Here is a 72,089-nt window from a genome sequence, read left to right on the forward strand (position 1 = left end):
ATTCAGCTCGCCGATGGAGAGATGGAAGCTTGGAGAGTGATTTGCCCATGATGCAACTGAAGGAGTTGTTTAATGTCAATCATTTCATTGTCAGCCAAGCCAATCCACACATTGTCCCACTGCTGAGGCTAAAGGAACTTGTGAGAGCTTCTGGGGGTAACTTTGCTGCCAAGGTAGTATCTCATGGACTTCAAGCCCTTTTCTAATTGTCCTTTCTACGTTTATCTTGACGATCACTTAGTGAAGCCTTGCTTCTTCTTTAAAATTCAGTTGTAATATGTTGTACATAAACTAGTAAATGTAATAATAGAAACCTTTCAAATAAGCTGCCCCTAATAAACCCTTTTTCACTTAATACTCTAAGGATGATGACCACATCTGATTACAACAAACACAAGATGTAAGCGAATTCTCATCCTGCATATTATGGGGTAACAACTTTGTTATAACTGCTGCATCTTCTTAAGCTCCTCCATCTATGCATCATACCTTCCAGACATGGGGATATTATTATTTTTTCCTTTTGTTGTTTTAATCATTGAACTAATTTGCTTTTTAATTCTAGCTCGCTCATCTTGCTGAGATGGAGGTTAAACATCGATGCAATCAAATCCTTGAACTTGGATTTCCGCTGGGAGGAATAGCTAAGTTATTTGCTCAAGATTGGGAGGGTGATGTCACTGTGGTTATGCCTGCCACACTTGCTCAGGTACCTATCATCTTCCATTTCCTATTGATGTTATGTTGAAGCTCCAAAATGCAGACTGTTATGTTAATGTTGACCCAATTTAGTTTTTTCTTCTTTGTTATCAGTATTCAAAAATTATTCAAAATCCATCTTATGTGGAACTCCAAAAGGCTGCCAACCAAGGTAGGAGATGCACCTGGGAAAAACTTTCTGCTATCAAGGCAAATTGTGCTATTGAACTTGCATTGGATGAGTGTGTTGCCCTTCTTAACCACATGCGTAGACTAAAGAGAAGTGCTGAGAGAGCAGCTGCTTCCCAAGGGCACACAAACACCTTCAGATTTAATGCTTCGAGGAGGATCCCTTCATGGAACTGCATTGCAAGAGAGAACTCAGCAGGGTCTCTTGAAGAAGATGGTCTTGTAGATGCCGCTGCTTCAGTCCACCAAGGAACTGGCCTCATAGGGGGACAACTGAACAGAGACAGTCGTGACCAACGAAGTGTGCATGATGGAAGTGATAGTGAATCAGATAATATGGACCTAAATTACCTAAATTCTTGGACGAGATGTGGTGGACCTCTGATGAGGACAGCCTCCGCAAACAAATTCATCAACTTTGTGCAAAGCCTTGAGCTTGAGGCAGAATTCAACAGGCCTTTGTCAAGGGAGGATGAGGCGGATGCTTTAACAGCCCACTCCAACTCCTTGGTGACTCAGATGGTTGGCAGGGATGCTTACCATGGCAACTCTAGAGTAACAACCCCTGATAGAAGCTCAGAGAACACAGACTCTGAGCTAGGTAGCAAAAGAGTTCCTGTGGCTGCTTCCACCAGCATTATGGTTTCTGAAGGAGATATGTTACAGGCAGAAAGGATTAATAATGGAATTATGTTTAATGTTGTGAAGAAGGAAGTTCTACTTGCGCAGTTGAGCAGCGACTCGGAACAGCACCGAGGGTCATCACCAGATGATGTTGATGTTGAAAATGTACATATGGAAAGTTGTGATGCCAGTTCTGATTCTGACAGTGTTGATGATGATGAAGTTCAATCGGTCAGGGAATCAGCTTCCTGCTGTGACCTGATTACTTCTGATCAACCCATAACTGAAGGTTGAAAGATGAGAATTTATATTTCTTTGTTAAACTTCACACTGACCTGTGCAAAATCAGGTTACATTTTACATTTGGTTGCAGCATCTCCTTTTAGAAGTGCTGACATTGGCTTATTAACAAGAAGGCATCCTGCAACATTGTATCTTCCAACCATTCTGCATTTTCTTTTGAATGTGAAGCTTCTGATGTTGTATATTGTTACCTTGCTTCCTTCATCAGAAGAATAATTACTTACAGCTGACGTATTGTTGAAAGTTCCACATTCTAGAACATAGAAACCTCATTTTGTGGACTACCACATTAGTGAAATTGAAGTCACTGTGTAGGGCATCAGGCTTTCTGGCTTTTGATTCAGTTGACTTTTCCTGTATGACAATGCGTTCCTGATTACAGGCAATGTGCTCCAATGCCAACGGAGGAGGCCGTGCCACTTTGAATCTTGAATCAAAGCTCACAGCTGCCACTCCAAGCTATGAAATTGATGCTTTTCGGGTTCCAGGACATAAAACAGATGGCTTGGTCTGAATGCCAAGGCAATTCTGCAGCAGTCAGACTTCAACACAAGAAATCGGCCATTCTTTCATGAAAAAAATGTTGTCCAGTAAACACTAAGGTGATGTTTGGTGACCCAAATGGGATCACCAAGGTGATCTTAGATCACTAATAAGTTTTATCCTAATGATCTAATCTTCGATTATTTAAGATTACTGCATTTGATATATTATGTTCCACTAATTAGATATCCTCGTCTATCTACAAGTACTTTGTTTGGTATTCCATGAGAGTATTCCATGAGAATTCAAGATCGCTAACTATATAATACCAAAACTACCCCCGATATATTTCATAAAAAAATATTTATTAATCATATAAAATATATTATGATAAATATTAATATATTTATTAATATATTTATTAATATATTGCATAAAAGTATATTCATTAATCCTATAAATTATTAATCAGATAAAGATATATTAATTTTTATTATAGAATTAATATTTTTGTTTATACTCATAATATATTATTTTTTATATTTTTTCTCAGAAAAATAAGGCAAATAGAAGTAATAAATTAAATGATTTCAGCATAATAATATATTTAATTATCATTTAAATTTATCTTTAAATAATAATATGACAATAATATGATTAGTAATATATTATAATATAATATATATCATAAATATTAATATAATATATAATATTGATATAGTATATTAATGTTATGTCAATATATCAATTTTTTCGCTAGATTGAAGGGCATTTTTGTTTTTAAATTTCAGCCCAAGATCATTGCTCTGGGGTGATGTTGGATACCCGGCCGCAAGAACAGGTATCCCATCATTGGGTTGAGCGAGAAGTGGGGGTGATTTGAGATCACTACCATATAGGATCACCGTGGAGCAACAATGCCAAAAATGATGATGAGCCTCCACCCCATCACCCTTGATCTTGGGATGATCATCCCATACCAAATGCCCCCTAAGGTGGTTATATGGTACCACAGGGCATTGAATCCAGTTATTCGCGCTTCCAGATGCATGGCAGAGAGGACCTTTGTTTGGCGCTGTGTTGATTAGGGTTCATACAGCTTTGAGTGACATTGGTGAAGCTAGTTTAGGCCCAAAAAGCAAACATGCTGTACGGCAAAATTATCTGGATATGTCCTTTAGGATGCTCATACAAGGAAATGTTATTCTTGTCTCTTGGAATGAAATTTTTTGGTTTAATCTTAAAGACGTTTAAGAGCATAGCGAAACTCTCACTTGTCCATCTTCTTCATGGATCATTTGGTTGAGATAGAGCAACATATTTCTTTATTGTTTCTTGTATCTAAACTCTTTAATTGCTCTGATAATTCATCTCGCAAAATAACTCCTTAAAACTCAAAACGAAGGAACACAATTACAATCTAGGGATACGTTTATCAATTTCCATGTATTGGATGTCATTTGAATTGACTTTTAACACCCGTTTGGGAAGGAAATCTATCTGTATTTGGTTCTCTTTGCCTTTGAGGTAAAACAGTCGTGGTTGTTTCTGCAATTCTGCTGCGGCAAGTGAAGTCAGAACTTCACTCTGAAGAGTCCATCTTTCTGGAAACTAAGCCACTAACTTGAGCTAAGATTTAAATAACAGTGTTATTCTAATAATCGATCCCCATTGAGACTGTTATGGACCACAGTAATGCATATCAAGGCTGGAACCGGCACGCCCCTTCCGGGGAAAAACAGGTACAAACTCTTTCGAAAGCAAGACACCTTCCTTCCTAAATTGCATCAGTCTTCAACAGCTAAAAGTTGGGTTCAGCCATTGATGTTTTCCAGGCCTGCGTCCCTAGGTTAAGTTACAATGGGTTTATGACTGCTGGAGAGTTTCAGGTGATTTCATATCTTTGCCTATGGATCCAAGGTCGTAACTTGGAAAGAATTCAAACCAGATGAAAAAGAGGCATCATAAAACTTATAACAGGAAGTCAGGAAGCTTTAATCATCAGGAAGCCATCGTCACAAAATGGAGATAAGACTCCCTTGATGGAATTTTACTTCAACATAAACTGGAAGGACTTTTGTAAGGTGATAGCTTCCCGGCATCACTCCATTCCCTACTGAGAGACTAGTGCAGCGAGGACTGGTCTCTTATGGGGGACAAGATGTCCCTCGGTAGCATCCCACCATCATGGGAATTGGAGGGATGGGAGTGGTGCAGTGAAGCATTTTTTTTAACAAAGACGATAGCATGAATGAGACAGACAACTTACACTAAAATTACCAGGTTCAAAACAAACCACATCATAAGAATGCAAAAAGGATTTAGATCAGAATCAAAAACCTTAATTAGCAAACAACCAGGTTAACCCTAAATATCTTAATTTCAAGAATCCAAAGAAAACCAACCCATTTAAAACAGTCAGGCCAGTTGAAGGTTAACGTTTGAGGCCATTACCCAGGTCAAAGCAACAGCCTGACTGATCTCAGCAACTGCCAGCAGCACCATTTCTCAAATAAGAACAGACCAACATTCTTTCTTGCAATGGATTTTAAGAACATAATGTAAATGGCTCATAAAATGTTTTGTCTGAATTTATTATATTATGCATCCACAGCAGGGCAATCAATCATTTATGCTATAGATGAAGCCTGCCACATTAAAGTGAAATGTCCGAAAGAGGAATGCACTACCCAACTATCCTCAATCAAATGGTTGAAGTGAGTGATTCACACAAGTAAACCCCCCATCAACCATTAGATTTCTTGCGTCGCATGCTGCAACTGTAAGCAACCAACTCAAGTTTCCCGAATTCTGGGAAAGCTTTTCAGGAATCCACAGCACAGTGACAGTAATATTCAAGAAATAAATAGATGAGCTTTCAAGTCCTCATCCGATCTGTGAAGATTGTCAATTAACTGTTCAAGTTCACCATTTGCATTCTCATTTGAACTTTCAGGCTAAATGGTATTTCGTAAGAATCGATGACTGCAAATTAACATTTAAGGAATAGAATGACATGATCTCAGCAACTGCCTGCAGCACCATTTCTCAAATAAGAACAGACCAACATTCTTTCTTGCAATGGATTTTAAGAACATAATGTAAATGGCTCATAAAATGTTTTGTCTGAATTTATTATATTATGCATCCACAGCAGGGCAATCAATCATTTATGCTATAGATGAAGCCTGCTACATTAAAGTGAAATGTCCGAAAGAGGAATGCACTACCCAACTATCCTCAATCAAATGGTTGAAGTGAGTGATTCACACAAGTAAACCCCCCATCAACCATTAGATTTCTTGCGTTGCATGCTGCAACTGTAAGCAACCAACTCAAGTTTCCCGAATTCTGGGAAAGCTTTTCAGGAATCCACAGCGCAGTGACAGTAATATTCAAGAAATAAATAGATGAGCTTTCAAGTCCTCATCCGATCTGTGAAGATTGTCAATTAACCGTTCAAGTTCACCATTTGCATTCTCATTTGAACTTTCAGGCTAAAAGGTATTTTGTAAGAATCGATGACTGCAAATTAACATTTAAGGAATAGAATGACATGATCTCAGCAACTGCCTGCAGCACCATTTCTCAAATAAGAACAGACCAACATTCTTTCTTGCAATGGATTTTAAGAACATAATGTAAATGGCTCATAAAATGTTTTGTCTGAATTTATTATATTATGCATCCACAGCAGGGCAATCAATCATTTATGCTATAGATGAAGCCTGCTACATTAAAGTGAAATGTCCGAAAGAGGAATGCACTACCCAACTATCCTCAATCAAATGGTTGAAGTGAGTGATTCACACAAGTAAACCCCCCATCAACCATTAGATTTCTTGCGTTGCATGCTGCAACTGTAAGCAACCAACTCAAGTTTCCCGAATTCTGGGAAAGCTTTTCAGGAATCCACAGCGCAGTGACAGTAATATTCAAGAAATAAATAGATGAGCTTTCAAGTCCTCATCCGATCTGTGAAGATTGTCAATTAACCGTTCAAGTTCACCATTTGCATTCTCATTTGAACTTTCAGGCTAAAAGGTATTTTGTAAGAATCGATGACTGCAAATTAACATTTAAGGAATAGAATGACATGATCTCAGCAACTGCCTGCAGCACCATTTCTCAAATAAGAACAGACCAACATTCTTTCTTGCAATGGATTTTAAGAACATAATGTAAATGGCTCATAAAATGTTTTGTCTGAATTTATTATATTATGCATCCACAGCAGGGCAATCAATCATTTATGCTATAGATGAAGCCTGCTACATTAAAGTGAAATGTCCGAAAGAGGAATGCACTACCCAACTATCATCCTCAATCAAATGGTTGAAGTGAGTGATTCACACAAGTAAACCCCCCATCAACCATTAGATTGAGTCCACTGATGTACTTGGCTTCGTCGCTTGCCAAGTAGAGCACAGCCTGTGCTACATCATCTACCATCAGTTCTGCGCCTTTCAAGTTGGCATGGCTACCAGCAAAGGACAGAAACCCCTTCAGTGCAGCCTCCCGCCTTTCATTCTCAGGCAAATGAGGCATAGAGAGGCTTGTGGGGGTCGCATATGGTGAGACACAATTCACACGTATCCCATGCCTCCCCAGTTCTGCTGCCACATTTCTAGTGAGCCCCAGCACAGCATGCTTGGATCCTGTGTATCCATGCGGACCCATCCCTCCAATTACACTTGCTACACTGGCCAGCGAAATAATGGAGCCCTTGCTTTTGGGAATCATGACACGGCTTGCATGCTTCATCCCAAGAAACACACCATTCACGTTCACATCAAACACCTTCTTGAATTCTTTAAGGTCAACATTGCGGATATCCACCACCTTGCTGCCAGTGATACCAGCATTATTGACCAAGATATCGATGGTACCATACTTACGAACTGTGAAGTCAACAGCACGGTGAACATCATCTTCGATGGTAACATCGCAGTGGAAGAAGACAACATACGGATCACCACCAAGTGACTTGCAGAGTTGCTGGCCAAGGTTGTCTTGGATATCAACAACACAAATCTTTGCACCATGCTCCCTGAAGAGCCTGACAATGCTTTCACCGATACCCATAGCTCCACCGGTTACAAGAGCTACCTTCCCTTCCAGTCTTCAAATTCAAATATTAAGACATTTCTTTGAGAATTGAAGGGGAATATTTCTCTATGATTCAGATAAAGATATTGGCTTTAAGAGAAAAACAATTAATATACAACTTAATAGACAACATAAGAGAGCAAGTACATGGAGAAATATATTATTAGAACTCTTTCAACCCCCTCGTAGTACAACAAAATCTAGGTACAAATAAACTTCCATACATAGGCTTGTAGAAAAGAAGTTGGTGCAAGATACATTCAATTTTGAGGAAGACTAAGAAGAGAGACAAGAAAGAAATAACATGATGCGCTAACTTTATCAGTTCTCATGGTTAGGACAGTTGGAAAAGAGAAGGGATGACAGCTTGGTTCTCTATAACATGGAGCAATGAAACAAATGAAGAAAGGAAATGAAAGCTTCAAGAGAGTCCCAAATTTCAGAGTTAAATAATTTTGTCCTTCCAGATGGAAAGGATAGCAATCTTTCATTTCCAATTCCATGTACATCTAGAAAGTAGCAAAACAAGCTTAACAAAATGTTTCATAGAGTAGGAAAGATAATTTTTTCAAAATTTCCTCTTATGGGGCATGTAATTCAAAAAGTTAATTTCAAATATAAGTCCACTCATCAACATAATTAGACAACACTCTAGATACGATGTGTTAAATGGTGAAATCTTGTATACCAAATATATAAATTCACAACAAAATATCTTTTTCTTTTTACTCTTTTTACAACAAACATAGTCCATAATACATCAAGCGAGGCCAACACGATCTTGCTTGCAGGAGTTTAAACAGTGACATTCCAAAAATTTTTCCTATATACAATATAAATGGGCACACATATAAGTACACATGCATAAACAAACATACTGCAATATTTTAAGAATTTCTTATTTCCCACTTCCATGTGTTCTGTGCTTTTAGCAAAGCTCTTAGTCACCGGAGAAGCCCACTATTTGTTGAGCACATTATGGGTCCTAGAGGATCCTTGTACAAGGCCAAAGTTCGTCGTCTCGGTACCAGACCCCGTACCGGTGCAACATTAGCACAGTGTCGGTACGGTACGGAGTTTTTTTGGCATACCGAGTGTCGGTACGCTATTCGTACTGGTACCAAACAGGTATGGTACGCCCTGTACTGCTCGATTCGGGCCAATACGGCGTACCTTGTACAAGGCAATTCAACAATCTATTCTACAAGGATAAGAACCCATTCCACTCATCCAATCATTCCATGTCTATTTGCAAGACATCTATGGATTCAAGGATTGCATCAAAGCCTTCAACATTTTTCTAATATATAGGGAAGATAATAAGCCAACTGACTGGCTAACTAATTACTCTAGCCGGCCAAAGGACCGCTAGTGCGGAAATCTCAATTCCCTTGAGACTTACTAGATCTACCCTTAGTGGATTCTTTCAGTCATATTTTTGAGATGCAATTCCAGGTTCCCCTTGTTGAATAAGTCTTGAGTTTACCGACCCTAGAAAGTCAAAAATGTACATTTTTCCTGGAGAAAGAGCAAGTGAAGTGAGTGGAGCGCAGCACAATGAGCAAAAATCAAATTTGCATTTTTTTTCTACAAATTCAATTTATCACCCATGAGCAAGATCAAATTAAAAACATAAGAGGAACCTCCAATAAGGCTTTTAGCCTTGTCTGTGTTGGTTTTGCCTTTAATTGATCAGTTTTGAATATAGGTGACTGAAACTATTGAAACTCTAAAAACTGCCGTCAGTCTGAAACCAAATCCAGACACAACCAAAACTTGAAAACTTTGTCCAAAACTTAAATTTTGGGCTGTATTTTGCTTAAGAACTATTTAGAAAATTTACCAGTTGAAAATTTCATTTTTCAAAAAAAAAATCAGGTAGCTATATTCCCATGAGCAGTAATTCTCTACTTTGCAGTTTAACAGCAATATTCATACTTAGGCTTTCGGTGTCTCTCTCTTTCCCCCTTTCTTCCCGCAGATGTGTTTGACGAGGTAGGGGGTTGTTCTACTTTTGAGATAAGATTTTTGCCTCATTATTGTTTCATACCATTCTAAAATGCTTCAAATTACTAACTCAAATAATTAGAAATTACATGTTTCCTGAGTACTTGTAAAATAGTGGAAGATACTGTGTGAAAAGTTCTGTAACTAGTTTGAAACAGAAGAAAATTATGGAGTCGCAGTCACTTGATTGTAGCAGGCTCCTTTTGAAACATTTAGTTGAATTTTAAAATGTAAGAGATGCTTTTCTTCTTAGTAATTTTCCCTTTACAAAAGTTGCATACTCTACTATATATAGTTACCAACTACAAAATCCACTCATAGATGACATCAACACTACAGGGATTTCCAATTCAAGGAAACAGTTGAATAGGACAATGGAAGGAAGTAAGCTGCACGAAATCCTAGAATGCAAGTCTCCAAAATTATCCAAAAAATTATCATTGAAACATTGGAAGTACTATTGTTAAACAGATTTTTTGCAAATTCTGAGTTGTTTATTAAATTTATTAGTCATTCCAGATTTCTATCTCATATATTATGAATTTGCCATTTCTGCATACATTTCTCATAAATATAACTTCTACCATGACTATCAAGCCTTATCCAGGTCATCTTTATGAATCCGTCATCTCCAGTTCTCGTTAATTTTTGTCAAGCTAATCAGTGTCTCTGCAACTTATTGCAAATCATTTCTCGCAACATGAACCATGTTATCTCTTGGTTTCTGCTCCTTTGGGAAACTTCCAGAGTCCCAGACACATATGAGTTAATCTTCTCACAAGAAACTGTTCAAAATTACTGAACATGTCCATATGATTTGTCAGCCCTGCTTCCGTTAACCAAATTATTCCCCACCTTAGCCTTCCTAGGTCTACCATGCTACACATCTTGTGTGCTTGGCTCTTTTTCTTATTCACCATTGCAAATCATTAAAAATTGTAAAGTATAAAGTGTGATGTTCATTCTAGGACTAGATAAAAATGGTAAAGAATTGATTCCAGGATGATAATTAGTTGCGCAAAAGAAGAGCTCTTCATAAGTTTGTCATATTCCTTTTTAATGCTTCTCTATTTATCCTTAAATTGTTGTGTATTTCCAATACCAGGTCAAAAGACAAAAACTAAAAGTAAAAAACATCAAACAAACCAGACTAAACCATGAAAGAGAAAGAAAAAGACAAATGAAGAAAGAGAAGAAAGCTAAAATTCAAATCTTCTCCCTAATATTTTCAAGTCCTGCTTAGTGGATTCTCTAGCATTAGAAAGACCACAAAATGGAATGGATGCTTAGCTGCACAAGAAGGAGATCTATCATCATCCAATCCACATTTTTTTCAAGAGGCCTCTCCATGCAACACAAGAATTATGTATGGAGAAATCAGTAACATATGAAGGAAAGAAAGAAAAGAAGAAAAGAAGATAAAGGAAGAACGGTGAAGGTGTCTAATACAATGGTCCTCTCTCAAATAGGATAATTCTTATGTGGCTTTTGAGTTACAATGGTTTGATTTTGGATAGAGGAAAAAGTTTCATCCATACATGATTGGTTAATAACTAATAGGCTCGGACTTTTCAGCAACAATAAAAGAATAAACTTCGAGGAACTAAATGATCAACTTTTCAGCTCATGTAATGAGGCATGGGAAAGGAAGCATGGCACGAAGCAAGAAAGGTTCAAGGAAAATTAGACCTGCCACTACACTCTCTGCAATGTAGGAGTATCTTCAATTAGCCAACAATGAGAGAGCCATGTTCGTGGGTTACTTCTTTCGGGTGTTTTCATCAAGAAAAGAACCATGCAACTTCCTCTCTTCTAGAAAGTCATAAATCTTAAGAATGTCAAAACACATGCTTCGAATAATGTTATCTCTATAATTAAAGTACATGATCATGGTATTCATAGTACATTTGAAACCCAAAGTTTTTACCGAGAAAAGATCTTTTACCAGGACAATTTATACGAGACAATATGTATAATATTGAATATTTGGCAATCAAATACAAAACAAATACCATGATTATACAGTTCCTCGAGAAAAATGAAACCGTTGTTGGGCGTACAAATATAGCACACATCTTGGAATGCTAGAACAGAATCTTTCCAGAATAAAATAAAAGTGGCAGTTTTTTCAATTGTTAAATATTTGTAGAACAAGAAAAAACAATAAGAGAAAAAGAGAAAAAAAGAAGTGATTTTATTTTTTTATTCCATCACATTCGATACATCTCAGGAGTTATATATACTTGTATATAGACTCCATATAAGAAAAATAATATAGGCCGATACATGATCACACTAATAAACGAAAATATTATGGGTGATATAAGTTGTTATGTGATCCATAAAATCACTCTAACAAGATCATGCTAACAAAGAAAAATAATATAGGTTAATACAGGATCACGCTAATAAAGAAAAATATTATGGGTGATGCAGCTTGTTACGTGATCCCAAAAATTATGCTAATATCTCTCCTCAAACTTAAGATGGTACTGTAGGTGCCAATTTAAATTTGAAAATTAGATCACAAATGTACCCAGAACCTGATGTATTACATCAATAGTTGAAGTAGCAGCTCAGAAGTTGATGTAATTGATTAAGAGCTGACATAGCAGCTCAGAGGTTGATGTGGTGGTAGATCAAGAGCTGACGCAGCAGCATAGAGCCCGATGTGGCCGAACACGAGTTGTTAAAGCAGCTCAGAAATCGATGTAGTAAATTAGAAGTTGATATAATAACTCAGAAGCCGATATGACAGACTGATGTATCAAACTGATGTGACAATACAGAATTTGATATGTCAAAATATAAACTAATATAGCAGCTTAGAAACTGATGTGGCAGATCAAGAAACTAACGCAGCAAACTAATATATTTGGCAATGCTGATGTAGTTAACTAACACGATAGACTAATGCGTCTACTGATATAACTAGCTAACATAGCAAACTGGTGTGTCTATTGATGGGTTCGACTAATGTGACAGATTGACAAGTCTGCCGTAATGACTGATTGACTTGTCTGATGATGTGGCAGCGAGAAGACACATAAAAGATGACAGTTTTAGCGAGGACAGAGCTTAGAGAGAAGGCAACTGAAGGTCAATGATCCTCGTAGATGAAGAACCATGAAAGAGGAACAAGAGACCTTGAACTAGATGGTAATGAAGTCGGAGGCATCAAATAAAACCAAAGATGGAGAGAAAGGAGCCGAGCAACGGTGAGAAGAGACGACCGAAGATCTGAAGCTGAGAAGAAAAGTAGGGGAGAGCAGCTGCAGATTCATTAAAAAATAAAGAATCTTCGAGTATTAATCCACCGAAAAATGGAAGATATGTAGATCTGCTAAGGAGTATGAGATCTTTGAATGTTAATTCACTAGAAAATAGAGGATCTGTGGAAAAATAGAAGATCTATAGATCCATCGAAAAATAGAGGATCTTCGAGTGTTAATTCACCCAAGAACAGAGATCAATAGATCGGCAATGGGGGTCTTCAAAACTTTTAGATATGGCAACGACGACCACAGCAAAGGCCGAAGAGATGGTGGCAGCATATTAGATGATCGGTGGCTCTGATATCATATTAAAATATTTGCAGAAGAAGAAAAAACAAAAAAAAAGAGAAAAATAATTTTATTTTTCTGTTCCGTCACATTCGATACATCTCAGGAGTTATATATACTCGTGTACAGACTCCATATAAAAAAAATAATATAGGTTAATATATGATCACGCTAACGAAGAAAAATATTATGTGTGATATAGGTTGTTATGTGATCCTTAAAATCACTCTAATAAGATAATGCTAACAAAAAAAAAATAATATAGGTTGATATAAGATCATGCTAATAAAAAAAAATATTATAGGTGATACAAGTTGTTACATGATCTCTAAAATTGTGCTAACATGTATAAATAAAAACATTCGTGAAGAGTTTCACAAAAACATTGCCTAAATTTGCTGGCATAGTGGATTTTAGACCCTCCTACAAAAAGTTGTGTGGCAAATGGCACCTAAAATAATCCTCCAACTATCGCTAACTCTAAGGATGTCAACAATCATTGCAACCATCGATTTTGTGACATTAGTGTCACAAGGTTGTTCTCCTTTGTAGCAGTTGTATTGCCTCATAAAGTTACTTGTTTTGTTGCATAAACAACAAGAACTCCTTTTCTTTCTGTTTTCCCTCTTTCCTTAAATCCTTGTTGGACTTAGACTAATCTCACCCATTGTAAAGATTAAGAGTTGGAAGATTGATGTTTCAACACTCTCAAAAAATTTTTGATTCTTAGGCAAAACTATATTGTGATCTTGATTTTTAATCTGGTTATCTTTCTAAACTTTTGGTAAACTTCTCAGTTTTCTATATAATGCCTGAAACTTGGAATCCTTTTATAAAAAAAAACTACACATGATAGGTTGAACCAAGATAGCCACCACATTTTTCCTTTTCTCTTTTTTTCTTTTTCTACTTTCTATTTCTCATAGTTTTCTCAACAACTATAGTTGGATGGATAGACAGACATATCTCTGATTTCCTGCCTGTGCATAAAAAGTTACAGTGATTCCTCCTTAAAATCATAAGCTGATACCAAATAATCGGCACAAGGCGTGATGGTTATTGTTATGGATTTCTCATTATAGATGTCAATAGGCTCCTAGAAAGTCTTATCTCTAAGATACAATACCTAATACTTTCATGAGACCCAAAAAGGCTATAATCCTCGGTGGTCTTGGAACTAAAAGACAGCCATCCCAACGTAATGAAGACAAGGAAAATGTTTTTCAATTAACAAACAAGATGGCTTTAGTTGAGAGATCTTGCTAAGCATCAGCTCTAAATGGGGTCCTCATTGTTAACAAACCACTAGATCTCAAAAGCTTAAGTTCTTAGGAAAGGGGTCAACAATGTATATCAAGCCTTAAAACCTCTTTCAAGGGGTCAACAATGTATATTAGGCCTTAAAACCTCTTTCATGTGCGACATGGATCATGCACATAAAGGCATAAACAAGTGATAAACTACTCAAGATAATGAGTTGGTACCAACTAGGAACAAGTCGGATAAGAAAAAAGACTCAAGATAATAAATGGGAGGTATGAAGAAAAATTGGCGTGACTGGAGATTTCAGCCCTAACTTACAATCGCTTTGATACCATGTTACCATGGAAGTAGTCAACAATGTACTTGTATATAGTAAGATTATTTGACATCCATTTGAGCTAAATAGTTGCACATCTTTACTTTTTGTTTATATTCTCTTACTGCAATTTCTAAGACATACAACTTAATGGCCATCAAGCCAAGAAGCTCAAGAAAAATGAACCAATGCGTACTTTGGCCTAAATCAGTTTATTGGAACATAAAATGCATAGAAAAAATAGAATTACTTCTAACAAGATTTTTGAGAAATTAGAAGTTGACAAACCATCTCTCATGGCTTCTTTTCACATAGAAAGGTCTCCTTTAAATAGGGAGGTCACAAGGTCCAATAACCTTGTGGACTAACCAACACATTTAGGGACCATCTCCCATAGTTTCACCTCACATGGAAAGGCTTCTTTATACAAGGAGGCCTTGTGTACCTATTATCTAGCCATGTGGACAAGACCTCCAACAAGACATGCAAGACCTATAAATTGAAGTTAAAATTGATGATAATTTTTGAGATCATAAACTAAGACGTGTAGGAAGAAACTATAGGTGGAATGATTTTGCAAAGATTTTGTCGAAAGACCTTCACCAATATTGTGTTGTAGCTATTGCTTGATAGCACTTAGCTATCAAAGTCGTGTATGATGACTAAAATTTTTTACAACAATGCTTGAACCTTGAAAAACTTTCCTCCTGATGACAAATTATATATTACAGGTGAGCCTGCATAATAAAGTTTAAACCTAATGGAGCCGTATAAGAAAATATAAGGTTAGTAGCCAAAGGTTACAATGAAGGTTTTATGTATTGAGGCATACTAGGGATAGATATTGTACTGGTAGAGAACTAGTATAGTACGGGAGATTAATACAATACAACACTACTTAGGGTTCACCAAACTAGTACCAGAGAACGTACCAGCCAGCGACCCGTTTGGCATGGTACATGTCTGTACCATGCCATTCCAGAATGTACGGAAACTGGGAGAGCCAGAGAGGGAGGAAAGAGATGAAAAGAGAGAGAGGGAGGGGAAGAGAGAGGTCGAGAGAGAGAAGGCCCAAAAGCCCTCGTCAATCATTGTCCAATGTGGGAGGGAATAGGGAGAGGCAGCGGGGGAGGGAGGGAGAGGGAGAGGGAGGAAGGGGTAGGCCCTCGGCCAACCCTAATCCTAGCGGAGAGAAAGAGAGGGAGAGGGAAGGGGCACTTGCCGGTCATGCCCGAAGGGGGGCGGTGTGGGGAGGGTATAATTGAAAGGCCAAGTTGGATCGGCTTTAAATCAAGCCATGAGGGTTTAATCAAAATAGAGTTAGTTTGACCTATTTACCAAGCCGACAAGGCGAACCGACTTGTTCCTCGTCGGTTTGGTTCAGTATGCTCCAAACTGGATGGTTCAAGATGACATGACCAACAATGGCACCAATACATGGTATACGTTGTTTCAACTTAAGATCTTTAGCATGAACTAGTATGGAGATGTACTATGCCATGTTGTGTCCCACCATGCTAGTAATGCACCATTACAATGCTCAGTATCGAGACATAAAACCTTAGTTACAATCAACAACGATGAATTTATCATCTTCAAACACTAACGTTTAACTAGATTTAATTCTACAAGAATCACGTATGCAATAAATTAAATAAATAAGACTCGGCATGTTGCTGAAAACTGCAATTTAAAGTTGACAATTCGAAGAAGAAATCTATATGTAACAATCAAATGACTATGTGCAAGAAGGTCAAAGGGTCCAAAAGAAATTGTTAAAAGGAATTCAAACAAGAGACTAAGGATATGTTTGGATGTAACGGAATTCCATGGTTTTCCATGGGATAAGCTTATTCCAAGGAAATCCTAAGCCTCATGGAAATCCAATCCTCAAACCTGTTTGGACAAGATTTTAAAGTTTGAAAATTTTATGGAAAATTGCAGTTTCCATGGGAAAAAACAAATCTACTCATCTTAGTTTTTATTTTTCCCACATCTTGCACAAGCAGTGGGACTCCATGCTTCTCAAAACAAAACAATGCCTTCTCTAAAAAACAAAAAACAACACCCCTTCTTCCTCTTCACTTCTCTAAGCCCATCCTTATCTAACCCATCTTATATCCCTTCTATACTCCAAGACCACCTTCCAGCTTCTGCCATCGAATCGCAGAGCCTACCATTATCATATTTATGGTTTCTATGGATAAGACTCTCTCTCTCTCTCTCTCTCTCTCTCTCACACACACACACACACACACACATGGAGTTCTTTCTTTGGTTGAGTTGGGATTAACATTAGGAACAGGATTTGAGAAGAAGGCAGATGAAAAAGAGAAATGGTTTGAAATAGTATTAAAGAATGGAGGCAGCAAGCTGTCCCTATGGAGTTTTTCCAGCATGGAGAAAAGCTGACTTTTTCCTTTCCTATCAAACAGTATCCAGAAGCTTATGGGATAGCTGATAATCTATGGTGGGTTTCCCCTATTCTGATCTTGGTTAGTATCTTGCAAGTATCTTACAGGTCAACGCATCTAGTTCTTGCTTGGTCGTTAGCAGTTTTGTAACTTTTGAGACTTTGTTTTGTTTCTAAATCCTCCATATTGTCCTGCTTGTTAAACAGTAAACATAGTTGAGTAATGTCAATGTCAATGTTGCTTAAAAAATGCAGAGCATATGTTATATAGCAATGGACATGGAAGTCTAAATGGTTTCCAATGCAAACTTTCTATGTATTCACTAGAAATGAAAATAATTTGTTAAAATGTCTTAGAAATGGCATGAAACAATTAAAATTGGTCTAGGTCATAAGAAAAAACAAAAAAATAGAGAATGAAAAATAGTATCTTGGTGTCAGCTACAAATTGTTTGACAGACTTGTGTACTTTTGCTATACTAGTGTGTGCCAACTGCAAAGTATTGATAGAGTATGCATGTTGGATCTATACAGCACAAGATGTATGAAATTCATCTCTGATGTGAAGTATTACAACTAGTATGGTTGGAAAAGTCATTGGGTTGTGGCACCGAATGGCCTAGGTTCGAATCCCGCCTACACCTAGTTGGCTGGGTGGGGGGTTACCCCCCTCCTTCTCTCAACAAAAATAAAAATGACTTAAAGTATCAAAAATTTATGTACTTTGTAATAATAATCTATTTCTCTGAGGATATTTTGATTGATGAGCAAGCTAACTTCAAACCAAGGATGATCTAGAAGATGCAATTATCTTTATGAACCAGTGAGTTACTAATTAAAGAGAGTATCCTTGGAAACGTCTTTAACAACAAAATATAGATAAATGAATGCATACTTGCATAGTGTTGGCATTCTCTATGATAAAATAAATGCTTATGGATAAGGAATATGTTTGTTCAGGTGGTTCAAAGGAAATCGTAAGTCAAAACATTTTATAGGTAAGTAAAAATAGGCTTTTGATCCTATCAATTAACAATAGCTTGCAAATGAACCACAACGACAAGTTTTGCTAAGGTTTGAGAAGGTTGATTAATCAAGGAAATATATATAAAAAAAATTTGGTATGCAATGATCCCAATATAAATGGTTGGATCGAGCATTTAGTACAGCTTAATAGGTCAAAATGAAGTTAAATTGATATATGAGAAAAATATGTTATGCAGCCTCCCTATACTTAATCATGCTTAATTAAGGTTGGAATTGGGCCCGGCCCAGCTCGACACCCATCGGGCCAGGCCAACTTCGGGTTGGGCTGCGGATTAGGCTTGAAAAATTTTGGACTAGGTTTGACGTTAAATATAGAGCCCATATGTTTTTCAGGCCGGGCTTGGATATATCACTGGCCCAGCCCGAGCCCAGACGAGGCGCCAAACATAGCCCGAACTCAGGCCCAAATCTAGCCCGAACTCCAGCCCAAAATGGAGCCCGAACTTACATGCTTGTTTATGAACTGCTTAGAACATAGGAATGCCATTTCCAATTGTGTTATTAATTAGTTTTTCTAGTAAACTTGTTTCTGACCATCAGATAGTTGCTAACGTGAAGCTATAGTATTTCACCAAAAAAATATGAGGCTACAGTATGAACGATAGAAAGATTAAGCTTCAATCGAGTTCGGACCAGCCGAATTTTTAGTCCTAATGGATAATTTGTGCTGGCCCAACTGGGTTTGGGCAGGGCTCAGGTCGGGATTTTTCAAATTTTTCGGGCCTAAGCCCGGCTTGAAGCCCAAAAAAAAATTTCAGGCCGGGCTTGGGTAGGGGAGTGGCCTGGCCCAACCCGGCCTGTTTCTAGCCCTATGCTTAATTATAGCATATTTATGGAATGATCGTGTGGGGGTGGAGTGATCTTGAACTTCCGATCCCAACGTTTTATTCCACTACAGTTCTCTTAGGGGCATGCTGCTTTTATCAAGGCCCTATCTTCTTTAATCTTTCCCAAATTACAAACAAAAGAAAAGAACCATATATATCTCAACAATCTAATTTCAAGTAAAAACCATGTATAATTCTTTGTTGATAAAAAGGTTAGAATTGAATGTGGAAACACTATGGATATTTATTTTTTTTGGAGCTTCAACTCATATTACAATACTAATTTTATCAACTCCTTTTCTAGATCCACGTACATGCAAGTCAATCTAGTGATACAACAACGGGTTACCAGATCCATCTGTCAACTTTCACGGACCAAGAAGCACAAATCAAAAGAAACATAAAAGAGAAAACAGACATCTCCGGACAATAGCAATCTTTTGTCGGAAATATCAAAGCAGGGCAGGCTCGAGATGGATCGAAAGGTTGGTGTTCGGTTCGCGTACCGTCGAGGGGAAAGAGGTGGAACGGAGCCGGCGCTGGTGGACATGGTGGCCTCCTGATCCCGCCCAGCTCACCTTAGCAAGCACTGATGGGCGGCACCGAGGAGCCCTTGGGTGCCTTAAAAGATTTTTTTTTTAGTTTTTTGAGTGCCTTTAATAAGGTCAATGGAGGGCGGTGAGTGCTTTAAGATCATCATCCTTCACAGAGCCTTCAATAATGTAAACAGTGGGTGGCGAGGGCTTCGAAAGGAACCCTAGGGAACAAAAGAGCCGGTGAGCGGTTGTGTGGTTCACGTGACCTGGTGGACCAGATTCATCCTAGACGTCACTAAATGAATTTATTAAAATTTATTTTATTTTAAAATTACACTAATAATTTTTTATTTATCGAGAGGGTTGGATTAGGCCACATTCCGTTTTCCAATTGAAGATATTTAGTTGGGTTACCAACTTTGATTGGATTCAATTTTGAACCCTTTGCAACTAATCAATAAGCTACTTTTTTTTTTCCAATTATTCTCACCATCATTTCAGTCTTTATTGTAAGTAACGAACCTCGCCAAAATATTTACTAACGATTATAGCATCTGTGAATAGATACTATCTAGAATAGCATTTCAAAATTTTACATTGAAATAGCTATTACTGTACTGGCTACTATAATGGTAGTGTAATGGGCAATAATGAAAAATTAGGATGAGAAAAATTTAATGAAAATTTAAATTTTATAAAATTAATGTTGTATTTAGAGAAAGTTACAAGCGATAATAGTATCTGTTATTTATATTATAAGTGACTGCTATCAAACTAAATAATGTAATGTAAATAACTTGTTATGATGGTTGTTAACTTTTTCTTCCATTAAATAAAAAAGAGAAGAGGGAAAGATTTTGGGAAAAAACCTAATTCATGAAGAGAGAAAATGGAGGGACTTTTATTTTATTTTCCAAAAATTATTATAATCTAAATGAAAAAGAAAAAATATTTTATGATTTGAAAAACTATATATTGTTTCGTTTAGAAGAATTTGTATAAAAAAATAAAGAATGGATCATAGTTCCTTCCCCTTTTGGGCTCACATCTAGCACCATCCTCTCTCCTCTTTTATGGTCTATGATTTTTTGTGAAATATGCGCTCCTTACAACTTGCTTTTATTCTATAATACTCGTATCAACCCCATCTTACATAAATTCACAAAAAGAGAGGAAAAATATATCAAATCTACAATTGTGGCTTCTTTCACTTTCTTTTGAAACTATTAATAGTGTGTGAAAAACTTGCCTCTAATGAGAGAGAGTATGCCTAGCTGTATAGAAGACAAGAAAAGAGGAAAACTTTGGGTGGGAAAGCTAGCAAGGAGTGTAGAAGAATATTAAGGGATGACGACATGTGTAGGAAAACCACTACCTCACTTGGTGAGATCACAAAATTAACCAAATATGGCCAACTAAGTGTAAGTTTATCAATACAAAATCTATGAAAGCTAGTCACCACAAATACTAATACTAGGCAAGTAAAATATATGGCATGAATTCTAAGTGGCAAAATATCAAACAAATCAAATGTATACACAAGAGATACAAGATTTAATGTAGTTCGACATAAAGCTTATATCCATAGGTCATGTTTCGATCAAACTTTCACTATCATAAACAAATTATAATGGTTTCTATTCAAGTATCAACATACATCACTTGAGCTAACACAACAAAAAGGAGAAAAACAAGGGTTACCTCATGAGCTTAAACAAGCCAACTCTAACACCAAATCTTTCAAACAACTTGTTGGAAGAAACTCCAATACACCCTTAAAAACATAAGCTTCAATGAGTATCAATGGACATTGAAGTAGGACAAACAAGCTCACACCAAACCCTAGCCCTTTTCTCTCACAAAGAGCTCTCTCTATCTTTTTTCTTTTCTGTTTTTGTGCTTCTCTTTCTTACTCAAAATTCCAGCACAAAGGCTCGTTTAAGTCCGCTAAAGTTGGGCTTTAAATGGCTTAAAAAGCCATCGTGGGCTTGGACCAAAAGAAAAAAGCCAAAACCACATAACAATCTCCCCCTCTAAGCCCATAAGGGAGGAGAACCAACCATTGACTACTCACCGAAAGCCCAAACCGGCCAACTTGGCACAAAGCTCAAACTTTTCTCCAGGAAGCACCTTGGTCATCATGTCGGAAGGATTCTTATTTGTGTGTATCTTTTCAAGCCGTACCTGCTGCTTTTCACTACATCACGTAGCCAATGATATCTCACATCTATATGCTTCATACGAGAGTGATAGGTAGCATTTTTACTTAAATATATAGCACTTTGACTATCGCAAAACACCGCAAACATGTCTTGTAATATCCTAAACTCAAGAAGAAATCTCTTTATCCATAGCATTTTCTTGGTGGCCTCTGTAGCAACAATATACTTTGCCTCTGTAGTGGACAATGCAACACATTTTTGAAGCTTTGACTGCCATGAAACAGCTCCCCAAGCAAATTTGAATAGATATCCTGAAGTGGACTTTCTATGGTCTAAATTTTCTACCATATCAGAATCTGTAAAGCCCTCTAATACTGGTTTGTAGCCACCAAATCTTAAGCACAACTCAGAAGTACCCTTTAAATACTTGAAAATCTATTTTACACCTTTCCAATAATCTCTGTCAGGATTTGAAAGAAATCTGCTAACTACACCAACTACTTGGGCCATATTTGGTCGTGTGCACACTATAGCATACATAAGACTCTCCACAGCTGATGAATATGGAATGGCCTCTATGGATTTTCTTTCATCTTTAGTAGATGGACATGAACTTTTAGAAAGCTTAAAATGACTAGCAAGAGGAGTGCTAACTGACTTAGCACTTGCCATGTTGAACCTTTCAAGCACCCGTTTAACATATTTCTTTTGTGACAACCACAACTTCTTTTCTTTCTGTCACGATAAATTTGCATGCTCAAAATTTGTTGTATTGCACCTAAATCTTTTATATCAAAAGACTTAAATAATTTTTTTTTTAACTTCTCAATCATTTTTACATCCAGACCCAAGATAAGCATATCATCCATGTAGAGCAAAAGGATAATAAAGTTTTCACCACTAAACTTCTTGAAGTAAACATAATGATCTACATCTGTTTTTTTGTACCCATTATCGATCATGAATGAGTCAAACTTCTCGTATCACTTTCTTAGTGCTTGCTTCACATAAAGACTTTTCTTCAACTTGCAAACCAAGTGCTCTTTGCCTTTCACCTCAAACCTCTCAGGTTGAGCCATGTAGATCTCTTCCTTTAAATCACCATGAAGAAATGCAGTTTTAACATCCAATTGCTCTAGCTAAAGGTCCAAGCTAGCTGTCAAACCTAAGAAAACTCTAATCGAACTCATCTTCACAACTGAGAAAAAAATCTCATCAAAGTCAATGCCTTTCTTCTGACCAAAGTCTTTAACAACCAATCGAGCTTTGTGCTTCACTAGCTTTCCATTGCCATCCTTTTTCAACTTGAACATCCATTTGTTCTACAATGCTTTTCTACTTTTAGGAAGCTGCACAAGCTGATAAGTGTCATTTTTTAGTAAAGAATCTATCTCTTTTTGCCTTTATGAGACTGTGCTTCTTGAAAGCTCTCCGGCTTTCATCCACAAGCTCTCATCCAACTAATCTTGTCTTTATGAGACTGTGCTTCATGAAAGCTCGCTCCTCACTAGTAAACATAATGACACTGAAGCAAGATACCTTGATGATGGTCTATGCTCTCTAGCAGATCTTCTGACCTGAGGTTCTGTACTTTCTTATTGAGTAGACTGCTCCCTCAGCTCACTAACCTTATCTGCAAGCATCTCATCATCATCCATACTCATTTCTAACATATCACTGCCCCTAATTTCTAGTATCTTATCTCTCCTAGATTTATCTTGTACCTCTTCCTCATCTATAGTATGTTGCAAAGGAGATGGAATAGGTGCAAAATTGGCTGCACCTTTTACCACATCCTTAGATTTCTCAAGTATTTCAGCATCTTCAAAGATTTGGCCTTCATTAAAGATCACATCTCTACTTCTAGTAATCTTTTTCTTCACTGGATCCCATAATTTGTATCCAAACTCTTCATTGCCATAATCAACAATGATACAAGGAAGTGCCTTATCATCAAGCTTCAACCTTTGCTCCCTAGGTACATATGCAAAGGCTTTGCACCCAAATATCTTCAAATATGAATAGAAAACATCATTTCCACCCCGTATTCTCTCTAGAATATAAAAAGTCTGAAAAAACTGAGGGAATTTATTTATTAAGTAACAAGTAGTGAGAACGACTTTACCCCAAAATGCCTTAGAAAACTTAACTATCTTTAGCATGCATCTAACTTTCTTTACATTGGTGCAGTTCATCCTCTCCGCTACCCCATTATGTTGTGATGTACTTGTAACAGTCTTTTCATGCCTAATACCATGCCCAAAGCAGTAACTTTCGAACACTTTTGATGTATACTCTCTACTGTTATCACTACAGAGATACTTCAATGGCTTTTCTGTCTCTCTTTCAACCATGACATGAAGCTGTTGAAATAACCAAAGCACTTGATCTTTTGTCTTCAACAAATATACCCACACCTTTCTTGATGCATCCTCAATAAATGTGACAAAATACCTATTGCCAACCAAGGACTCCACCTCAATGGGTCCACAAACATTAGAGTAAACCAACTCAAGAGGATTAGATTTCTTTCAAGAAGATTTAGAAAAAAAAACTATATGTTGCTTGCCAAAAAGACAATGATCACAAGGATTTAGAGTTTTACCTTTGGCAAAGGGAATGAGAGACATCTTTGCTAAAATTTGCAATCCCTTCTCACTCATGTGAGCCAACCTCTTGTGCCACAACCTTGGAGACGACTCATCTTCGGTGACATACGAGTCATCTCTACACACCTTCATATGTGGCTTGTAAAGAGTGCAATAACGCTTTGTTTTAGCTACCACAAGTGACCTTTTGGTATTCCATCTTTAATCACCAAAGCAATTCACATAATCTTGCCTATCCAAGGCATTCACAAAAATAAGATTAAGGCGCAAATCAGAAACATGGCGCACATCCTTCAAAGTCAAAGTACACCCGACATTGGTTTGAATGCAAACATCACCAATTTCCACAATCTTCGAATAACTCTTATTGCCCATCTTCACATTTCCAAGGTCTCCTTTCTTGTATGAAGTGAAGAACTCATTATTAGGAGTAGAATGGTAGGAAGCTCCCATGTCAACAACTTCTTCACCAGCATGTATACATTCATTCTCTTCATAAGAAAGAACCTCTACTTCTTCACTTGAGCAAGTAATTGTTGTACTCTTGTCATCTTCTTTCTTATGTGTATTAGTCTCCTTTTGTTGTGCCTTTCATACATAGCAATTTTTTTTCATATACCCCATCTTACACAATGAATACATTTGCCCTTTTCACCAAACATTTCTCTAGACTGAGATCTTTCCTTAGATTTACCGCAAGCTTTGTGTTCTCTACTCTTGCTTCTAAGAGCTTGTGCATTATCTATACCCGCTGACTTGCTTCTTGTTTCTTCATTGAACAAGCTACTAGTAACTTGACTCATTGACAATACACCACCCGGAACAGAGTTACTAACTATGACAACTAAGGTCTCCCAACTATCCGAAAAAAGAACTCAAAAGCAACAAAGCTTACAACTCATCTTTAAGCACCATTTTCATTGTACTTAATTGATTCACAACACTTTGAAATTCATTCAAGTGATCGGCAACGGGGCAACCCTCTTTAAACTTCATACTCACAAGCTTTTTAATCAAGAAAACTTTGTTCCCGATGATCTTTTGTTCATATCTAGCCTCTAGCTTCTTCCATAACTCATGAGCATCGGTTTCATTAGACACACGATGAAAAACACTATCATCCAACCATTGCCTAATTGTCCAATAGCCTTTCTATGCAACTTTTATCAACCTTTATCATCCAGGTCTTTAGGCATAGCCGTTTCACCCTCCACGAGCTCATACAAATTCTTGCAATAAAGTATATCTTCCATTTTTTGTTTCCAAATCAACCAATTTGTATTTGTGAGCTTAATCATGGTACTAGAACAGAAGTGGCTCAATAGATTTGGAGGCCTAAGGCGAACTCACTAATAATAATAATAATAAATACATTTGAAAATTATTTAGGAGCCTCAATGCATTTATAGCTAAGAGTCTTTTGGGAGGCCTCAATACATTTATAGCTAAAAGTCTTTAGGCTTGGAGGCCTTAATGTTACATTTATATCTAAGAGTGTTTAGGCTTGGGGGCTTCAATGCATTTATAGCTAAGAATCTTTAGGCCGGAGCCTTAGGCGACCGCCTCAGTCGCCTAAGGGTTGAGCCAACCCTGTGCTAGAACAACTTCCATCTCAAACCATACAAGTTAACCGCAAGCCATACAACCTGGCTCTGATACCACTTGTAGAAAAAACACTACCTCACTTGGTGAGATCATAAACTTAACCAAATATGGCCAACTAAGTGTAAGTTTATCAATACAAAGTATATGGAAGCTAATCACCACAAATACCAATTCTAGGCAAGCAAAATATATAGAATGAATTCTAAGTGGCAAAATATCAAACAGATCAAAGGTATACACAAGAGACACATGATTTAATGTGGTTCGGCGTAAAGCCTACATCCATGAGTCATGCTCAGATCAAACTTCCACTATAATAAACAAATTACAATGGTTTCTACTCAAGTATCAGCATACATCACTTGAGCTAACACAACAAAGAGGAGAAAAATAAGGATTACCTCATGAGTTTAAACAAGCCAACTTCAACACCAAATCTTTCAAACAACTTGTTGGAAGAACCCCAATACACTCTTGAAAACACAACCTTCAATGAGTATCAATAGACATTGAAGTAGGACAAACAAGCTCATACCAAAGAGCTCTCTCTCTCTCTTTTCTCTCTTATGTTTTTGTGCTTCTCTTTTTAAATCGAATTCCAGCATAAAGACTCACTTAAGTCTTCTAAACTTGGGCTTAAAATGGCTTAAAGAGCCCTTATGGGCTTGGACTAAAAGAAAAAAGCTCAAACCACATAACAACATGAAGATGGAGGTGAAAGGATTAAAGCAAAGTCGAGATCTACTTTCTTACACAATACTATTCCCAAAAAATGGAAATCCCAAAATAGATTTTGGAAATTACATCTGGAAGCTCTTTTATAGCTTGTACTAACATGTACTTACACTACTCTGATATGGAGGTTCTTTATGACTTTGCCAGCATTCTTGACATCCAAACAGAGTTGCCAACCTCACCGCCTCGTATTATACGGGAAGATTAGATGCTTATATATATATATATATATATATATATATCTCATCCCCTAGGTTACAGAGGTTTATAACTGAGGGTGCTCGCAAATTTTATATCTTTGCCTCATTTGGTGGTAGATTCAGAGGATATTCCTGGACGTAAACCAATTGGAGAATTTTCAAAGATGATTAAAAATAGGCGTCCTCTCTTGCATCAAGAAAAAGATAGAAATGAGGCATCATAAAACTCATAGGAGGGATTGGAGAAGCTTTAATATTCAGGGAGCCGAGTCACAAATATAGAGATTGCATTTAGTAGAAAAGGAGCGGCTGATCCGGTCCTATGGTTGGAAAATAGGGTGCTGGTCCCTATGGTCTCCATGGCTGTCCCCACTCGAACCATAGTTTTCGAAGTAATGCTGGTAAAGAAGCAATGCTCAGTTCTAAAAGTAATATTTTCCAAACATACAGCGAGATGGTGCAACTTAGCAACTAATTACCAACGATTTAACTTGCAACAGATCAAGTACATGATATAAAAGACTCCTAATAGTCTTTTGTGATCTGAGTTTATTGTAGTAGGTATCCATCCGTAGCCGCGCAGTCAAGCAGAGCTTGTTCTAACAACCAAGACTGCTAATCGAACTTGCTTCACCAAGGGAGGAACCTGGAAGCCAGACTTCCAGATTTAAATACTGGAAAAGTGTTGTTCACACAGGTGAAACCCCCATCAACCATGAGGTTGAACCCGTTGACGTACTTGGCTTCATCGCTTGCCAGGTAGAGCACGGCGTCTGCTACATCATCTGCAAGCAGGTTCACGCCTTTCAAGTTTGCATGGCTTCCAATATAGGACAGAAATCCCTTCAACACAACCTTCCTCGTAACCCCAGGGAAGCGGGGTAGGGTGAGGCCTGATGGGACTGCGTATGGCGAGACACAGTTCACACGTATCCCGTGCTGCACCAGTTCTGGTGCCACGCTTCTGGTGAGCCCCAGCACTGCGTGCTTGGATCCCGTGTACCCGTGCGGACCCATCCCTCCAACCACGCTCGCATCGCTGGCCACCGAGACTATGGCGCCCTTCTTCTGAGGAACCATCACACGCGCCGCATGCTTCATTCCGAGGAGCACGCCATGCACGTTCACGTCGAACACCTTCTTGAATTCACCCAAATCCTGCTTGCGGATATCGGGCACGATTTCGCCGGTGATCCCAGCGTTGTTGACCATGACATCTATGCCGCCGTGCTTCTCGACGATGAGGTCGATGACACGGCGTACATCGTCCTCGGCGGTGACATCGCAGTGGAAGAAGCACGCCACGGGGTCGCCCCCTAGAGACTTGCAGAGATGATGGCCAGGGCCATCTTGGAGGTCGAGGACGCAAATCTTTGCTCCGTGCTTTCTGAAGAGCCTTGAGATGCTTTCGCCGATACCGGAAGCTCCACCTGTTACCACAGCGACCTTGCCTTCCAACCTTCAATTTTAAGCAGCAGTCAGAATCTTGGACAGGTGCAAGGGAGGGGAAGGTAATTATATAATTATTAGGATGGCAAACCAAAAATAAAAAATAACAAAACTTCCTAACAGTGCTTGTACCCTCAAGATCTTAATCAGAACTTGCAAAATAAAGTTAAAATCTACATTGCTTGCTATAAAATTTCAATTTCTTGAGTAGGGTGGAGATGGAACGTTTTGAATTAACTTGCTGCATGCGTATTTTCATTTACTGAGTTGCAAAACAAAACTAAACAAAAAGGACATCAGACAAAATAGCTTAAAGCATGAAAAGGAAAAGAGAAGAAAGAAAAAATAGCGATATCAACTGGATCGATTCCTTTTTCTGATTCAATATATATATATATATGAAAGTTGATTTAACCAGTTACACATGACTAATAACTAGAAATCAGGAGAAATTATAAAACATAGATATGATGGCTAAACTTTCTTCTCGTCTTCTCGACCAAGTGATCTTGGCTTGGTCTTGGTATCAACGCAATGGCAGGCTCAAGAAACAAAAGAAGATCGATCTGGTATTTTTTCAGTTAGTTCGAATACCTTTGAGGGGAGGAGGAGGGACGAGAGTTAGAGCTGGCGGACATGGCCTCCTAATTCTCACAAGAGTACCGTCTAATGTTTTAGTTCCACTTGCTCATCACTAAACCGGGAATCTGGACTCGCTTATATCCAAAAGAAGAGAACGAGCAGAGCGACTTGGATTTGTCGGCGCCTCACAGATATGACTGGTTGGATACGCATTAACGTTTAGATAAGATTGTGGCAAATGCTGATGGGTGACCCGCAATTAATTACCGTCACGAGGGTGAGTGTTGCTTTAATTTCCGGTCCCTATCCCATCCACCCCCACATGAAATGTCCCACCCTTGCACATGCTTCACAACAACAACAACAACAACAACAACAACAACAACAACAACAACAACAACAACAACAACAACAACAACAACAACAAAAAAAAAAAAAAAAAAAAAAAAAAAAAAACCTAACCAAGCTTTGTAGAAGACTTTTTTCAGATCAAGAGCATCTTGGATCAGAATAGACGCCAAATATTTAGAAGATAATCTGTCCAGATCCAGAGCATGTTGGATTAGAATAGACTGTCGATTAATGAGATCAACTACTAGTATGACTTCACGTTCTCCCGGTCTCCCACCCCGGCCAACGCCAAAGTTTAATAACGTACCCAATAACAGATCCTCAACAGGGTAGCTCCGGTAACGGCTTGGATGCTGATGATAAACGGTAGTATAGCTTTTTAGGCTAAGCATATTTTCAGTGAGACAAACAAAACCGCAAAATGGATAGTTTTGTATGCGGCTAGTCATTTTGAAAGCACCCTGTGGGTAGTAACGGAGAGTTGCCTAGCACACTCAGAGATTTATTATTTTTCTGATTTTATTGGATATATCCATACTAGAAATTTATGAATCATCCGTTTTCAGCAAAAAAAATAATAGATCCTCAAAACATGTCAAGTATTTACGCATGCATGTACTCATCTTTGAACTATTATCTGTCATTATAAGAAAAAAATTATTATTATTACACAATGTTAACTATTGTTTAACTTATTTGCATTGCTTGGTCCTTAAAAGATATGCTTTAAAATGGGAGGAAAAATGTTTGCGAGGGACCAATAATTAACCCACCGATTTTTAGTCGTCCAATTCTTATAGTGGTCTTATACTTATGACGCTTGCATAAAAAAATATTAACATAATATAATAATATTAATTTGTTGTAATTATTATGATAGCGGGCTAAACTAAGTGAAGCACTCTATCTTGATGCTTAGAGGACCATTAGTCCTTGTAAGATGAACCATTATTCATTTCTTGGAAAAGTATGTGCACAGAGCATCAAAAATTAAATAAATAGAGACTGCAGATTCTTCTCCATTCAAATGATGAATTGATAATATTTTGCAAAATTCATTGCCAATAACAACTATTTTTGGAATCTAGCATGGAGATTCAAATTAAAAATATTTTACTTAGAGGAATAAAAAAAAATGCAAGATGATGCCTAGTACAGCTCACAGAATATAATGCTTAATAAACGATCATTTAGATTTTGTTATGCATCATATCAGAATAGGACTACTATGAACGGCAGCACATTCCAACAATAGCTATTTGTTTCCATTGCACAGTAGATTTAAAGCATTCCCAACTTTCGGCTATGCTCGCTTAGCTCAACTCGTAGGCTTATTCTCTCAACCTCGCCCATGCCTGACCCTATCCATTGAACTTATAAACCCTGTATCCTCATGACAACTATTAGCACTGCCACTGTTCAATGGGCAATTACTTAGCTTGGTCCACGCCTACACCAGGGCCTTCACCATTGTAATGTTTCCTTGATTAAAGTCGGCAGTTTTCATTTGGAACCAGGCATGCATATATATGCATTGCTACCTTAATATCTATGGCTCAAACTTTCTAAGATACCAATCTCATGCTTAGTTAGGTTGGCTGAATCTTGTATGCTGCTCTTGAAATTAAAACTCTAAATCTTTGCCTCGGCGAGTCAGTGCTCACGGTTTCATCTAGCTAAATTTAGTGTAAACTGGCTTCTGATCTAGTATTAAATTTGGATCTGAACCATATTATCCGGTAGCGTTGTCTTTTTCAGTATTTTTGAAAGAAAGAGAGAGATACCTACCCACACTCAGATTTTACGTTAGAATCTTGCCGATGGGACCCGCCACAAAATTTATGACATGAATTCAGTCATCACCATGAATCTGCCGTAGTCATCCGAAATTTATTTGCCTGATAAGAAAATGACACGATGCTGCTCATACTTCTAAATAGGGATGGTAAAATATGATCCGACCCATCAATCCGATCCGTATTCGACCCATCATAAACAGATTTGGGTTTGGCCTAAACAGGTTCGGATCGTAAACAGGTCGACCCGTTTAACCTGTTTATTAATTGGGTCGGATACGGATTTTAGATGTCTGACCCGTTTAAACCATTTAACCCGTTTAACTGTTGGGCAGGTTAAACAGGTCTAAACATGTTAAACGGGTTAAACGGGTTAAACAGGTTAAACAGGTTAAACAGGTCTAAACAGGTCGGATTGGGCAGGTTAAACAGATTAGGTTGGGCAGGTTAAACAGGTCTAAACAGGTTAAACGGGTCAGGTTGGGCAAACAGATTAAACAGGTCGGATCGGGTTGGGTAAACAGGTTACCTGTTTATTAAACAGGTTAAACGGATCGGATCAGATTACCTGTTTAATAAACAGGTCAGATTCAGGTTGTAATTTCTGACCTGTTTAATAAACAGGTCGGGTTCAGATTTATGATTTTCTGACCCGACCTGCATGTGACCCGACCCGTTTATGATCCGATTCGACCCGATTGCCATCCCTACTTCTAAACGATAGAATTAGATATTTTATTTGCCTTATGAGGAAATGAAAATTGAAAGAAAGCAACACTAAGAATTTAAGAAATTCTCCAAATAATTAATATCCACGTGCACATAATTAAGATAGCATCCTCCTGGGTCCCGAACATAATTAATATCCACCTATATATAGTTAACATCTCCCTATATATAGTTATGGTCCCTGTGCGTTAAAATCTCTATGTATAGAGTTGTATCCCTTTGGATAGTTAATATCCTCTGCACATAAGGTCTCCCAGTTATGATCTTTCCATTAAGATCTCTATGCATATGGTTAATACATAATTAATATTCTTTTGCGTATAATTAAAGTCTCTCTGCACACATCCTGTGAGGGTATATATGTTCAAGAGTTTTAAATAGTGAAATCCAGGAATTATAAGGCACACATTCTGTGGACTGGAAATAGAAGTTTCGGTCAATAGGGTTCATTTGTTATATCGCGATCATTGGGAGAATAGAAAATTAATTACCTATAGATAATATCCCCCATACATAGTTAAGATCTTGTTGCACACAGTTAAAATCTTTGTGCACACAATTTAAAATCTCTCTGTACAATAATAATTCAAGAGATTTGCACAACAGTTAAAAGCTTAATAGCACCTGATACATTTTTTATCTATTGCATGGGCTTTATATTAGGTATCAAGTTAAAACAAAAAAAAAAGAAAAAAAATGAAGAATTACTATTTTATTATATAATTCAGTTGCTAAACTTATTAGTTGAATGTAGTCGAAAAAGAAAATAGTTAATCATGAGAAATTTCATCACTTAATTTCAACAATTCCTACAATCAGGATATATAAAATTAGATTTGGTCACCTTACAAGGACTTCATACACCACCAATTTTCCCACAACAAAAGGAATATTTCTAACACTCAACATGCACAAAACCCTCAAAGAACCCCAACACCCCTATTAAATTAACTCCCGGTCAGCTCTCTTTTTTACCCAATCCTTCCAAACTTCTTTTTGAGCTACTTTACTTTAGCATTATCAAAGAAGATAACCTTTTCCACCAATGCTGCCGGCAAATTGTTTGCAACAAGCATGTCCCATGTTACCTATACTCAGGATCTATCCAAAGGTTCAAGGGAAGGGAAGGAAAAAGGACCGAAGATTTGGGAGGTGGGGGAAGGGGGGAGAGAAAAATTCAACACATAATAAATTTTTTTTGTTGCTAAAACACATAGATAATTAAACATACAAAAGATAAAAAAAGTGTTTGAACTGCATGTGCGTTTTTGCATTGATTTTTTTTTTTCGAGTAGCAACATCCATACATATATTTCCATAATTACCATGACTAAGAGTATCCCTCATGATTTATACTATGACAAAAATTAACCACAACCACCATATCATATACTATCAGAAAATCAAAGGAATATTATCAATTAACTCGACCAGTATCTTCTATAAAAGAAAGACATACGTAGATAATTAAAAGCTAAGTTAATTAGCAAATTATGCAAAGAATGGTGTGAGAGAGCCAATTTACTAAAGCAATTGACCAAAAAGCTATCCAAGACTAGTAAAGTAGATGATAGAAAGGCATACTACATTCTATAATTTGTCATCACAACTAGTTATGAGGGTTTGGAATTGACAATTGCATTTTTCCAAATCCACATAGATTGCCATCATAATAGTGTCATTGGTTATGATAATTAGTAAATGCATGTAAATAGGAAAAAAAAAGGGGATAAAAATCTTATGTGGTTGCAACAAATCCCGGCAAGTATATAATTTCTTCAAATATACGAGGCATTTTGGGTACCTGATGTCTCTGAAGAGACTAGAAGGCATTTCATATAGACTGAATACTTTGTCAACATTGCCAAATTAACTGAGTCATTCATAATAACTAAATCGGACCACACTAGCTAGACTCAATAAATTTGAATGGTTTGCAAGACTAGAAAAGAAATAATCAACGGTAGTGTTGCCCAACATATAAACAGGGCCATGAGCCATAGGAATTGCACACTTCAACGTAAGAAATCTCTCTCAAATATAGTAGTAAAATGTGTTGTAAATAAAGAATTCTCCAACACCGTAATGCCAATGTGACACTCAAAAACTCGTAATAAGTAGCGATGCTCTCATGCTGTTAAATACTAGAACATATTGACGAAGAGGCTATAGAGACCACAATGAGTTCGGAGAGCTACAGATGGAGAGGTGGATGCCGTTGAGGCAGTAAGTCTAGCCGGGACAGGAAGGTTGGAGGAGACACAAAAGAAGGAGAGAAAATTAAGTAGAAAGGGGCATTGATTATTTTAGAAGTAGAGAAAGTGGGTAGGGATTGGGAGTTATAAAAACTATAACATTTGGACTGGGTGTTATAGTTTCTGTCACCAAGGATTAAAGATTATAGCATGGTCCATGGAAGAACTGGGTGGTATCTCCTCAAAGAAAAAAACTATTAGGTGAGTTGACTTATCAATCGGTATGAGAATCCCAAGATTGGTTTAAGCTCAATCAACGGGGTAAATCTTCAATTTAGATATATGTCACTATTGATATTAGGGTCCCGAGAATTAGTACACTCTCCTCTAGGGAGGAGCAAAATCCATCCCTATATATCATAGTGTCTTTAATGAATTTTTAAATTTGTATTTTATGATTACATGCAAGTCAGTTAGCTATCAAGCCGATCGATTAGACTTGAATTCTCTCAATTTCAAATTAGGCTTAAAGGTTCACTCCAATAGTAAACAAAGTAAACTTGATCTCAATATATTTATGTTTGAAAATAATTCTAACTCAAGTTTGACCAATGCAAGGCTCAATAAAGTTTGATTTATTTATACCTTTCAATGCCTAATTCACATGTTCTTCCTGTTTGAGACATTAAATACAATTAGAATATTGAAACCATTCTAACCATTGATCTGTCACAATTAATTCTTCCTCTTTTCTCTTTCATCTACTTTATTTCTAGTTTCCCAAAAGTTTTTCTACGTTCACCAAAAAAAAAAGTTCCATTGAAAAGAATTATTCTGCAACTAAGAAATATTGCATGTGGAAGTAGTGACCATGCCATAAATTTATCCCTATTCCCTCTCTATTGATGTATCACCTACCAAATCCTCATTTGAAAGCATCATGCAACAAACTAAAATACACAACGCCCCACCTATTTACTACAAGAAAAAAAAAAAAATCCTTTTATAGTGGGAAAATGTGGGGTATAACCGCATAAGATACAGACAACTTGCTATCAGCTAGCTAATAAAGTTTGCATTTTAAAACTCAACCAACTTGTTCTACTCTTTAAAACAGATTTTGAAGTCCCCCATTAATCAGACTAATAATATTCTCAGCCATGGGTTCAATAACGGTCTTAAATGACCTAATGTCATTAATGGTTGGTATGCCATTGTTCGGTAGCACTTAGATTTTATGGTTCCTTAACCAAATAAATTTCTATAATTACCTGACATAAACTTTTTTTTAATTTTGGTAAGCAAGAAGAACCAAGATCTTCTTGACAACCCACAAATGCTTGTAGCAAGTCTCTTAAGAAAAACTTTTTTCCCTTTCGAAAAAATCAGTTCAATTGCGCCACCATATCATTGAGGTATGAGAAATATGCAGAGGAGGAAATAAAAGAGAAAATAAAATAAAAGAACAGTAACAAGAGGAGGAAAAGTAGAGCCAGCCCCTGCAACCCCAAATAGGGTCCAAGCTAACAAGGTGATCCAATCGGAACTAAAGGAAGCCCCTGCAATATGAATGATCATGGTGTCAAAATTTGTGCCATGTCTTTCTCTCTTCTCCCCCTCAACCTGCCGTCTTTTTGTTGCAAAAAGATAAGTATTAAGCTCGATGCTATAGTTGTCAAATGCTCTTAAGGTTTTACAAATAATTCACAACCTAATAGAGTTTCATGATATATATTTGTTCAATCTAGGGGCTTAAGTTTCTGAAAGCATCAAGCTTCATAGACTACTTATTGGATACCAATGAGCTCCACAAAAATAAAATGTCCTCTATCTCATTAATAAGAAAAATTTAGATTTAGCAGCAAAGTGAAAAATTCTGGTGGTTGTTACTGAGTCTAAATATATAATCAGCTACAGAAGCTATTTTATTTGTTGACTAAAGGTTCAAATATGGTTGAATAATATCGTTGTTGATGTCCATTTTAGTGATTGCAATATGCACTATAATTTTCTTTTAATTCCTTCAACTTGAAATTTATGTCATCACTAATTTTCTTGCATACTTAGACTACTCCATCCTGACTTAAATGCATTCGGATAGATCTGGGTCTAGAAATGCAATCCAGCTCTATTAGCAAATAGGTTCGGTTCAAATCTAATCATTACTCCGAAAAAACTGATTCGAGTCTGGATCGTTCTTCTGCTAGTTCGGGATCGACTTGGTTGGAGGCCTAACTGCACATACAATTTGTTGAGTGTTGGTTGAGGCATAATTGGGAGGCATAAGGCTAAAGCATCTGAAAATGTTAAACCATATCTTTTCTGAAAATAAAAAAAAATAGAAGAATTCTCTAAAACAAAATAAAAGTGGAAGATTTTAAGAAAGTTTTATTTTTGACATTACAAAATGATTGCTGTTATAGCAGAAAATAACTCATAATAATGGTGAAATAGTGATGTTATTTGATTATGTGATTTTTCCTAGCATAAAATAATTTTGATTTCCAGCTAATATCAAAATATAAATGTGTTATTTTTATTAAATTGAGAATAAAAAGATCGAGCAATACTCGTTGATTTACTATAAACCAGCAATTTTAAAGGAATAATAGCTAAATAGTGCTGATCATTCAGATACCCATTATCCTTTTTCTTTTTCCTTTCCCCTTCTTTTTTTCTTTTTGTTAGTCTCCATCATCTTAATATACTAGATAATCTTTAAATAATTGTAACAACCGTCATAAAATTATAACAACTAGAATAGGTTTTACCTGCTGTTTTTTTCTATACCAGAGATCCAAACGGGGGTGAGAGGAAGTATATGTGTGAATGGCAGCTTGTGAGTTCAAATAATAAGCTAGATATCATAGTGAAGAAAGCTCGAATTCTTTTCATATTCTCAATAGCCCTGAGAGTTGGAGATCAATTGGTCATTAGATGAACTAGAGTTAGCACAGTGTCTTCCATTTCTCGCTCTCCAGTCTGCAACTTATCAAATACCTTGCTCCTAATAGTCAAATGCCAGGTTAAGGCCGAGCACCCGACTTGCTTGGCACACCCAATTCTCTGCTGATTTAATGCCAAACTTTGCTTGGAGTTAAGGGGCTAAAATGAATGTGTTCTTTCAAACAACTATTATACCACAAGAAAGTCCTTGGGACAGTATAAGAAACATATTCTATGCTGTGAACTCAAGGTTGCACAGCAGAATGAGAGCTTCAAAGTCCCTCTACAATTCCAAGACAAAATAAGCATTCCTGATTTGAGGATAAATTAGCAGTTTGATTGACTTCAGGCCCATACAATGTGTCACTAACATTTATCCTCTTTCCTCATATGTACTACCTTGGTCAGCAAAGAAAACTTCATATAGAAGTTTGAAATTGGATTCATCATCCATCTGAAGCAGGAATTGGTTGGATCCAACTGCGTTCAGCTCAGATGAACTAGTGTCGCATCTCCATGGATTGGCCCTTTTGGGATGAGTTTTAGAACCAGTGGTTGTAGCTCGGCTTGGTACATGTACTTGATCTGAGATTTGCCTTCTTAACTGGAGATTATGACAAAAAAAAGAAGGATGATTTATAATTATCTCTATGCTCTACAAGCTTTCGATAAGATTAATTTATGGGTCTGTCTCCAAACTCCGATCATTACGAAACGAGTCTAACCATGTTGTCAAGTTCGTGTGGTAACAAAATTACAAGAATGTTGTTTTCCCTTTAAGCTATGATTTGAGAACCAATTCTAGCATGGTTTACTGTCTCAATTTTCCATCTACCAGCCATCTCTCCGACGTGTCGAGTTGTATGGAAAGCCATGAAAGGTGCTGCGACCAAGCCGAGCAATGCTTAACTAACATAAGCCAGATAAATAACCTCTAAAGATCAGCATGGCCGTCCAAACTCCCACAAAAGCCAGACAAATGGCATGAAGCAATTCAAGGTTTGCCCATGCTAAACCTAGAAACCAGTTAATCCACTTTGTCATGCAAATGTTGGCTCCATTGTAAAGTTCGGTAAGCTCCACTCTGGACTTGGAGATCTGTGTATGGAGGTTGGTGTGCTCCACTCTGGACTTCAAGATTTGTGTTTGCGACATGGTAGAAACAAGAGATTCACTTGTGCACTGAATTATGATCAGAAATCAAACATGCATCTCAAATAAATCTTCAATTCATTCTTTTATTGCAACACGGCCCCAAACCATGCACTGCAAAGTGCAAACCCTTTGTTCAGTTTGTTGCTCGCGGTTCAGAGTAGTACTTGGCTACACCATCCCATCTCACTTCAGGGTATTTTTGGTTGCAAGGAAGTCTTGGAAAACAAAACTAAAAAATAATATTTATCAAAAAAGATTTCTAAAATATTGTGATAAAATTTTAAACTTATTATTTTCTTTTTAGGTTTCTATGAAATTTTTCTTGCAAGAAAACATACCCTACGGTCACTTCCAAAGTCAACTGACAACCTATGCGCACAGAAAAAAGTGGAGGAGGTCTTGGGGTTAAGAGTCTCTTCCCTACGAATCAATCCTTGCTTGCCAAATGGGGTTGGAGTGTTAGTCATAAATAATAACATGCTAAGATTTAGAATCATGCCACCAAGGTGGTAGCCTAGTGGTACTGGGCAGCAATTCTAACCATAAGGTTCCAAGTTCGAATCGCTGCGGCGACGATTAAATTGTGGACCGAAGCTCATTACTTTGGCCACTACTTGGACTTGTGGTGTAGGACCGCTCTTGAACCGCTAGTAGCCGGGGTGGTGCCGGGTGTGACGTACTCATACGTGGGACTCGAGCCAGAGCTCAGAGGAGTAGCTGAGCCGGGCCTACGGGTGGGGAGGGTATGAGTAAAACCGGTCGGGGTGCCCAACACACGGCCATTTCTGCCCGCATCGAATATTCTCCCGGTGGGGCGGAGGGCCAGTGGGGGCTGCTACGCGGGTGTGGACTTGTCCCTTCCTCCCCCCTACCCCTTTTTTTAAGCAAAAAAAAAAAAAAAAAAAAAAGATTTAGAATCACAACAATAGTGTATTCAAGTTGGAGAGATATACCTGCGGAAGGCATATTGAATACGATTCTTCAATCACCTAAAATAATAGCAGCTGAATCTTCCCTTCTTTGCTCCTCACAAAAGATAGCCGTCAATGGGGCAAGCTATCAACTATATGGAGAGAAGAGGGGGACCTAGCCTTTATATAGGAAACATAAAGAAGCCTTCCCATTAAAGGTTCCAAAATCCTAATTGGGTCTCCTGGCCTACATACCCAAATTACCACAATAAATAGGACTCAATCCTATACATCCAAGGTGCACCAAAGCCCATAAAATAAAATAATCATACATCATATTGGGCTTAATTATAGTATCATTCTGAGCCATACGTCTAATCCGTTTTATAAAACAAAAATACGCAATCAGTATAAGCCCATATTTTGAAATTATTCTAACATGGAGATCCCTTAAAGATGATCCTAGTCCATGAATAAGGAAAGTGTAGTGGAATTATCGCAGAAAACTTGAGGTTGTCACCATGCTGAAAACCTAAAAGAAGGTGCTCTAATCTATGGTGTGATGTTGTAAATTCCTTACAACCATTTTGGAATAGAGTTTAGTATAAGTTTGGAAATGGCTGTGGGAAGGATAATTGGCTTTGTAACCTACCTTTGAAGTCATTATTCCCCACTCTTTATAGCCAAAATCAAGAAAAATCAGGATAAGTTGCCACCTTTCTGAAGCTTGGATCGTAACATGTTCATGCTTAAAGATCACTTCCTCTTACATGAAGCATCAGGCTCTAATCCACATGATCATCGCCGCTGTTTTATGGGCTTTCAGGCTCTTTCTCAATAAGTTGGCCACTTCTGCTACCAGTGTTTCTATTGGCATGAATTCTCTTAATGACAGGTCAATCCTTTGCCACAATAAACACCCCGCTGCCTTCACTTCTGTTTGGATAAATCTCAAAAGAGCAACCGCATTACAGGCAGGAGATTGACAGCAGAAATTGGTCTTCAAACAAGAGGAATTGGTTATCTGTTTTTTGTTCAATTTTTGCAGGTCTCTATCTAAGTTATCCACAGCCTGTTAGCAGAGGACATCAGCAGAAGGCTTGCTGCTAACTGCAGAACTCTGCAACCTGAACTCACTCACCCTCAAAAGGGGCATCTCCATTGATGCTAGCGTTTGATTGCCCTCTAGGCCCTGCAGCAGCCTGTTCTGTATTGGTCCCAAGCTCTGAAGCTGTCTGCTTTCTCCTCTGTTCTTCAAGTTGTGTTCTCCTCTGTAGTAGGCTGTTCTTCAGATAGCCATGGCCTTTTGTTGACACTGTCTTTCACTTTTAACTTCACAACTTAGCCCACAGTCACCAGGTTTCCTTCTCTAAGTTAGCAAACGTATTGAATGAAATATAAGTTAGCAATGACATATAAGTTAGCAAGAATCATAAATTTAGTGGGAAGCATAGGCATAGTTTATTAATCTATGCTCGCTATGCAACACTAATTTAAACCTAGAAAGCATGCAACCACTAGGAACGAATTCTCATCGAGATATAACAGATGATTAAGACTCTGGCTGGAATTGCTGTATATAGTAGAGTTTTTTGATATTTTAGAAGTAGAGCTTTCGAAAAGTAGAGCTTGTAAAAACTTTTTGTTGTTTGATAACTACATTTCTGAAATATTGTGAAACATTAACATGTATTTAGTAAAAAAATAATATATATATATATATATATTGATTAATGAATATAAATAGAAAATATGTGGTATACCCTAATATTTGTGGTTTTTCACTAAAAAAAATAATTGGTTCTTAAGAAAGAAAAATTAATTAGGCTATACAACGAGGATATTTGCCATTACTAAACATGCTTAATCCAATAGCCATGCCGGAGATTATTGTTATTGAGTCATCTATAATTTGAGCATCTTGATTCCAAACCTGCACATGCACAATAATAATAATCTTAAATACTATAAAAATAGTAATAATTGCTGTGAAGAGGCCATTGTGGCTTTTATATGTTGCATGACTTATCCCAACCGTTCAAATTAAACCCAATTTAGATTGAATTATCTCAACCATTCAAATTAAACCCAAGTTTTTACTTCATCCAAATTTGACGCTCCTAATTTATCTGGGATTCCTTGTTCATCTCTTCTTTCCTTATAGCACGCCTCCTTAAGCCTACAGCTACTTGCTTCCTTTTTTTGGTTTAGCCCAAATATCTCAATTACACTAAAGCCCAAGTTTTTTTCCTATTACCCGAGCTCTTGGTTCTCTCAATTTTCGTTGAATTTCATATTCAAGTTTCTTTTTCCAGCAGTATTAGTCCCTTTAAAATCGTGCGGAGGTCGGATCATGAGCAAAAACCAATCAAAATATTCAACATTTAAAATAAGAATAAATAAATCCATCACTTTCTAAAGAAAATCTGTCAGTTGCTTAGGAAAAGGGGAAATAAGAATCCATTACTTTGCTGATACACGGTGGTAGGGGTGCAAATGGGTCGGGTCGGAGTGGGTCATAAGTGATCCTGACCCAACCCGAATTCTTGTTCGAGTCCTAATGCTAGACCCAGACCCAAGTCAATAGAAGATCGGGTCGAGTTGGACCGGGTCCACAACTAAAATTTCTGACCCAACAGGTCATTTGGGTCAGGTCGAGTTCATTATAACCCGGTCCCAACCCAAAAACTTCGGGTCAGGAATGAATCTGGGCCGGATTCAGATATATGTACTTGTCATTCTTTATACTTAACTTTTTTTATCCTGTTCCAAGGTTAACTAGCCTTGATTTTGGGTGATCGCGGACAGTGGAGTGAGAAAGAAACATAAAAGGAAAGACTATGAGGTGAAGAAAAGGGGTAGGGAGTTGCATTTTAGAGGGTCGAGTAGAATGTATCTCGGGTCGTCCTTCCAAAATTTTAGCTTTGCAATCACATTTGATCACTGCATGGGTGTAACTATTGGCCCGCGGGGCATTGTGGTCCCAAACCCCACGCCAAGGATCTATGGAGGGAGTTGAGATGGTTGTCGTGGGACCGTCTTCGGATGGGTAATGCGACTATCTCTTGCTACTTTGGAATCCTTACCTATGCTTGAAGATCCTATCTAAGAGCCCGACAAGAAGAATCATACGATATAGGGAAGAAAACAATGGATTCAATTCCAAAAAAACAACGCAACAAAGAACTCTAGTAAGGACGGGAAGGGTCCATACTAATCTAATACAATCTATAGGGGATTAATTTACCCACCCCTAGCCCAAGCCTTACAGTTGACCTTCTCCTAAGAGAAACTAAAACACTCACAATGATCTTATTCTTCGACTCCCTTCCAAAGGCCCTAATGGCTCCCTTATATAGACCTACAGGCTCAATGAAAAAGAAAAATATTCAAATTACATGACTCCTATGGGCGGGCTGAGCTTCTAAGCCAGGCGTCTTTGAATTTAAAATAAGTAATTGCATATCCCTCAAACTTGGCCAAGTGGTTGACCGGGACGCGCGGCCTGGTTGGCCGAGGCGCATGTCCCGTTCGGCCACTGCCACTTGTCCTGCTAGTTCCGAACTTGGTAAGCCATTGCACGCCCTTGGCTGGTCGGGACGCGGATTCTGGCTGGCCATGACGCGAATCCTGCTACTGACACTCTCGCGGATTGCTGACTTGTCCTTTGCGGATCCACTAATCTTTTGGCCTAATGCATCTAGGCTGGTGTTGCTCCCTGATCGCTCTCTATGAAAGAGCCCTTGGACTCCTTCATGGATTACACTTGAGTACTTTCCCGCAATGCAGGCCTTACTTATTTTGCCCCTATGTTTGCGGCCCTCGAATGGCTGCCACTTAGTTCGGCTTGTTGTTGACTTGGTCCTATATTGTGCTGGTCGAGAGCTACAAAGTGTGCTATTCGGGTGCGCATGGGTCCTTGGTTGTGCCTGCTGGTGCGCAGCCCCTTTGATCGAGCTCTTCTGGATGCAAGCTAATGTGAGTCGGCTTAGCCTGTTGTGGACTAATATGGATAGGCTTAGCCCGAGCGTTCCCTTTGGCTAGCCTAGTTGCGCTCTGTTGGGCGAGGTCGCATGAGGCTGGGCACATGCACATGTTGAGCTCTGTGCAGTCGGGTGCTGGTCTGGTCGAGCATCAACCTTAGTTCACTTGACCGGGTGCATGGTGCTCCTGGACGTTGGTGCGGCGCTATGCATGCGTGCTCACTATGTTGTGAATCTGGCCACAGTGCAGCCATCTGGCCGAACACCGACCTTGGTCCACTTGACCGGGCGGGTGTTGCTTCCGGGCGCTGGTACAGTGCTGCGCATGCGTGCTTACAGTGTTGTGCTTCTGGGCGCAATGCGGCCTTTCCTCTATGAACACGCGCACGGGCTGATGCCCCTTGTCGCCATCGGATACTGTTGTGCCCGCCCAAGACGCGCATGCAACGTACTGCAATCGCTGCACGCCTGTTGAGCGTTGGTGCGGCGCAGGCTGGCGACCTGGCTGAGCATCAGCCTCTCCAGTCCATGGTGAGGTTGCGGATGTGCGTGCCGAGGGGCGCGTAGGTGTGCGGCTGTCCGCCAGGGGTTGGCCGTGCGTGGGCGACGCTGGGCATGGTGTTGGCTTGCAGGGTGTTGCGGTCCCAAACCCCATGCCAAGATTCTGCAAAGGGAGATGAAGTTGGTTGGTTGTTATGGGACTGTTTTTGGGTGGGTAACGCGACTATCTCTTGCTACCTTAGAATCCTTGCCTATGCTTGAAAATCCTATTTAAGGGCCTGGCAAGAAGAATCACACGATATGGGAAAGAAAACAATGGATTCAATTCCAAAAGACAACGCAAACAAGAACTCTAGTAAGGACGGAAAGGGTCTATACTAGCCTAATACAATCTAGAGAGGATTGATTTATCTTACTCTAGCCCAAGTCCAAGGCCTAACCCCTAAACCGAAAATAGGCACAAGTGTCTCCCAAGCCTTGCAGCCAACTCCCTAAGGGACTTACAACTCAAATGAGCAAATACAATTATCAAAGATATCCTCATAAAAGGCCTAAGACCCTCTTATATAGACCTAAGACTCATGTGCCATACATGGCTTATTGGCGGGACAATAAAATAAGTTCCTAATCAGCCGCATGGGAAGAAATTTGAATTCAAATTCAAAACTCTCCCCATGTGGGTCACATGCTAAAAATCAAATAGGAAAGGTGTGCTCCCGGGATGCGCATCCTGGTTGGCCTGAATGCTGATCCCGTGCATCCAGGATGTGGGATTCATCTCAGCCATGACAAGTGGCTGGCTGGTGATACTTTTGGTCGCAAATCGCTAATGTATTGTACCTAGGAGAAGTTCTTCAGTTGCACTTGGGTGCATGGAGATTTTTTTCCTTGTTTGGCACATGCTCTTGGTTGGCATCCCGTGGATCCTTCCTTGTTTGAAATCTTCCATGTGCTGCATATGGGGCGTTGATCTTTCGCCCGTTGAATCTGGTCCCTTGCTCTCCTAGATCGAATGGCCATGGAAGAGTCTTAAGGCTCCTCCACAGATTGTTGATTTTGGCATTTCCGGAATAGGGGCTTTATACTGAAAAAATCCTACTAAGTCTGCTTTCCTCCCAGGATGCAGATCTTGGTCGCCTAGAATGCGGATCCTGGATGACCAGGACACGTGTCCAGCTGTTGATTCTCTCGTGCTTGGTCGTTGCCTATGATAGATCTTTGAGCGCTTGGATTGCTGAGGTGTCATGCCCAAGGAGTCCTTCTTTGGCTGCATTGCTGCCTCTTGGCCCCCTTTTATCGCTGAAGTGGCGTGTGCATGGGTTGTTGATCGATGGCCTGATGCATCTAGGCCCTTGCTTTCCTGGGGCCAAGTAAACATAGAAGAATACTTGCTTGGTAGGGACTCCTCCATGATTTAATTGCTGGACAGGTGTCAAGTCCTTCTTTGGTAAGGACTTCGCTGTCTTGTTGGCGCCTCCTAGCCGAGCTCCCTTGATGCTTTCCATGTGGCATATGGATGGGCTGATGTCTTCTAATTCCGTGGGAACTCTAGGGCCATTGAATGGTTGCCACTTGTCTTGGCCTTTGGGCATATTTGCTGACCGTGTGCTGGATGTGAATGCATGCATTCGGGTGGGCACCAGCTGATGGACTTAGCCCCGTTGGTTGGGTCCCTCTACTCGCACCCAAGTGTAAATAGGCTTCATTGGATGTGTTTGAGTGTGAATAGGCTTGGTCGGGTGCGCTCGAGCATGAATGGGCTCGGGCACAGGACCAGGCTGGCTGCCGAGCACGGGCGCGGGTGCTAGGCGTTGAGCATAGCCTGCGTGGGGCCGAAATTCCTAATGAGGTACTTGGCCGATGGCTTGGCGCAACTCCAAGCAATGGATTTGTCCTAGATCAAGCCTGTAGTCGGTGTCAAGCTTGGCAGTCGTCGGGCATGCCATGAATTTGGCTCGGCAGAGCGAGGTCCTCATCACATGGCCCTCGCACGATCGATTGCTCCTGGGCATGGCCGACCTTGTCCGTGGGGGCCGGGGCACGCTTGGTCACTGGGCGTTGACGTGCGCGAGAGCAGGGCGTTGTGTGCGCGCTAGTGCGCGGTGCATTGGGTCAGCCTGGCACTTGGGCGTTGGCCAGCTTGACTGCAACGCAGGCGCATAGTTGGCCACGCGCTGGTGATACTGTGGCTGAGGGCCTTGCGCACAGGCACGCTGCTGGGCGCCGCATGCGGGCTTGTGGCTGGCCTGCGATCGGTGGCCTCGCACGCGGGCACTTTGCCGAGCGCCGCGCGTAGGCCCTTTGCTTGCGGTCTAGGGGCGCTGGGCGCGGCCTGTGGCCGAGCGCACAGGCCTCTCGGTCTGCTATGTGCAGTGGCCAGGCGCGTGGCCGTTGGACTGGGTGCCGCGCGCTAGCTTATGGCGATGGCCCCGAACCTCGCGCAGGCATTGTGCGTGGCCTGTGCAAGGTTGAGCCTGTTGCTGCCAAGCTTGATCGAGGTTCGGCCAAGCCTCCAAACAGTGGAGTTGACCCGAGTCCTAGCCTTGGCCAAGGTTGGCTCGAGTCCTAGCCTTAGCCAAGGTTGGCCTCGGTCGAGCCATCATGGATTTGGCTTGGCCGGGCTGGTTTGCGGTGGCATTTTCTGGGGTCCGCAACAGTAACCTCTATGTTGGGCTACCATCGTCCCAATAACAATCAATATAGTAACTTAGCGAGCCTACATGGTTGCAGCTAAATAGGCCCATTATACTCAAATACCAGAACTCAGGTAGTGCGGGCTACAACATCAAAATTGGGCCTAGTAAGTTCCAAACCTTCCGAGACCAATATTTTACTAGGTTTAGGTCGAGTAAGGTCACAAAGTAGGAAACCCAAAATTGTCGCAAAAATTAAATAGGTAGAGCCGAGTTAAAATTTAGTAAACCCAGATCTGATCTGGAAAATGAAATGGGCCTAATTTTAGAATCCGACCCAACCTCATGAATTCTTTAAATTAGGTCTAACCAAGTCAAGCCAGATTAGATCATAGGTCAATCCGGCTCATTTGCAGTATTAAACTATAGGCAAGTTCTGTTCTGGCTACAGATGGCAAAAGGTTTTTGATTCAATGGAGGGAATCCTTGGTGCTGTCCCTCGAACTTTCTCAACAAATTTGTTCAATGCAAAAGTCGCTTCCATGTTTACATCACGGCGCCCAACGGTCTTCGTTTCAAGACAAAAGACGTTTGATTCCCATTCATTGGTTCGATGTCTCTGCCAATCAAATCAAGTCCACTGTATACAAGGCTCCAATCAAAAAGGACTACCGTATACAAAGGCTAATTTCCTTGAAGCTAGCGGGTGACACATCAGCCCCAAAACCAACGGCGGACCAATATATTGTGGGAATTGATAGGCACACATATTGATGGTGACATTAACCTTGTTCGCTTTTTTTTTGCCAGAAATGATATCCTTATCATTGTTCCCAATATGTAATTGTGATAGCAATTAAGAAATACTTGGAATAGCAATTGAGGATGATTCGGCCATAATAATTAGTTGGATATAGAAGGATCCGAGCGGTGGTGGTATGGATCATCCCTACATCGAGACATCTGAATAATGGTGAGGAATGGGATGACTTTTCAGACTAAGCATGTATTTAGAGAGACTAATGAGGATGCAAATTGGATGGCTACCTATGTAGTGATCTCCGCGAAGCTAACATAATACAGACTACCATAGATGGGAATGCTAGGATATTTTGCTTGTATACTATTAAATTGTTTTTTTTAGAGTACTATGATTACATATTTCTTGATCTTGTCATCATAGACTTATGCATCCGATTTTAATCAGTCATACGCTATATCCACTTAGTGTGCACCAATATTATTGGTTAATGTGAAAGTTGTATAATAGGTGCGTTTGCACCATGATAGGAATCATAAACTACTTAATTCAGTTTATTTGCTGTAAGTAGGAGTGGCAATCGGGTCGGGTCGGTTCATAAATGGGTCGGTCACATGCAGGTCAGGTCAGAAAATCATAAACCTGAACCCGACCTGTTTATTAAACAGGTTAGAAATTACAACCTGAACCTGACTTGTTTATTAAACAGGTAACCCGACCCGACCCGTTTAACCTGTTTAATAAACAGGTAAACTGTTTACCTAGCCCGACCCGACTTGTTTAACCTGTTTGCCCAACCTGACCCGTTTAACCTGTTTAGACCTGTTTAACCTGTTTAACTCGTTTAACTTGTTTAACCTGCCCAACAGTTAAACGGGTTAAACGGTTTAAACGGGTCAGACATCTAAAACCCATATCTGACCCAATTAATAAATAGGTTAAACTGGTCGACCTGTTTACGATCCGAACCTGTTTAGGCCAAACCCAAACCTGTTTATGGCGGATCGAATACGGATCGGATTGGCGGGTCGGGTCATATTTTGCCACCCCTAGCTGTAAGGATAATTATGATGCTTTTCACATTAGTTTGCTTTATCAATTTCTTTGTCCCTAAATTCTCCGAAGGCTGAATTAGGACGAAAAGAAACTTTCTCAATTTAATTCTTTATATATAGCCATGGTATATGGTAAAGATTTACAATGTATATTTAGGACAAAGAGCATACATCCTAGTGCACTAAAATTATGTCTTTATTCCATTTTCATACCATTTGATTGCAATTTGGCCATCACGCTTCTTTTGTGTTAGTGCATTGCTTTGCATCTTCAATAATGTCTATTCCTCCGGAGAAGGCCATATATGTTTCCAATGATGGGCATAATAAATGTTAGCTCTTTAAAGATGTATCTCGCTATGATTTGTTTGATCCCCTTGAGACAGATTCCTTTGAAACCATGTTGTTTGGCATCCATATGACGCCCATTCATGGACGATAAGCCTTAGAGCCTACTGGTTGCAAACATCTTTTATCGGTGCGTGTTGGTACTTTTTCCATCCCATCCAGACAAGCACTAGAAAACCAAGAGTTTTAGGAAACTCGATTGACCAGTTGAAAAAGGCGTCAAGTTTTCATGTCACCAGCATTTGAAGAGCTGAAAAGATGACGATAAAGATCGAGAGAAAGATAAAGAGTAACGTAAGTTTATTATATTACCATTTGAAGATGGATAAGGGATATAACGCTAGGCTACGGTAAAGATATAGTACTAAGCTATAGTAGGGGGTAGTGCTAGACTATAGTAAAAATCTTAGAAATCTAAATTATACTTAATCAATGGTAGAAATCTAAATTATATCCGGATTATGGTAGAAATCTAAGTAACGCTTACTCTTAAAATAAAGATAAAGTAAAATTAAGATAAGATAAAAATGTACTGGATTGATTGTTGAAGGACTTTAATTCCAATAGTTATACTAAAATAAAATAACTACCTACTATGATTGTTGCCCATGTCTGCTTCCACTTCTTGTGGTTTATGGAAACTAACGCTGTGCCTATAGATCCTATACTACCTGCCATTCGGCCTATTTTTATCGGCATACCGTCATTCCATGTATTCGGCCTTTTGGGGAATGTTCTCGATTCGGCCTCTATCCGAATGCTATTTAGACGGCTCTTATATAATGTCTATTCAGTATTAGCTCTTGGGATGCCCATTATATCTATTCTCACTTCATTATGCGGCCAACCTGGGTTCACATCAACCAAAGTAAGGACATGGAGAGGGTATTTCCACACCAAATCTTAAAAGTGCTTCTCTAAATATTAGGCATGAACAATTTCACAAATTCCCATAAAATGGCCGTCCACATTTCTCAAAAATCAAAAAATAAGAATTAAAATTTGTGAATGAGCAATAGGGAAATGGTTTTCAAATTTGAGACTTGGGTTTCTGTTTCTAGCCTGACCCATCAAAGGGAAGAGAAGCTGTGGGATTCCGTGACCGTAAGTGGTAAAAATTTCCTCCCAATACCTCCAATCGTGGAATATTCATAGAATTCGGCTTCGCCGTGTACGACTTTTTCCCACCTTCGTAGCTGTCCCAAAGCGACTGAAAACGACCATCACATTCTATTCGTCCACGTTCGAGGCTTACCGGCTATCAGAAAACACGAATATTGAGGCAAAGGATTAGCATCATTAGATTGATCGATTTTAATCTGATCCAAAGATACATGACCGATGAAGGCGACTGATTTGACCTTTTTTTAAAAATTACAAGACGAAGAAAGAAAAGAAAACGAAACCGTTCATCACCACCGTCCATTTTTGTTAGATTAGATCCTGAGATTAGTGCACTCGTCTATCTCTGGCCGTGCATCATGCGAACGAAATCCTCGAAGCAGACGAAGCCATCGCAGTCCGAATCGACGACGCCGATCATACGGCGGCAATCCTCCAGCGTACACCGCTCGTCGCCGAGGGTGACGAACATCGCGAGCAGCTCCTCAGCGGAGATCTTACCGTCGCCGTCGACGTCGAAGACGGCGAACGTCTCCCGGAGCTCCGGCGCGACGGGGGGCCCGAAGGCCGAGCCCAGCGCCACGATCTCCTGCAGCCGGATGCTCCCGTCGCCGCCGCGGTCCGCCTCGGCGAGCATCGCCGCCACTTCCTCCTCCGTCGGCGGGTCCGGCCCCAGCCGCCGGAGAACGACCTCCAGCTCCCGCCGCGTGACCCTGTCCTCCCCCTCCCTCTCTGCCGGAGAGTGGTCCGTCGACGACGAGGACCAGCACTCTTCGCCGCCGCCGATGGAGGCCGATTTGGCCACGCGGCGGCGTGGAGACGGGGGGAGGACGGATTTGGGGGTGGACTGGGTTTCGTCGGAGGAGGAAGCGGCGTTGGATCCGAAGGAGGAAGCCTTGGATCGGGTGATGGAGCGGGATTTCTTCTTCGACGAGACGAAGAAGGGCGGCTGAAGGCAAATGATCTTCATGGCTTTTAGCTTCCCCGCGCGCGCCCGCGAGAGAGAGAAAGACACGGGGAAGGGAGGGAGGGAGGGAGGGAGGGGTTATTAAAGAAGCGAAGGTGGGGAAGTGGGCTTCGAGGAAGCTTCGCGGGAAAGTACGGCAATTTGTTCTCCGAGGGGAGTATAACGGCTTTTTTTTTTCGTTTAATTTATTTGAAAAGATTTGACGTTATTTTGCTTAAGAAAGTTGTAACAAATTGGAACATCTGATATTGTTTTGGATGAATTCGGATCAAATTGGAACAAAATTCAAATTGATTTTGCAATTGACTTTCCCAAGGTAGATTCACTCATTTGCTCAACCCAATTGATTGGATTAGTTTAATGGGATCCGAAACCATAGATTGTCAGCTTGAAATTCTAGACTATGCTTTTTTAAGGGATTTCGCTATGTTTTGATGGATATGATATGATTAGTCTGAGTTCTAGAGAATCTATTCCTAACCTAGGGTTTATTTAGTTTCCATTTTGGACTAACACGTTCGGTCAGTTTTGGCTGCATGCATATGTACGAGTTGAATTTATGCTTTAACACACAAATTCATTTGAATTGTATGAAGGGGGAATTAATAATATGTTATTTAGTGCAGGACATCTTATTAATTAGCTTTTTTAAGGAGTTCATATAGTTAGGGTTTTGAAATATGATGCTGCTAGCCCATTTGAGTTTACAACCAGAAAAAATGGTTCTGACTATGATTCTCGGACTTCCTTAGCTTACATACGCGTAACCAATTCCAATTATAAGACAACATTATAGCACTACTTTAATTGATTATCAACTTTTTAGAAAAAAAAATGGCTACATAATAACGAGGGTTACAAATTCAATCTTGAGTGTTCTGCGATTTGTAAAGCTTCTGCTTATATCTCTACTGATATATATAACACAAAGAGCCTAGAGTCCAACACATTGTCATGGATATCTACCATGCTCTAATTAGTCATGTCACATGCAATACACACACCAATTTTAACAAATATAATGACAACTTTCATCTAAGCATTTTGGGAATGCTTCACTTTAGCAACATCCTATCATCATGATGATACTTATTAGAACCTACGGATAATATAGCATCTATCAATATTTATGTGATTATCTCGAACTTAAAATTTTGTACAAATTTAGCTTAGGAACTACTTTGAGTGCATGATGGTCTCTAATATTTCATTTAATTAAGTTTCATTCACCATTTTTATAGTTTTCAACAATTAAATATGGTGTAATAGATTAATTTCAATTGAAATATAAATTGTTGAATAAATGATATAACCTATCTATCGAGCCAAATATACTCTATGTAACGAGTAAAGGTCTAAATTACATCATTGTTTTCAAATAATGCCTATAGTATGAGACAGCATCCATCCCACCAGATAATGGTGAAACAAAAAGTTAAATAACATTACAGGCAATTTAAACGACATGTAACTGCTTTAGACAATTGTATACTATAGTTGCAAGAGCATGGTTTTAAATTAGATATTAGTTATGATGAAGTCACACCTAAATTTATTATAAAGGGTCGACGATAATATTGAAAATAATAATGCCGCCACTGCAACAATCATATTATTTATGTGATTATGGTCATTATCTATAATTATGGACGATGAAGGCAGCCAGGCCGGCTTGGAGGCCAAAAGATGGATGTTAGGCACGGTCCGGGTCCTCGTTTTTTTATAAAGAGACAGTCTTATTCATCTTTTATATGTACTTAACTCTTGAAACTCAGGTTTAATTTCCCCAAATCTACCACTAATTTTTATACCCTCCTGTCCCCATAAAGGACATAGACAACCAAACGGCAATTCCTTTTCAGTACCCGATTTTAAGGGGGTCAGAAGGGAACCTTCTCAGCTACTTCCCAGCCCTCTTTCCCATGACACCATGAAGACTACCCGTCGCCCCCCAGTCCCAGTACAAGAGAACGGAAGAAAAGACCCCTGCCTTGGTCTCCAACAGTCCTCATTTTTCTCCACCAATAAATAACCTTAAAAACGCCCCTCAAGGCCATATTTTCCTCCCCTCTCTCGAGGCGAGGGCTTTCTACGACACAGTGCCATTCGCCGGGCTGAGAGCTGTACGGAAAAAATATAACATATATTTTTTTTCTGGATGATAATTTTAGTACAAATATATTTAGAATATTAAAAAATAATAAATTTTGAAGTATTTTAGGCAGCTCTTTTTTTCATAGAGCATTTTCAAAGTGATTAGTCACATACGAGACCACTTAGTCTACAGCTTTGTTGGTTTTTCTAAATGTATTTGATCTGAAATTTCACATCGTAACCAACTATGATCCAAATATTTTGAAGCAGGGGATGGCTTCCACAAACACCAACGGTGCCTCTCTCCTGAAGGCAACTTCAGAATTGGATTAGGGCAGGAATGTAGCATTAAGATATAGCCGAGTGGATGGTATTTATCGTATCATGGTGGAGTGATCGATCGGCGTGTCCATCCAAGAGCCGTGCAAGCAGGCGCTTTGAGTAAAAATAAGAAAGAAGCGAAGCTGCATCGGATGCTGCTTTTCTTTGGCTTTGCCGGTGTCAGAAGCGTATATCTCGAGGACGCAGCGTGGAACTCACCGAGCTGACACATTTTGGCAACTGTCGCCATCGTGAATAGTGCGGAACAGCTGTGCCAACACTTGCTCTAAGTGGTCGTCACGGCACTGGAGGAGACTGGCTTGGAAGGCTTCAACTTTTTAAGGCTGGATTTTTGGGTGGGCTTGGCATGCCATGGGTGAAGCAAACTTTTTAAGACTCTAGATCAGCATTGCCTAGAAGGGTTGATTAAATGCACCATATAGGAGCTGTTGGGGGGAATAAAATTTTTTCCCAAATGACATAAATGCCCCTAAGAAGCCGTACAACTTCCGACCCCGGACGGCCGAAGTCGACGTCCGACTTCGGAACGCCCGACCTCGAGACCTCCGACCTAAGAAAAACCCCGATGTTCGAGGTCTACTCTTGTCAGCCACCTACTACGGCCGTGCGCCTCAGAGGTCTGGCCGAGGACCATACCCTGACGCCCCTCTGGCATTTATTGCGCATGGTCGCTGTAACCCTCCGGCTTACTCCACAATAAATGCGGATCTCCGGCTTACTCCACAATAAATGCGGATCTCCGGCTTACTCCACAATAAATGCGGATCTCCGGCTTACTCTACAATAAATGCGGATCTCCGGCTTACTCCACAATAAATGCGGATCTCCGGCTTACTCCACAATAAATGCGGATCTCCAGCTTACTCCACCATAAATGCGCATGGCTCCTGTCATCTACGGACTCTCAGCTCTCCACGGCAAATCAGCCCAGCAGAGTCTAGTCAACTATGATAAGTCTCCGATCTCGGCCATACCTCCGACACCAATGCAATAATTCGTCTGACAGCGTGCTAGTTCGGGTTATACGACGCCCTCATCGCCGACATCAGAGCAATGATTCGCCTGACCATGCGCCGACCTGAACAACATGCCGAGCCGTACTACGGCCTCGCCCTGTTACATCGCAGGTAAACCGACCCCCGCCTATAAAAGGGAGCCTTGGCCTCTCAGGAGGGGGTTGGAAGATTGATACACTCTACAGACATTATTTATCTCCATTTCTACACTATTTGCCCCCTCCCTGACTTGAGCGTCGGAGGGCCGACGCCGGAAAACCCGGCCACCGGTTCGTGTGCAGGCACCCGGACGGAGGACGCCGCCAACTGACGGATCGCCGCTTCGCCACGAGGACCTGCCGCCCCTTCTCTCCGACCGCCCCAGACGGAGGACGCCGCTCGCCGACGGACCGCCGCCCCGCCGTGAGAACTCATCGCCGCTCCCTCTCCTCGACCGAAGACTGCCCCCGGGTCCAATTTCCAGCAACAGTTGGCACTAGAGGAAGGGCCCGAGTAGCAGTCATGAAGTTGAGAAGTAAGGGAGCCTCTAACATCTCCCGGCGTCCCCCGCAAAGCCCTGGACACTCTGTCCAGAATTCTCCAACTCCGGCTGACCCAGTTCCTCTGGTCCAGCCGGAACAGTTCGATGCCTTGGTACAGCAAGTCCAGGCCCTGGCCGCCGCCGTTCAGAGTTTGCGGCGCGAGGAAGCCTTACCTACGCTCCCCCCACGGGCTCAGGCCCCGCCGGAGTGTCTCCCCAACGGCCCGGTTTTCCCAAGCCAAAACTTGCATGGCTCTTCTAGAGCCAACAACGGAGAACGAGCTTCTCCCCGGAGGGAGTTACCGGGAGAAGGCTTCGATCGGAGACCCCAACTTTCTGAGGCGGAGTCAGCCCCAGATCACCGTGAGCCGGCGCAAACCACAGCGACAATCCCACGGGTGGGGGAGCTCGACCGGAAAGTTGAGCATCTGGAGCGTCAGATTGCGGCGCTCCACAGCAAGAAGGCAAGACAAGAGGGAGACTTTGAGTTCACCACCAAGTCCCCCTTCTCCCGCCAGATCGAGAATGAGCCGGTTCCCGCGAGGTTCAAAATGCCTCAGGTGGAACCCTACAACGGGACGACCGACCCTCTCGACCACCTGGAGAGCTATCGGGCCCTCATGGCCCTACAAGGGTCCTCGGAGGCCATACTCTGCAAGGCCTTTCCAGCGACCCTCCGAGGGACCGCTCGGCTTTGGTTTTCTGGGCTGAAGCCGAATACGGTGTCCTCTTTTGAGCAGCTCAGCAGGCAGTTCGCCACCAACTTCGCTGCCAGCCGGCGCCAGCGACGGACGTCGGACTCCCTCCTCGACATCAAACAGAAAGAGGGGGAGTCCCTCAAGGAGTACCTGGACCGCTTCACCGCCGCCACTTGGGAGGTTCGCGAGCTAGACCAGTCGATAGCTATGTCGGCTCTGAAGACTGGGGTTCGCTCCTACCGATTCCTCTTCTCCGTTGAGAAGAGCTTCCCGGCCGACTTCCCTGAAATGTTGGCCCGAGCCCGGAAGTATGCCAAGGCCGAAGAGGCAGTTGCATCCAGGCGGGGGGCAATTGAGCCCGCCTCGAAGAAGCAGAAGAGACGCCGCGAGGAGCGCGGCCGACAAAGGAGCCGATCCCCCCGCCGAGAGAAGAACCTGTTGGGAATTGTGTCCCAAAGTCAATTTTTTAATTGTAAGAAATTGAATTATGTATATGTTTTATTAAAATGAATAAAAATTTATTCTGGCAATTTTCTATTCATCACAAGTGTTGCATCTTCAAATTGAACTCTTGTGTATTGTGATGAAGTCCTTAGGACTAATTTAGTGGATAAAAGAGGTTTTATCATTTAGTCCTTGAACCAGTTCGCGACCAAATGACGAGCTGTCAATTGGACGATAGCTATGTCAAGTATAGGTCGTTGTGTGCCATTTAGTTGGTTGTCCTCTTAAACCAAGGAGTGTGGAGACACTGTATGGCATACAGGTGAGATGTAGGAGTACATCGTCACTGAATAGTGACTCACCTGAGTAGCACTCCACTGTCGGGAGTTAGCTCGTAAAACGTATGGGCATAAGTACCCCTTAGACCTGAGACTGTCACGGTGACTTGCAAGCAACTCACTGTACTTAGGCACTGGATGACCTGAATTTCTAATTCAGGGATCGGAAGGATGCTGGGTGCAGTCAAGTACCCGCGAAGTCTGTGTATGAGTCAAGATGGGATTGACCGCTCCAGATTTTAGGAGTTGATGTCTCACTGTATTTCAATTCAGTAAAACCTTGGCCAGGGTAAACCAAGTGATAGGTCACTTGATTTGATTATTTGAAATACACTATGGATGACCGGACCCAAAGGTCGACAGTCCACTCTGAGGTCATCTTGAGCATCGAAGGTCATAGGGATGAATTATGCAACAACCATACGTCTAGGTTCTTGAATGTTGCTTTGCATATTCGACCTATCCGGACGTCGGGTATCATTGCTAGATGGTCACCTCGATTAGTGCATGGAGTAGTCCATGTACTACCGGCTTAGTGTTCGAACCTATCGGAGTCACGCACATAAGTCAAGTTAAGTAGGAAGGACTTGATCCAATTTAATTGAGAATTAAATTGTGGGTCATTTGAGATTTGATTTTGTCTATGTTCAGCTAGCACTGAACATGAGGTACATACTGAATTTCATGGATGTGTATTTAATTATGTCTGTATTCTGGCTTAATCAAGTTTCAATTAATGTAATTGAAATTGATTTGGACTCATTTGTTGAGTTTGTTTTTGAATTGGATTCAAATGAATGTAATTGGGCTTCATGATGATTTTATTAGAATTTATTCCATATTTATTCTAGTCCAAGTGTGACTTGGATTGATCCGAAAATTGAACTAATTGGAGTTCACATGAATCAGATTCATGTGGAATTTTTCCGGATCCAAAACCTTTCAAATTGGTCTTCAATTTGGTTTAGAACCAATGATGGACCCAAGCCCATTTGATTCAGCCCATTTGAATTTACCCATTTAAGTCAAGTCTGGAAATTTACGTGTTTGCCCTTCAAATTGAATGACACGGTTTAGTTCTGGTTTCTTCCTCGGTCCATGGACCAATTTCTCTGCAAATATTCTCCCGTGGACCGCGTTCTTCTTCTTCTTCCGAACACATCGAAGGCCGCTTGATCTTCCCTCTTTCGGCTACCATTTGAAGATCCGAAGAGACGTGTCTCTTCGGTTTTGAAACCTCTTTAACATAGACTGATTTAATTGAAATCAAACGGTTAAAAAAATTCAATAAAATCATGAATCGTTTGGCGTTCACTCTTCCCTTTTGGCGTTTTCTCTTCCCTGGTTCAGTCTTGTCTTTGCCTATAAATAGGCTAGCTTTCTCTTCATTCTGTGCTAGAGATTTTATCTGGGGAGAGGGGAGATTCGTGATCTTTTGAGTAGCTTGAAAAGAGAGGAAAAGGAAACGGGAAGAAAGAGGAAAAGAAAGAAAAGAAAAAAAAAGGGGAAGAAAGAATTTTTGAAATTCTTTTCTTCCAGGGGTTTATTTGCAAAAAGGGTTTTTGCACTATACAGACATCATCCTACCTTCCTGCATTTCTTGGCGTGCGTGTGAAGTAGAGGGTCCGTACATCCGGGCCTCGCATAGCACCAGATCCATCAGTACCAGATCCGGCACCAGATCCAGTTCCAGATCCAGTTCCCGATCCAGTACCAGATCTAGCATCTGATCCAGTATCTGATCCAGCACTTGGCCCTGTACCAGATTCTGTTCCTGAGTACCTTGACCATCTTCCGCTGCGGGATCGAGGTATGGTAAACATAATATAGTTATGTTATTTATTTATACCTGTTATAAATAAATAGATAAAATTTTAAAACTGATTTTCTGACCTGGCATCCGATTTTATCGGATTTTGCGGGATATTTTTCCTTCAACTGGTATCAGAGCCAGGTTGGCCGATGGAATTGGCCTATAATATCTAGAATTATGCATGATTTAATTTTTAAATTTAGATTAGATCTAGATTTATTGATAAAATATCAATCTTGTGCTGAATTATAAGGTTGTCCTGCTATAAGGTTAACCCCTTATAGTGAAAAGGTTGTCCTAGCACAAAATTGAGATTAATTTGTATCATAAAATAAATAGTTTATTTTTGTGAAATTATGCATAATTGATGTTTATGAAATTTCAGTTTTAAATTTATTATGACCACAAAGTTTAAATATAAATTGTTTATATTTGGAATAAATTGACATCTTGAATCCATGATCATAATACATTTAATAAAGAATTAAATGTTGAATTTAAAATTTAAAATTTGAATTTCAAATAAAGATTTAAAATTCAAAATTTGAAATTCGAATTAAAATTTAAATTTGAACATGGGTTTTGGGGCATGGGTTAGCACAATCAGATTAGTTGATTAGGTTAGACCTAATGTTAGAATTGAATTGGAATCAATAGTTGTATTAGACTAAATTCATTTTTCTAATTTGATCAAACTCAATAGTTTAGTTGATCATGTCCAAACACTTCAATTGGATCTGATTGTGGCTCAGCGGTCGAGCCTGAGTTCTCAATGACTATCTAAATCAACTTGACATACCATTTGGTGTCTAAGGCAAGTTGGATCTACGGTTATTAATTGGGGCTACCTCTTTCCTGGCCAACTCGGTTGGTGTCTAGGAAAGACGGTTAATGGCGGAACCCTCCCGTGATCTCTCTTACCTGGCCAATGTGGTCGTTCAAGCCTTGATTTAGATATCTTGAGACTTGGTACTCACCCATGTCAATAAGGAAATCAGTATGACTGATTTAGATGTCCATAGACCAATGAAATTCTATGTTCTTGATGGGGACATCAGAGCCCTTCATCCAGATGATCCTGAGCCCCCGGATTGAGCCAGACTCGTTTATTTGCATATTTATTTTATTATTTTATTTTTGGGCTTATTTGCATTCCAGGGTTTATTTGTGGTTTATTTTATTTCTGGGCTTATTTACATTTTAGGGCTTATTTGTGTTATTTGTGGGTTCATTAGGATTTATTTCTGTGTAAGGGGGGTTTATGCAAATTGTGTATTTGGGCCCTATATATAGGGAACTATTTTCATGATTAGAATTTAATGAATGATTAAGAATTTCTTTTCCCCCAGATCTTATTCTTCCTCCTCCTCCTCCCCTTCTCTTCTTCCTGTGTCTCTAGAACCTCTTCTTCCTTCTTCCTCTCTTGTTCTTCCTTCTTCTCCTTTTTTTCCGCATTTGTGCGGCATCAACTTGGTATCAGAGCAACCGGTTTTGCTTCTATTGCCAAAGCCCCGATCCGTCAACAGTTTTTCTTTCCCTCGGTTACCATCAACAACAAGAACAGACCCCTTCCCTCTGTCAGTCCGCTCACCAAAGAAAAAAAAAAAAGGGGTCACTGCCGAGTCTGTGAAGACCCAGATCGACAGCCACCCGCATCCGACCCTTCCTCTCTCTCGGTCTGTGTTTTCACCAGAGCAAAAAAAAAAAAGGGGAAAACCTCTGCGGCGGGATCCTCCACCGCCCGTCACAGCCGCGACCACCATCACTCCCGCTCGCCGCCGCAGGCCACCTGCGGCCACCACCTCGAAGTGAGGTCAGGTCCCCATCCTCCCTCTCAGTTGTCACAGAGAACAAACAAAGGGCCCCGCCGGAAGATTTCCCCTTTCTGCCTGTAGCCGAATTCCGCCGACGAACAGACCGCCTGCAGCGCCACCCCGCTTCCGCCTGCACCGCCGGAAGCCGCCTTCGGCTGCCACCGTGACCGGCCATCCCTCTCCGGCCGCCGTCCGGCGCCGCAGAGCTTCGCTTCAGCCCACGAAGTCGTGGCCGTGATCTCGCCGCCGCCGCAGGTCACGGAGCAGCCATCGTGTTACCTGCCCCGAGCCCGCAGCCGCCGCCTCGAAGATCGGCGTCCTCCCGAACCGTCGAGAGGTTGAAGAAGGTTGAGGCAACGAGTAAGTATCAGACCCGTTAGCCCGCCCCATTAGCCCGGATCCGTTCCGGAGAAAAAAAAAAAAAAAAAACACGTGATTTCACGTGACAAATCCATAACGGGTATAGGGTCGGGTCAAACCCGATAACCCGGATCCTAACGGATCCGAGTTAAAAAAAAAAAAGAGGAGTACGCACGTGACCGCACGTGCCCAAAAAAAAAAAAAGAAAAAAAAAGAGAGAAAAAAAAAAAACCCTACCTCTGTTCATCTTCTCCCTCGGGTCGTCCGCCGTCGCCGCCGCCCGTGACGCGCCGCTCCACCCAAGTCGCCGCAGCGATCGCCCCTCCGGCCTCGCCACCCGAGTCCGGCCGCCGTGCCGCCAGAGCCCGAGCCGCCGTCCGCCTTCTGTCGCCGCCGAGGCCTCCGCCGCGTCCGCCGGTGCCGCCCCGCCCCGAACTCCCCGCCGAGCTGCACCGTCTGCGCCTCCGCGACCGCCTACGCCGACGTTCCAGTCGACGCCACCATCCCGTCGGGGCCCGAGCCGACGCCGCCGGCCTCCTCGTACATCCCCTCCCATTTCCCTCACCACCGGTCGACTCCACAGGCCGCACGCCGCCCTCCTTCCGCCGCCCTCTGTTCCTCACGGCCCGACTGTCCACCTTCTCCACCGCTCACCACCGCACCCCTCCACCGCTCACCACCGCCTCCGCACCCACAGCTCGCCGCTCTCCCTTTCCCCTCATCTTTTTTTTTTTTATTTGGCCACTGCAACTCACCCGAGCACCTCTCCATCGACCCCCAGACAGGCTCCTTTTGGGCCGGGGCACCCACTGCCTCCTCACAGGCCCAAACCAGCAGGCCATCACTACAGAGGCCTGGTCCCATCTCACAAACTCAGCAGGTCTACTCTCCTCCATTTTACAAGCCCAGCAGACTAGCCAAGGTGCTGTGATCAGATCCAAATAGAAGCCAATTTAAGCCAATTGAAAAGGTCCATCAGCTGCAACCAAGCAACGATCGTCGCCCCAACCCACGAGCACACATTCTGGTCGCCTACTTCGCGACAGGTAATAAGGTTTCCGCTTTTCTTGGGCTTGTTCATTTAATTATGTTCTAGTTCTCTTGCATGATAGCCATATACTTGAAAATTTATATTGTTGTCAAAATTCAGAACATAGAACCCCTACTTTCAAACCCATCCTATTTGCCTTGTTAAAATCTAAATATTAAATTAGCACACCCTAACAACTGGATGCTTCTCAACATTCTTCGATCAGATTGATTTAGGATCAGAACAACTGTACTACTTGATTGCAATCTAATTTCTTAAATTGAATAATCTTAATCCTTAATTCTGAATAACTAAAGTAAAAATCAGCAACATTTAAATTTTAAGTTATTATTGTGAGGACTTGCTGATTTCTGAAATCATAATAGATTGCATTAGTAGGTTGTCCTGCATCAAATTTGATCTTGCATCATATTTATTAGGGTTTCATTAGTGACACTGCATTTCACATCTTCACCCAGTGTCATCATTGCATGCCAACCTGTAGTGATATGGAGTACTATTTCAATCAACCTAAAACCCCTGTAGCTACCATGGATTCCGACATTTTGAGGTCTGTCTTAGAACAGATCGTTGCCATACGGGCTGGATACAAAGAATTCAGACAAGAGATCCGTGAGCTCGTGCAACATTCTAGGACCCCTAAATCGCCAACCCCTGTTACAGCCCAACCTAAAATCGGTTTGGTCGCACCACCTGTAGTCCTTCCCTACTCTCCTAGGCACCAAACCCAATACTCTAGGTGTCAACAATTCGGCTATATAGCGCCCCAATGTTCCACTAAGACCTACCCGATTACTGAACCAGAAGTTAGGAACCAAGAGGCCGAATATGTCGAAGAAGTCTATGAACCAAATATAGAAGACTATGAAGAAGACTTTGAAGACGAACCTACAGAATTAGACTTTGTCCAAAATGATTCCCAAAGGGAGACTAGTGATCTAAGTACAACCAAGCCACTTCACATCACAACTGTGGAAGAGGTAGTGACAGATATTGAGAGCCAATCATCTGAATTGGCACTTGTAGCTAAAGTTACCCATGCGGAGTCCAACCTTGAACATTCTCCGGTAGTAGTTTCCCTTCTAGAGGAGTTTCCTGATGCACTCCCTGATGATCTTCCGGATGCACTTTCTCCAATGCATGATATGCAACGCGCAATCGATCTAGTTCCCGGAGCATCTCTGCCCAACCTTCTACATCATAGGCTCAGACCGAATGCATATGCTAGGACCTGGAATTTAATGTTACCGACAGTTGAGTTTGCATGTAATAGTTCGGTTAACAAGTCCATAGGTATGAGTCCATTCGAAATAGTGCATGATTACAAACTTAGGCAACCCATAGACCTGTTTTTCATGTCTCATCAGTATAGAGTCTTTGAGTCTGCACAATCAATTGTATCACATCCACATTCATTGCATCGAGAAATCAGCAATTGTAGTCACTTTAATAACTTAAAATATAAATCCTTTGCTGATTTACACAGACGTTATAATGAGTTAAGTGAAAGAGATTACATCATGATAAGAATTAGGTTTGAACGACTTTCTTCGGAAACGTTTAAGAAATTGCAAATTTGTAGTGCAGAACAGTTCAAAATCTTAAAGAAAACCAGTTCGAATGCATGTGTTGTGGATCTTCCTGATGACTATGGGATTAGTGCGACATTTAATATTGAAGATTTAGTCCCATACAAAAAGATAATATTCCTGCCTTCTGACCCCTTTATTGATATACCTGCCTATGTTGGATACCCTGCCCTATTACCTGCTGTTGAGCCACCACCTCCCAAATTTCATGCACGCAGAGAACAAATAGAACATATATTGGATGAGCAGGTTATTTCAAGCAGGAACGGTGGTTACCAACGTTACCTTGTTCGGTGGAAAGGTCGACCAAAGTCTGATGTGACGTGGATTTCCAAAGCACAGTTGCAGCGCATTGACCCCGATCTTCTGGAGCAGTACGGCAGCCGGCCAGACCTGTACTCGACGGGATCGAGTTTTTCTCACCCGGGAGGAGTTGATGAGGACATCAGAGCCCTTCATCCAGATGATCCTGAGCCCCCGGATTGAGCCAGACTCGTTTATTTGCATATTTATTTTATTATTTTATTTTTGGGCTTATTTGCATTCCAGGGTTTATTTGTGGTTTATTTTATTTCTGGGCTTATTTGCATTTTAGGGCTTATTTGTGTTATTTGTGGGTTCATTAGGATTTATTTCTGTGTAAGGGGGGTTTATGCAAATTGTGTATTTGGGCCCTATATATAGGGAACTATTTTCATGATTAGAATTTAATGAATGATTAAGAATTTCTTTTCCCCCAGATCTTATTCTTCCTCCTCCTCCTCCCCTTCTCTTCTTCCTGTGTCTCTAGAACCTCTTCTTCCTTCTTCCTCTCTTGTTCTTCCTTCTTCTCCTCTTTTTCCGCATTTGTGCGGCATCAGTTCTCTATATGACTCAGTGCAGTCAGTGGGAGGATATAGAATTATCGGTCTCTCTAAAATCCTCTAAATTATTAGGTCCTTAAAATGATATAGTTATATAGATAACTAGGTCATAGCCTCCCATTAAAATGGATGATAATTGGTCCAGTATTTCAGTTGGACATGCAGGACGCTTCCGTCTGGTGTTCATCTGAATATTGGAATTATCCTTCATTATATGATAGCTCTTTGAGCTATCTGATTGTGATTAGGTTGGCCGAGCTTTCCTCGGGCCTGATCATACATTAGGTAGTGTCATCAAGTTAGTTCATTAATGGTTGGATCTGACCAGGATTTTCAGTGGAGGCCTCCGCCTACTGATTACCACCTGGGGCAAAATAAAATACTAGAAATTATTTAGAGAAATAATTGGTAATGTACCTACCCTTAGATGCATATGGGTTGGCCGAGCTTTCCTCGGGCCTGTATACAGTCCATGTGGATTCTAGTACCCGCTAAGGAATTAAAGTAATTCCTCGAATTAAAGGTAGAGGTTAAAAATTTGACTAAAATAGTGGGAGAAATCTTTAGACTGAAGTCCAAGTCTTTAGAATTAAAATAAATCATATACTAATTAGCTCTGGTTTTTCCTTTCAGATATGGCTAACTCATTATCCCTCCGAACACTATTAGACAATGATAAGCTTAATGGACCTAACTTCGATAGCTGGTATCGAAAGATGAAAATAGTATTAGAGCATGAGCGGATCCTGTATGTGATATCGGATCCTGCACCTGAGGAACCTGCAGCCAATGCACCACGTGCAATCAGAGACGCTTATCAGAAGTGGCTCAACGATCGCACTACAGTGCGTTGCATCATGAGGGCCTCGATGAATGACGAGTTTAGTCGTAAATTCGAGGAAGCGCAGCCAGTGGAAATCCTTCAAATGTTGAAGGAGTCTTTCGGCACACCTGATGATGTTGAACGACATAAGACCTCCTGCGCTATATTCAATGCCCGCATGAGGGAAGGGGCATCGGTCACCGATCATGTATTGTACATGGTCGAACAAATCGATCGCCTAAGTAAACTTGGCTTTCCTTTGCACGAGCAATTGGGCAAGGATGCCATTTTGAATTCACTTCCCAAGTCCTACCTGACCTTCCTTAGTCATTATAGAATGACTAAACCTGAAGTATCCTATCATGGTTTGCTAGGTTTACTGCAGACCTATGAGAAGGATCACCAACTCAAAAAGGAGTCGGTGAATGTGGTAGGTGGGACTTCTGCAGGACTTTCTTCCTTTAAGAAAGGAAAGAAGAAGAAGGTGCAGAAAGCTCGTGCTGGGGTCTCTAAGCCCAAACAGACTATGAAGCAGAAATCTGATCAGAGTAAGGCAGAATGCTTCTTCTGCAAGAAGCAGGGTCACTGGAAGCGGAACTGTCCGGCTTATTTAGCATCCCTTGATCCAAACAGGCCAAAGAAGAAAATGCAGCCAACAGTTGCTGCACAAGGTAATTATATGATAACACCTTGTAATTTTTCTGTTTATGATTCTACTACCTGGGTATTGGATACCGGAAGTCCAATTAATATTTGCAATTCTTTGCAGGGACTTCAAGTAAGTAGAAGATTCAAGAACGGCGATCGATTCCTAAATGTTGGTGATGGAAGATCTGTTCCAGTCCTAGCTTTAGGAGTCATTAAGTTGTTTTTTGAGTCTGGAGTAGTTATGTTAGATGATTGTCATTTTTGTTCAGCATTCTTGATGAATGTCATCTCTGTAGGCTTTTTGGCCAAGAATGGTTATACCTTTTATATAAATGAAAGATTTTGTGATATCATTTTGAATGATACTAAAATTTTCAGTGGACAAATGAAATATGGCATTTATACTCTATCATTGCCTGTGAATGTAATGTACACCTCTAATAAACGCCCTAAGTTAGATAATGTCAATGAAGCCTATTTATGGTATTGCCGGTTAGGTCACATAAATAAAAACAGGATAAACAGGTTAGCCCAACAAGGTATTTTAGAAATCAATGATTGTGAATCATTGCCAACTTGTGAATCCTGTCTTCTGGGTAAGATGACCAAGTCACCTTTTTCTGGAAAGGGTGAACGAGCCAGCGATGTTCTTGGCCTCATACATACTGATGTATGTGGACCTATGAACGTAAGTGCCAAAGGTGGTTATGCCTACTTCATAACCTTCACAGATGACCTATCCAGGTATGGGTATATCTATCTGATGAAGCATAAGTCGGAATCATTTGAAATGTTCAAACGATTTCGTAATGAAGTAGAAAAACAGACTGAAAAGAGTATTAAGATCCTTCGGTCAGACCGAGGAGGAGAATACCTTTCCGGTGATTTCTTGACTTATCTAGAGGAGAATGGGATTCTCTCACAATGGACCCCTCCAGGAACACCTCAGCACAATGGTGTATCCGAAAGGAGGAATCGAACTCTGTTAGACATGGTTCGATCCATGATGGAGTTTACTAGTCTGCCTCTATCTTTTTGGGGTTATGCTTTAGAGTCTGCGTGTATAATACTAAATAAGGTTCCAAGTAAGTCTGTTGAGAAGACTCCATATGAGATATGGACTGGGCGTAAGCCGATACTTTCATACCTTAGGGTTTGGGGATGTCCGGCTTATGTTAAACGTTCTCAAATTGACAAACTTGGTCCTAGGTCCGATAAGTGTTATTTTGTAGGGTACCTGATGACCCAAAGATTGATTCATAGATTGATTTTGATGATCACAACACCTTGAAGTATAGATACTAATGTTTATGTTGCAAGGAGAAAGATATTTATTTTGCAAGGAACATAGCAAGTTGGAAGAACACAAGAAGGCCTCCAAAAGCACTCAAGAAAAGTTAGAAGAAAGCTACAATTCATTGGCCCAACTTTAAAGTTCAAAAGATTCAAATTGGAGGAGCAAATTCAAAGGAAAATTCAAAAGAATAGTCTTCGAGTCGACTCCTAAGGAATTCGAGTCGACTCCAATGGTTGCCGAGTCGACTCCAAAGAAAGCGAGAGTCGACTCTCAGTGGTACACAAGGGAAAACTCAGAGAAGCAGTTTTTGGACACTGAGATTCGAGTCGACTCCCACAAAGTCCGAGTCGACTCCAAAGACAGAACAACCCCAAGACAGAAGACGGTATTTTCGTCTCTGAGAGGGGAGTCGACTCCAAGACAAGTCGAGTCGACTCCAAGGCAGCGCGGCTCCAAAATACAGAGGATCAGTTTTCCGACTCTGAGATTCGAGTCGACTCCCAGACAGCTCGAGTCGACTCCAAGGCAGCGCTACACTAAGATGGCAGAAGACCAACTTTCGGAAACTGAGAGCCGAGTCGACTCCAAGGAAGTTCGAGTCGACTCCAAGACTGGATGAGCCAAAAGACAGAGAATCGGGAGTTCGGGCTCTGAGATTCGAGTCGACTCCCAGGACAGTCGAGTCGACTCGAGTGGACAAAATTCAAATTTGGATCCACGGACTACAGAGGATGAGCCGACTCCAAAATTGCCAGGTCAGCGCCAGAAGTTGGCGAGTCGACTCCGGGTTAAGTCGAGTCGACTCCCAGTCAAGACGGCAACTTTAATTCAAACTTGGAACAGTTGCCGAGTCGACTCCGGAAAAGCTCGAGTCGACTCCTGCTACAGCCGAGCCGACTCCTGATCGCGCGAGTCGACTCCAAACCCAACGGTCATATTGTCAGGAGCTGCAGACTGGTTCCAACGGCTCTATTTTTGGCTCTAACGGCTATATTCTTGTTTCCACGTTATCAAAAGCTATAAAAACAAGAAGAGAGCTAGGAGAGAACGGATGGAAGTGGGAGAAAACATTTAGGAAAGAGATTACAAGGAAAATCTCCCATAAGCACAAAAAGGGCCATCCAAAGAGAAATAGAGAGAAGAAGAGCTTCCAAGTGAATCCCAAAGCTTCCTCTCCATCAGTGTGCTGCCTCGGTGATCCTCTACTTCGTGCCAAATCAGAAGAGGGTCAAGTAAAGAAGAAGTCGAGCTCCTCCATCTTCAAAACTCGTTTGAGGGCTTCTCTTTACTCTGTTTGTTTATATTGTTATATTTGCTTGTTTAAGAAGCTTTGATTTGTTTTAAACTTTGTTTTATTATCTTGTAACTTGATTCAATCACGGGATTGAATCAAGGGGTTAAGGTTTGTTGGTGAGCCAAAGGGAAAACCAACGGTGTAAGGTTTGTTGGTGAGCCGAAGGGAAAACCAACGGAGATAGGTTTGTTGGTGAGCCGAGGGTAAAACCAACGTGAAAGGGTTTGATTGTGAGCCCGGGAAAACAATCGGGGTTGGTTCTAGTCGGTGAGCCTGGGAAAACCGACCGAGTTCGTTGTGATCTCGCAAAACAACAAGTTGGGTTGTGAGCTTGTAAAACAACCGACTGTAATCTGTAGGATTATAGTGAAATTCCCAAGAAGTCTTGGGGAGTGGATGTAGGTGCTGGGGTGCACCGAACCACTATATGTTTGCTGTGTTTGTAATGCTTTTTGTCATTATCTAACTCACACACTTACTCACTTAGATAAATTGCTTGCTTAACTATTATCCGCGAATTCTTTAGTTGCAAGCATACTCAATCAAGTCACATTCTATACATCAAACTGTCGCTAAGTTTAACTTTCACTGCGCATATATACAACTTAGCATAATTAATCAAAAAGTGCTAGAAGTAGCTTAAAAGTTTTAAAAGACCCAATTCACCCCCCCTCTTGGGTTGTATCTACTGGGAAACAAGTGGTATCAGAGCAGGTGCTCAAATATTATTTGTAGTCTTAACCGACTAGAGCCAAAGATCATGACAACCCCACATAACGTATTACTTGCTGAGGGACTTTCCACAAACAGACCTCCACTGTTTGATGGATCTAACTATATTCAATGGAAAGCTAGAATGAAAATCTTTACTCAATCACAAAACTATGAGTTATGGAATGTCATAACAAATGGCCTACACACACCCACGAAATTAATTGAAAGTATGTTCGATAAAAATTTGGCTGAACTAAATGCTAAGGCTATGAACCTTCTCTACTGTGCATTTAATAAAAATATTTTCAACCAAATTTATATATGTTCATCTGCCAAACAAATATGGGATACTCTTGAAGCAACTTATGATATTTTCGAAGAACCCCATGTTAGTTTACTTGAGGATAATTGCAAGACTAACATTGAGCATGCAGGAAACACTCTAAATCAGGAAGAAAGATTCAAAAGCTTCCTAAAGACAAAGAAGAAGAGGAAGCTAGAAGAAAGGAAGAAAGAGATAAAAAGGAAGAAAGCCTTGACCAAGAAAGAGTCAAGCAAGAAATTAAAAGTTAGGAGCAACAATGATGATATTAGCTCCAAGGAACTACAAGAGGTAACTAACTCGTGCTTTATGGCACAAGAAGACAAGGTAAAATCTGAATCTACTCTTACCTCAAATGATTTTCAAGAAGAATTATCTTATGATGAATTATTAAATACTTTTCATGATTTGTATGGTGAATGTAGAAAATTAGCTGTGAAGAATAAAAATCTTAAGAAACTAAATCTGAAAATTTCAAAAGAAAGAAATTCTAATAATGAAATACAAGATAAACTAAATTCTGAAAATAAAATTTTAAGGTTAAATTCAGAACAATTAATTCAGAAAAATCAAAATTTAATTAAAGAAAATCAAAACTTAAGTAAAGAAATTAACCAATTGAAGTCTTTTATTAACAAATTTACTGTAAGTTCAGCAAGATTAAAAATGATGTTTGAAAGCCAACATACAGATTTTGATAAATCAAAATTTGGCTTAACTCCTTCACTTAGCAATGAATCCCTAAAGAAAAAGGTTATCAATTCACCAAGCAATCCATTAAATAAGATAACTTATTTCAAACATGAAAAGAATGGGCATAACAACTTTACCTATCGTTCTAACATAATTAAATCAAGTAGTAAAGTTATTACAATTAAACAAATTTGGGTTCCAAAAGGAACTATATGTCCTAACTCTCAAGGATCCAAGCAAGCTTGGGTACCCAAAATGAAAATATGAGGATGTAGACATAGATGTGCCAAGATACCCATGAAACAAATAGATTCATACAAATGGGTATTCTAGACACATTGAAACTTAAAATATACTTATGAAAAGTAATTTTAAATAATAATAATAATGAAATCAGTAATCCTTGCATCTCATCATTATTTTTGCTTTAGTATGAATTGCTAGTATTGATCAATTTTGTGATATAGAAACTACTTTTGGAAATATAATCAAATCACTTCATTTTATAGGATACTTTACTCACCCTTGGATAAAGTTGCTAAATGATTAATCATTATTAAGATTAATTCTATGAATTCTCTATATGCTTGATTGAGAGTTTTTATCCATGGCATTATTGTTTATTGATCATAGATATGATAATGTGTACTTGGTATGCTTTTGAATATATGCACTATGAATACCAAGATTAAAGAAACCATCCTTGGCACATAGAATCAACTCATGCTAGTATGTACTTAATCTCAAAAGACCTTGCCATAGGCTTACTTAGATTATCTACTTAAAGGTCAAAGTTTTGCTATGCATGCTAACTAAGGAAACAAACAAAAATCATTTCTAAATCTAAAGATGTTGTTTCCATCACTAAGTTTTCAAAAGCTTACATTGGATTTGTTCTTGGAAAATAAAACTGAAGTATTTTTCTGTATTTACTGAATCTTGTAAAAGCGTTTCAAATGAAAAAGGTTTCCAAACTGTGAAGATCATGGCACAGTGTTGAAAACCAAAATCCTGATTAAGGTTATACAGAAAATAATATTAAATTCAATTATTTCAGCTCCAAGGACATCATAAGTAAAATAGGGTTAATAGAATTCTTGAAGAAATGAAAAAGACAATTATGTATGATAGTCATCTACTCAAATAATTTTTTAAAAGACTATCATCACTGCTTGTCATACATATGATTTCTATTAGATCTATTTTTGATGAAAATTTTGATCTTCTGAAAAATGGAAAATGAACCATTGCATATCTTTCATATTTTTCAGTCGTACATGTTATGCTTGATATGCTCTTATGAAAATAATGCCAAATCTGATAAAGATACTTCTATCCTTGGATATCATTCATCAAGCAATGCATATAGAACATTCATGAAAAATTCTAGTTGTAGAGGTATCAATTCATTTTATTCTTTATGAGACTAATGATTTATTATCAAAATACTAAAAACAAATTATATATGTATATGGTTAATCTTTTATATATAACAATCTGAAAAACTTGTTAATAATTAGAACCAAAATTGGATTTTTCAGATATGCACTTAATGAAGAAAAATTGATAACTACTAAAAGACTAAATCAAGAAAAGATAGATCTTGATAAGATTTTTGCATGATTAGAAGTAAAGATCACCATTATTATTTGTTTGCTTCATGAGCTTTATAATCTGTCAAATGAATGTGTAGAATTCACTCCTATGTGGTTATTTCATTAAAAAAAAAGGAGATCTATGTAAAATAACCACCATATTTAAAGATTACACATTACATATATGATAAAGCAATATGTGATTTGGAACAAGCATCAAAAGCATGATAGAATAATTATTTTATCATATACCTAATAGACCAGATTGTGTGATCATTATGTGCCCTTGTGCAAGACTTCAATCTAACTCTAATGAATCATAATTTATTGATAACAAATGAATCATAATCTGAATTTTGATAGAAACAATTGTTTAAGGCAATTTGATCAAAACTTAGCTAGCATGCCTTATTGACAATTATCTTAAGCAAATAGAATCTAAGCTAAATTGATGTTGAAAATAAGAAATTGATTTGATCTTGATAAATCATTCTATTGTCTCACATGCTTGTACTTGAACCATATTGGTTAATGAAACCATCTCTTTAGTTCAAGTGATATGTGCTTGCTTATACTTAGGGAATCTCTTGAGTAAAGTGACTCAACATTCAACTAGTATCATATCTTATATCGAGTCATCTAGTTAAAAATATGGTGGATGAATGTTTTGTATCTTGAAGAAACTAATAACTTTCTTTCAAGGAAGAAAAGGAGCTTGCAGGATCCTTGAGCAAGAAAATGAGAGATTTCAACTTGAAGGATATCTCCACGTAAGATACAATAAACATTCTCATGCAAACAAGAGAGAGGACCTTCTTCAGCCAAAAGTTCATACATAAGAAATCTAGTAGGTATTTGACTGAAGAATGCAGAATGGATTGGTAATTCTAGATACCTCTCTCATAAATTAATTGAGCAAAGTCAATAACTTAAATCTTAGTATGGCATGGTTAAAATCTTTAATTATTAATTCCTTGATATCATGTCTATATATATGTATTGATTGACTTATGCTTTTAGAAATTGTTTCATGGTTTGCCCAAACTAAAATATATCTTTGCCTATGTCATAACCATGAACTACACAAGTTTATGCTTAAAATTTTTGATTTAAAATGACTTGTGAGAAGCTATGAATTCTTGAGCATAATGAAAATGTTGTTTGCATGATATACCTCTATATGATACATTTGATTATTTCTTTATTCTGCTCTTTCAAGTAAATTACTTGAGAATAACAAAGAGAAAGAGAGATAAAGAAAAGATAATGGATATTATTCAAGAGAAGTAAAATCTAAGTAAAGGCAAATACTCCAATCTTAAGAAAAAGCAAAACAAGCATAATATATTCAGCACTTGTGTGAGCATTCTTTTGGAAGGATAAAATCCGTAATGAATTACACTTAAATAGAGGGAGAGTTTAAAGTAAATAGTTTAACCTTTCTATATTGCTTATCATAGGGATGGTGCCAATGGGGAGGCTAGTGGTAGTACCCGGCACTATTTGACCCAACTATTCGGTGTAGGGCATATTAGGGACGGCACAAGAGGGAGGCTAGTGGTAGTACCTCGTGCCCCTTCCCAACTCC

At 39.9% G+C, this 72,089-nt stretch overlaps 4 protein-coding genes across 6 annotated transcripts in view; 1 reads left to right on the plus strand and 3 right to left on the minus strand.

The window, feature by feature from the left end:
• Positions 1-2,380, plus strand: part of LOC103720714 (triacylglycerol lipase SDP1-like) — a 6,075-nt gene extending 3,695 nt beyond the window's left edge. Inside the window, exons 2-5 of one of the 2 annotated variants that reach the window (XR_003388216.2) lie at positions 1-173; positions 566-709; positions 814-2,126; positions 2,198-2,380. The exon at positions 1-173 is cut by the window's left edge and continues 694 nt beyond it. Coding sequence is in view for 1 of the 2 variants with exons in the window: in XM_039124683.1 (XP_038980611.1) it covers positions 1-173; positions 566-709; positions 814-1,806 (1,310 nt within the window). In the remaining variant the exon portion in view is untranslated. Of the gene's footprint in view, positions 174-565; positions 710-813 lie in introns of both variants that reach the window. The other variant, XM_039124683.1, reaches the window with a different exon arrangement.
• Positions 2,381-5,889: 3,509 nt separating this feature from the next.
• On the minus strand, positions 5,890-19,568 carry LOC103720715 (zerumbone synthase). 2 transcript variants are annotated; one of them, XM_039124684.1, is made up of 3 exons: positions 19,350-19,568; positions 6,673-7,420; positions 5,890-6,129 (listed from the first exon to the last, which is right to left on the minus strand). In XM_039124684.1, the coding sequence occupies exons 1-3, from the start codon at positions 19,391-19,393 to the stop codon at positions 6,079-6,081; spliced, it is 843 nt and encodes a 280-aa protein (XP_038980612.1). In that variant the 5' UTR covers positions 19,394-19,568; the 3' UTR covers positions 5,890-6,078. The 2 variants fall into 2 exon arrangements, with proteins under 2 accessions (XP_038980612.1, XP_008808776.1); XM_008810554.4 differs by lacking the exon at positions 5,890-6,129 and having other exon boundaries at positions 6,423-7,420.
• Positions 19,569-27,074: 7,506 nt separating this feature from the next.
• On the minus strand, positions 27,075-28,886 carry LOC103720728 (zerumbone synthase-like). The gene is made up of 2 exons (XM_039124685.1): positions 28,734-28,886; positions 27,075-28,149 (listed from the first exon to the last, which is right to left on the minus strand). Exons 1-2 carry the CDS (start codon positions 28,775-28,777, stop codon positions 27,321-27,323), a joined length of 873 nt encoding a protein of 290 aa, XP_038980613.1. The 5' UTR covers positions 28,778-28,886; the 3' UTR covers positions 27,075-27,320.
• Positions 28,887-49,361: 20,475 nt separating this feature from the next.
• Positions 49,362-50,243, minus strand: LOC103707038 (probable calcium-binding protein CML36). Its single transcript, XM_008791374.4, has one exon. It carries the CDS (start codon positions 50,174-50,176, stop codon positions 49,547-49,549), a length of 630 nt encoding a protein of 209 aa, XP_008789596.2. The 5' UTR covers positions 50,177-50,243; the 3' UTR covers positions 49,362-49,546.
• Between the last annotated feature and the right edge of the window lie 21,846 nt (positions 50,244-72,089).

This window comes from Phoenix dactylifera, chromosome 3 (assembly GCF_009389715.1).
Source record: "Phoenix dactylifera cultivar Barhee BC4 chromosome 3, palm_55x_up_171113_PBpolish2nd_filt_p, whole genome shotgun sequence".
NCBI classification, from domain to species: Eukaryota; Viridiplantae; Streptophyta; class Magnoliopsida; order Arecales; family Arecaceae; genus Phoenix; species Phoenix dactylifera.

What these genes read in the sequence shown, in the direction of transcription:
- LOC103720715 (XM_039124684.1), bottom strand. Translation starts at nt 19,393, where the DNA reads ATGTCCACCAGCGCCGGCTCCGTTCCACCTCTTTCCCCTCGACG. An exon ending in CCACCTCTTTCCCCTCGACG is followed by an intron (nt 7,421 to 19,349) that starts GTACGCGAACCG and finishes TTGAATTTGAAG; the next exon opens with ACTGGAAGGGAAGGTAGCTC. An exon ending in TCAGTGGACTCAATCTAATG is followed by an intron (nt 6,130 to 6,672) that starts GTTGATGGGGGG and finishes AGAAATCTAATG; the next exon opens with GTTGATGGGGGGTTTACTTG.
- LOC103720728 (XM_039124685.1), bottom strand. Translation starts at nt 28,777, where the DNA reads ATGTCCGCCAGCTCTAACTCTCGTCCCTCCTCCTCCCCTCAAAG. An exon ending in CCCTCCTCCTCCCCTCAAAG is followed by an intron (nt 28,150 to 28,733) that starts GTATTCGAACTA and finishes TTAAAATTGAAG; the next exon opens with GTTGGAAGGCAAGGTCGCTG.
- LOC103707038 (XM_008791374.4), bottom strand. Translation starts at nt 50,176, where the DNA reads ATGAAGATCATTTGCCTTCAGCCGCCCTTCTTCGTCTCGTCGAAGAAG.